General features: G+C 39.2%; 4 protein-coding genes across 5 annotated transcripts; 3 read left to right on the forward strand and 1 right to left on the reverse strand.

Moving 5' to 3' along the window:
• Window positions 1-11,433: 11,433 nt before the first annotated feature.
• On the forward strand, window positions 11,434-20,397 carry LOC144295555 (high affinity immunoglobulin epsilon receptor subunit beta-like). Its single transcript, XM_077867890.1, has 6 exons — window positions 11,434-11,589; window positions 12,022-12,153; window positions 12,993-13,049; window positions 13,714-13,857; window positions 17,216-17,317; window positions 19,812-20,397. The coding sequence occupies exons 1-6, from the start codon at window positions 11,434-11,436 to the stop codon at window positions 19,929-19,931; spliced, it is 711 nt and encodes a 236-aa protein (XP_077724016.1). The 3' UTR covers window positions 19,932-20,397.
• A 5,994-nt stretch (window positions 20,398-26,391) lies between these two features.
• Window positions 26,392-34,461, forward strand: LOC144295213 (membrane-spanning 4-domains subfamily A member 4A-like). Of its 2 annotated transcripts, none has more exons than XM_077867649.1 (8): window positions 26,392-26,626; window positions 28,716-28,839; window positions 29,708-29,876; window positions 30,223-30,357; window positions 30,533-30,589; window positions 30,883-31,011; window positions 31,786-31,887; window positions 32,216-34,461. In XM_077867649.1, the coding sequence occupies exons 3-8, from the start codon at window positions 29,757-29,759 to the stop codon at window positions 32,303-32,305; spliced, it is 633 nt and encodes a 210-aa protein (XP_077723775.1). In that variant the 5' UTR covers window positions 26,392-26,626; window positions 28,716-28,839; window positions 29,708-29,756; the 3' UTR covers window positions 32,306-34,461. The 2 variants fall into 2 exon arrangements, with proteins under 2 accessions (XP_077723775.1, XP_077723774.1); XM_077867648.1 differs by lacking the exon at window positions 28,716-28,839 and adding an exon at window positions 28,867-28,934.
• A 673-nt stretch (window positions 34,462-35,134) lies between these two features.
• Window positions 35,135-51,116, forward strand: LOC144294472 (membrane-spanning 4-domains subfamily A member 3-like). The gene is made up of 7 exons (XM_077866113.1): window positions 35,135-35,259; window positions 38,044-38,381; window positions 39,577-39,708; window positions 40,435-40,491; window positions 42,726-42,869; window positions 43,963-44,064; window positions 49,429-51,116. Exons 2-7 carry the CDS (start codon window positions 38,226-38,228, stop codon window positions 49,567-49,569), a joined length of 732 nt encoding a protein of 243 aa, XP_077722239.1. The 5' UTR covers window positions 35,135-35,259; window positions 38,044-38,225; the 3' UTR covers window positions 49,570-51,116.
• Window positions 51,117-53,828: 2,712 nt separating this feature from the next.
• Window positions 53,829-59,915, reverse strand: LOC144294473 (membrane-spanning 4-domains subfamily A member 4A-like). The gene is made up of 7 exons (XM_077866114.1): window positions 59,718-59,915; window positions 56,926-57,061; window positions 56,400-56,534; window positions 56,139-56,195; window positions 55,390-55,506; window positions 54,437-54,538; window positions 53,829-54,049 (listed from the first exon to the last, which is right to left on the reverse strand). The coding sequence occupies exons 1-7, from the start codon at window positions 59,786-59,788 to the stop codon at window positions 53,966-53,968; spliced, it is 702 nt and encodes a 233-aa protein (XP_077722240.1). The 5' UTR covers window positions 59,789-59,915; the 3' UTR covers window positions 53,829-53,965.
• Window positions 59,916-71,536: the final 11,621 nt, after the last annotated feature.

Here is a 71,536-nt window from a genome sequence, read left to right on the forward strand (position 1 = left end):
ACACAACTCCACATTGAGAAATATTCTATAAAACAGCTAGTGTATAGTCTTCAAAACCATCAAAATAATAGCAAAGAAAATTCAAAACTGTTCCAGACAGAGGGGACCAAAGAGATAGGGAACTAAATGGTGTATGATTCCTTACTGGCTCATTTTGCAATAAAGAAAAGTATTTGATTATTAATAAAATTTGGGTAGTCCTGGGAATTAGATAGTACCACAGTATCAACGTGAATTGCCTGGATTAGATACAAATCTCTTCATCAATGTTATCATGAAGTTATGTAGAAGGCAAGCTACTATATGACAGAAGATATTTGCCACAGTTATATTCAAAAAAATCTTATTTCCACATGCATAAGTGTCTCCTACAAATCAGTACATCAAGGAGACAAAACAATGGGAAAAATTGATAAGACTCAGAAACAAGCAAAAGTTTGTCCAATAAGCATATGAAAAATAGATATTTAACCTCATTAGAAAATAAAACCAATATGAAACCAGCCTTGATAGAGTAATGGATGCCCAGATTGCTCTCCTAATATAAACCAATAGGAAAATGGGTGGAATATATAAAAGAATTATTTCCAGAAATAAAACAGGAAGCATGGGAATTTCTTTTCTGAGAGAATGAAAACAAATAAATGATCCCTACACTCAGGCTTTCTGCCTGGAGGACTAGTGAAGAAAGCAAAAACCAAATGAGAGCACAGCTACTTTATTGATTTGAAAAGACAGAAACCTTAGTTCCAGGGAAGCCTGTGTGATTTAGAAACAACAGGGAAAAGCTCAGGAGAAGAGGAAACTAAGTAGGAAATGCACTGTACAAAACTGCCTAGGAGTCCTTGAGTCTTTGCTGTATGGTAAATCGTGAAGTACAGTGCAAAACTCCTCAATTCTGGACAAAGGACAAGTTGAGACCAGTAAGCCTAGTGATTCCTAGAGCTCATCTAATGGGGAGAGACACTCAAGTGCAGTGGAGGGGCCTTTGTAATCATTCAGCACGTTCAACAAAGACCACAAACATATCATGTCTTAGTAAAAGGGATAAAGTTTACCAGCATGAGGCTACTTGACACCCATACTAACCAAGCATAAAAACAAACTAAAAATACCAAGCTGATCTGTATGTAATACAAGTGCCCAAGGCAACAAAAACTGGCATTATCTTAAAAAAAGAAACAAATATAGTCACTCCAAGTAGCATGTACAATATTCACTATCCAATCAAAAATTCAAATATTCCTGGGATTGAGTCCCACATTGGGCTCCCCACAGGGAAGCCTGCTTCTCCCTCTTTCTATGTCTCTGCCTCTCTCTCTGTGTGTCTCTCATGAATAAGTAAATAAAACCTTTTTTAAAAGGAAACAGAGAAAGAATGAAAGGAAGGAAGGAAGGAAGGAAGGAAGGAAGGAAGGAAGGAAGAAAGAGAGAGAGAGAGAAGAAAGAAAGAAAGAAAGAAAGAAAGAAAGAAAGAAAGAAAGAAAGAAAGAAAGAACCTTAAAATAAATAATCAGCACTGGGGAACTTGGGTGGATCAGTTGGTTAAGTCTCTCGATTCTTGGTTTTGACTCTGGTCATGATCTCAGGGCTGTGAGATTGAGCCTTGCATCAGGCTCTGCACTCAGCAGGGAATCTGTTTGAGATTCTCTCTCTCTCTCTCTCTCTCTCACCCCCCCCAACTCTCTGTCTCTCTCAAAAAGTCTTAAAAATAAATAAGTAAATAATCAATCAGCACTTTGGTAATTTGTAGAAGAATACCAGGCAATTTAACACACGTATAAATGGAGTCACCTAAGAAGACAGAATGAGGGTGAAGAACAGGAAAACACTGAAAAAAAATTATGGCAGAAAACTTTCTAACTGCAAAAACTAGGAGCCCACTGACTCGATGCAAGATAGGCCAAGTAAGATAACATGTAAAGGTGACCACATCAAGCTATAGAGTAATTAATTTTTTGAAAGCCAAAAATCAGAAAATCTTTAGACTTGCTAGAGGAAAAAATTATGTACAGAGAAACAAGGAGATTAATGGTAACAAATTTCACACTGGGAAATATGCAATATGCAGGGAAGAGGAAAATGGGAATTTATGGAGTGCTGAGGGGGACTATATCTGATGACTATTCCTTCAGAAATGAAGACATGTGGTCAGGAGATTTTAGGTAATATTGAAGAGGTGTCTATCGCTGAAAGGCAGAACTGTTTCTGATAACGACTGCTGTATTGCTGATTCTTTTACTGAATGAATTTTTCAAGCTTGCAGCTTGAGCTGAATATATATATTCTCTTTCCAAATAATTGTTTGACCACTGAAGTGCACAGATGGAAAGCAGACCTTTAAGTTGGGCAGGAAAAAAAATGGTGAGAATAAATATAAGCTTCTGCATGTTATAGAAGAGACAGCGTCCAACATTTGAGTCGGTGTGATTGTAACTGCTATCTACCACCAGCAACCAGCAGCCGTGAGAACACAACAGAATATAGAATACAGAACACTATGATGTCTATTTTAAACTGAAAATTCCTATGTATGCAAAAATGAAAGGGGGATGGAGAAAAGGAGGAGGAGAAGAGAAGGAAGGAAGGAAGGAAGGAAGGAAGGAAGGAAGGAAGGAAGGAACTGATGCTTAGTTTAAAAAATAAGAAAAGACAGAGATGTCTGGGTGACTTGGTTGTGCGTCTGACCCTTGGTTTCGGCTCAGGTCTTGGTCTCATGATCTTGTGATCGTGTATCAAGCCCAGAGTTGGGTTCTCCACTCGGTGCAGAATCTGCTTGGGCTCTCTCTCTCCTTCTGCCCCTCCCTCTCTGCATGCTCTCTCTCTTTCTCTGTCTCTTTAAAATAAGTGAAGAAAATCTTAAAAAAAAAAAAAGCAAAAATAAAAATTTTAAAAGACAATAGAAAGCAGACTGAGTTGAGCCCAAAGACCAGTCATTAGTAACTTTGCTCTAAAAAAGGAAATCATTTTTGTCTAAATCCCAGCATTCCCAAGTATAAAATCATGAAGATAATATAGCTGACCCTCAGACAACACAGAGGTTAGGGGCACTGACCCCCTCTGCAGTAAAAAACCAAAGTATAACTTTTGACTCCCCCAAGACTTAATGACTAACAGCCTACAGCTGACTGGACCCTTATCGGTAACATAAACAGTTGATTGACACATATTTGTCATGTTACGTGTACTATACGCTGTATTCTTGTGCTAAGTTAAGCTCAAGAAGGGGAAATCGTGAGGAAGAGAAAATGCATGATTCGTACTGGACTGTATTTGTAAAAAGCAGGTCGGTGTATAAGGAGACCCATCCGGTTCAAACCTATAATGTTTGGGCATCAACTATACTTTGGTGTCTTCTTGTAGGGAGTTGAGGAGATGTATTGTTCCTAAAGTTCTCAGCACAAAACTTCTTTCACTAAAAGGTCCTAAAATTCCGTCTGCCCGTGTTTCTTATCTGTATTATTTCTGTAAATTCCTTCTGATGCACAGAAAGGAGACATGGGGCCGGGCTGACGACTGTTGTCGGTGCTCACCGTCCGCTGCTCCCTCTCGGGTGTGTCTGAGGAGCGGCTCCAACTGAGGCACAGGCACAGGGCTGAGACCACTGAAGAGACCCCCTTTTAGCTAACGGCTCAGGGGACGATGGGCAGAGCTTCAGTGAGCAAGCTGGAGGGACCAGGAGTCAAGGGCAGTGGCAAATGACGCCGTCAGCAGCGGGAGGTAGGCCCCGATGCCCCTAACTGTGGGCGGTGGAGTTTGATAGGTATCAGCCTTCAGCAGCACGTGCCTGAACACACCACAAGGCCCTGATGCGGGGGCACAGCCTGAGGAGCCTCCCGGAGACCGGAGTGGAGATCTTGCCCCCACATGACGGTTCAGTCTGTGCCAAACAGGGAGCAGGGCAGCACCCCAGGAGACTCCGGGCCCCCCTCTGTGCAGCTGGAGCAAACCAGGTACACACCACTCTTCACTCTTCCTCCTGACCTGGGGCCTGGGGCCTGGGGGCGGAGGGTCCTTGGGTAAATCCTAGGATGTGGAGACAGACCCTTGCCTCTGGAGATGAAGCCAGTGGGAGGGTGGGCTGCAGTGCGACGTGTCTGCTTCCTGTGCCAGGAGCTCTGGATGTGCTCTGCGCCTCGTGTGTCATCTCCCTGCTCCCCTCCCTCCATGACCTGGGTCTCGCTCATGCTTTCTTGACAGAACTGCCCTTTATGGCAAATACATTTTCCTCGGGCTCCTTTCCAGGGGACCATGCAGTAGGGCTATTTGTAGTCAAAGTGAGTATGGGGAAGTTTTTATTTTGCTGGACTGAGTAGGAAACAGACTTTGCACAACTGTGTCCTCTGCAAGAGCGATAGAGAGAATGGGGCTGCTCCGGTAACATATTTCTGGACCACAAACAGAGGAGAATTCATGTTTTTATCATTCAAGCATCCTTTCTCAGCCGGGGCGGGGGAAAGAAGGAACCAAACTAGGCTCTGAGTCCTTCCACAATAAGGAGCCGTTTTAAGGACTGTGGGGTAGAGAATGACCAACACCAGTCCTGGCACTTATTAGGAAGTCGGTGTGCCTGGGGGGCAAGAGAATGATGAATGAAGTCAGCAGAGAGAAGTGCCCTAGGGAAGCGCTAAGGATCCCCCAGCAGATCCAGGAGCAAGCAAGCACGGAGAAGTGTGCCCCCGGCCCCGTCAGGGAGCTGGATTTTTCCACTCTGTTCTTTTTATCAAAAGAGAATTTGGAATCCTGCGTACTTTAGATTAGCTAAAATATAGTGGCTCAAACTGTCTTCACGTCTTAACTTTCCACTGAGGCTGGAGTGAAATATGTAGAACCAGACAGTGTTGGCACCATCAACCCTCCCTGTTTCCCTCTCCCTTCCTTTTTTCCTTCTTTTCTTTCTTTCTTTCTTTCTTTCTTTCTTTCTTTCTTTCTTTCTTTCTTTCTTTCTTTCTTTCTTCTTTCTTTCTTTCTCTTCTTTCTTTCTTTCTTTCTTCTTTCTTTCTCTTTTCTTTCTTTCTTTCTTTCTTTCTTTCTTTCTTTCTTTCTTTCTTTCTTTTTTTTCTTTCTTCTTTCTTTCTTTTTCTTCTTTCTTTCTCCTTTCCTTCCCCCTGTCTTTTCTTAATCTTTCTTTACTCTCTTCCTTTTAAAAATTGACCAGAAGTTTACACACCCATAATATTGCACTTCCACTTTATTTCATTGATTCCTTACTTGGGAATGTATCCTCCAAGTTTCACTCAACAAAACGGTGAGTGTGCCCAACACCAATTTATTTTTGGAACAATGCCTAAGGACGTGGATGCCGGAGCCAGAAAGCTACACTTACCTCATATTAGTTTTGTAACATGGAATATGTTACTTGTCTGTACCTCAAAATGAACTTTTATTCAATAAAAAAAGAAAAAAAATATGTATGATTAAAAATTACAGAGTGCGATTGTTGAGATTCAATGAATTATTCACTTAATTAAATTGATGAGATTTAATACAAAATATACCAAGAGTAATAGTCTGTTATTAGTATTTAACCAATATTACCATAGTATATATGAGTAAGAGAGAGGTAGAGCTGGGTAGGGAGGGACAGACAGGGAACTACCTGACTAGGGTCACATAGAAGTACGTGATCAGGCTCATTGAAAATCCCAGAAATCCTGAGGTATAAGGAAGCCAGAGATAAGGGAACAAACCAGATCACACTGCCCTGGGCATCAGGGTGGGGGCGGGTGTCTTTCTATGGCAGGCACACTGTGACCACAGAAGATGATCAGACCCTAAGAAGAAGTTAGCCATTAAAGATGTGATCACCAGGCCTCACTCAAACCAAGACATCATGAAAATGTTACGGCCACAAGCTCCCTGGTCAGTTCTAAATAAGAGACTGTCCGTGGAGGCCCCCGCGGGCCGCCCTGTTCGGACCCTGCTCACTCCTGGGAGCTTTCTCTGCATCCTTGCTTCACAAAATTCTATCACTTTGATTACTTTCCTTTGTCTGCAAGATTCATCCTTCAGCTCCATGAGATAAGAAAGTCACTCTCCTGCTTCATAAACACAAGATCACAATAATAGCCAAATTCTACTTAAAAAGTGATTAAGAGTTTCTACTACCTGCATGACTGTGTGAGGAGGTTTACAGAGCTATCCCCAGGCAAACTGGTAAAAATTCTTAAAAAAAATTTAATGTGTCTATAAATAGTTATAGAGAAAATGAATAAAATTTATTGAAGGCAAATAAACTAAAATATGGGGGTAAATCCGTGGTATTTAAATCTAGACCTGCTCACCCCAGCTCCCATTCAAAGATCTGTCTTCCTGAGAGGGGCAGGACATCAACATTTGTCATCCTGCCCCCACTACCTGTTGTGAGGCTAAGTTCCAGATGAATGTACGTGAAGCTTGGGTCTCCTTCTTTCTTCTCAGCCCCTACCTGTGGCTCTTCCTTGGCACAGCACTGCTGAGAATACTGGGTCTCGACCCAGCTCATGAGTTGGGTTCCATACCCTGAGAGGTAACGTATACACGAGTCTGATGCCCTACTCCTCTTGGCTGCTAAAGCAGCGGTGTCATTCATGAAGAAGCGTGTCCTTGTTCCTCTACCCCAGCACCAGAGCTACAATTTAAAGATTTTTTTTTTTTGGCCTCGGGATGGGGAGTAGCAGACCAAAGAACAGAGGCCTTCAAAACACTCCCTAAAGGAAGCAACTTCCTTTGAAACAGAGTGTAGAGAAGTTCAAACCCAAAAGTTCTCTCAAAAACAGTGTGGGTTGCAGTGAAAGGTGATCGGAAGCACATCAGTAGATTCCCTGGAGATACGTGCTAACCTGTGTGCTGGCTAGCTTTGCAGGGGAAAGGGAAGCAGAAGTCTGCCTGGGGCCAGCACAAATTTTGAACACTGACCTGGAACTATTTTTTAAAGGAGCTTGATTTTGATTGCACTTGTTTGTGTAGCAATTCAAAAGGCACTGGAGAGGCCCTGTTGAAAACAATCAAGCCGCCAGCCTGCAATTAGTGGAGATTAATAGCTGGTTGAGGGCAAGGAAAGGAACATTCAAAGCAAGCCCCAAGGAAACCATCGTCATCCCAGGTGACTGCCCAGGCTGTGTTCCCTGGGGAGCAACATCAAAGACTTCATGCTGCCTGGGGAGAAGTTGACTTACTAAAATAGTCCAGCCAGGGAATATAAAAGTAAACAAAGAAATAAAAATAGCAAGCCTAGGAGCAGTACAGTTCCCAGAAATGCTACCGTATATTATGTAAAATGTCCATTTTCTAACAAAAAACAATGAGACATGGAAAGACACAGAGACACATTAGTACAGATAAGGAGTGGCATTTGGGAAAACACACTCATATATGCACCTAACAACAGAACATCAAGATATAGGAAGCAAAACCAACAGAAATTAAGTGAGAAATAATTCAACAATTCTAGCTACTAAGTCAATGCCTCAGTCCAATAACGGATGGAACAGCTTAGTGTAAGATCAGGTATAGGAGGCTTGATACACCGCCCACCAGGACCTCGCAGTCTTAAGGAGTCAGAGTGGAGTTAGCATTCCATCCAACAACAGGATAGGCATGCTTCTCAAGGGCACACAGATTAGTCTATAAGGTAGGCCATAAAGCAAACTTCAATATGTTTAAAAGGAAAGAAATAATACAAAGTATGTTTTCTGACCACACTGCAGTGAACTTAATAATTAATACTGGAAATGAACTTGGGAAACACACACATGGAAACTAAGCGCCACACTCCTAAAAGTTGGGGGATGGGGTGCGGTCCAGGAGAAAGCAAAAGGAAGTTAGGAAATGTGCTTATGGCAAATGACATAATTTATGGAATCCAGGTAAAACAGCGTTTAGAGGCAATTGTGTACCTGAAAATACCTATATTAAAAAAGAAGAGCGTGGCTCAGTCAATTAAGCATCAGACTCTTGATTTCAGCTCAGGTCATGATCTCAGGGGCTTGCTCTGCCCTGGGCGAGGAGCCTGCTTAAGATTCTCTCTCTCTCTCTCTCTCTCTCTCTCTCTCTCTCTCTCTCTCCTCCCCTCTGCCCCTCCACTCCCCCCACTCACTTATTCACTCTCTCTCTAAAAAAAGAAAAAAAAAAGAATAAGAAAGATCTTAGAAATCAGTAACCTAATATCCCACCTTAAGAATCTGGAGGGGAAAAAAAAATACACTTACAGCAAGGAGGAAGAAAGAAATATCAGAGCAGAAATTAATGAAATAGAGAATGAAAATAAATAGAAAAAAAATCAATGAAAAAAAAAATCAAGCTGGTTCTTTGAATAGACCAGGAAAATTGACAAATCTTTAGCTATACTGAACAAGAAAAAAAGATAAAAGTCTCAAAAATTAGAAAGAGGGGACATTGCTACTGATCTTATAGAAATGATCACTGTAACTGTATACTGTAAGCAACTGCAGACAAATACATTTCTTAGATGAAATGGAATGTATTTCAAAATCCAAAAGATACAAAGTACTGAAAAGACTCAAGAGAAAGCGATCTGAGGAGATCTTTAACAGGTAAAGGGGTTGGCTTATTAATAAGAATTATTCCCTCAGAAAATCCCAGGCCCGGGTGGCCTCATAGGTGAGTTCTGCCAAACATTCAACGAATTACTATCAAGTTCTCATCAACTCTTCCAAAAAGTAGAAGAGGAGCAAACACTTGCAAACTCCTTCTGTGTGGACAGTCTTACCTTGATACCCAGACCAGGAAGTACATCACAATAGAGGAAAGCTGCAGACTAGTGTTGCCGAGGCATAGAGATCAAATCCTAACAGAACATAAGCAAACGAAATCCTGCGACATGTAAAAGAATGATACACCATAACTACGTGGGGTATATGCCGGGGATGTAAGGTAGCTTTAAAGCCTGAAAAATCAATTAATGTACTGCACCATCATTGCACAGAAAAAAAAATGCACCATTGATAGAAAATGATCATCTGAATTGATGCAAAAAAAGCACTTGACAAAATCCAACACTTTTCGTTATAAAAGCACTCAATAACTAGGAATAGAAGGACACTTTCTTAAAAGGCGTCTATGAAAATCCTATAGGTAAGACCATACTTAATGGTGAAAGACTGGACGCTTTCTCCCCAAGAGTAGGAATAAGATAATGTTGTCTGTAGTCACCACTACTGTTGTCAACATTGTCCTTGGAAGTCCTAGTTAGGCAAATAGGAAATAGGGGGAAAAAGAAATAAAATAAGAGATATTCAAATTAGGAAGAAACAAAACTGTTTCTGTTGGTACATAACGTCATTGTGTGTATAGGAAATCTTAAGGAATCCACTAAAAAAATCATCTATTAGAAGTAACAAAATTGGGACACCCGGGTGGCTCAGCGGTTGAGCGTCTGCCTTCAGCTCAGGGTGTGACCCCAGGGTCCTGGGATCGAGTCCCGCATCGGGGTCCCTGCATGGAGCCTGCTTCTCCCTCTGCCTGTGTCTCTGCTTCTCTCTGTGTCTCTCATGAATAAATAAATAAAATCCTAAAAAAAAAGAACTAATAAACTAGATCAGGAAGGTACAGGATACGAAATCAATATACAATAATCACTGTAATTCACTTGCAATGAGCAAGCTGAAAATGAAATTAATAAGACACTTTACAATAACATCCAAAAGAATAAAAATATTTAGAAATACATTTAATAAAAGAGGTATAAAATTCAATGCTACAAAAATATTATTCAAATAAGATATAGTTAAATGAAAAAAATATGTTTATGAATTATAATGTTTAATATTGTTATAATGGCAATAGCCACCAGTGACCTATAGAAATTCAAGACTCTCTCTCTCTCTTACAACCCCACCTGGCTACTTTTCTAAAAGTTGATACACTGATTCTAAAATTCAAATAGAATTGCAAGAGGCCCCGTATAGCAAAAATGTTTTTGCAAAAGAACAAAGTGTAGGACTCACATTTTCAGTTTCAAAGCAATAATAATCAGGAAAGCACGGTATTGGCATAAGGATAGACATCAGTACCAAGAGAATAAAACTGAGAGTCAGAAATAAGTTCACGTGTCTGTTTACAGTCAAATGATCTGTGAAAAGAGTGCCAAAACCATTCAAAGTAGGAAGAACATTTTTTTCAACAAATGGTATTGGGAACAACTGGATAGCCATGTGCAAAATAATGAAGTTGGACCTTAGTTCATACCATAAATAAAAATGAATCCAAAGTGGATTAATCTAAATTTAAGAGCCAAAATTACAAAACTCTTTCAAAAATATAGAATAAATCTTCATGACCCTGAGTTTAACAATGGGTTCTTAGAGATGAGACCAAATATGTGGGAAACAGAAGAAAAATAATCAAGTGGACTTCATCACAATAAAAGCTGGGCTTTGAAGAAGACCATTAAGAAAGTGAAAAGTCACCCATAGCATAGGAAAAAAATTTTTGCAAATCATATAACAGATAAGGGAGTTGTATATAGGATATGTAAGGAACTCTTGTAAGTCAATACTAAAAAGACAAATGACATAATTTTTAAATGTGCAAAGGCTTGGACTAGGCATTTCTCCAAAGAATATGCACGCTTGGCCATAAACATATGAGAAGATATTCAAGATCTTGAGTCACAGGGATCTCCAAGTCAATACCACAATGAGATACCACTTTATATCCACTAGAACGATTAAACCAAAAGGTCAGTCAGTAATAGATGTTGGTGAGGATGTGGAGAAATTGGAACTGTCACACCCTGCTGAATGGAAAATAGCTGATCCCCTCTGTAGAACAGGTTGGCCATTTCTCAAATGGTTAAACACAGAATTATCATAGGACCCAGCAATTCCACTGCATGTCTACACCCAGGAGAATTAAAAACATATGCACATACAAAAATTTACACATTAATGTTTACAATAGAAAGATTCATAATAGTCCAAAAGTGGAAATAACCAACATGCCTGTCAACTGATGTGGATAAACGAAATGTAATATATCTTTATAATAGAATATTCTTTGGTCATAAAAAAAAAGAGAGAAAGCACTATACATGCTACAATATGAAGTAGTTCTTTCTGGACCATCTTGCCACCTAGTACACATAGAACTTTCAAACCCAGATACAAGAGTGACAGATTTCTATAACCTAGAAAATTTCCCAGACACCTGATAAATGATATTTCTAAAGCTCCATCACTTTCTTTCTCCTTTATTTTTCCTACTTTTGCTGCTAGGGGCCTAGTGTGGGCGTACTGCTGGGATCTGCAATCATAGACAAACATGGCTTGGCTTGAGACCCTTTTGACTTGTGAGATATAAAGTCTGCAGAAACGGGAACATTAGTGTCTACTTCATGCTAATATTCCTCACAGACAAGCAGAGTATTGTGAGTAATGAGTAGTCAATACTGGATGTGAATCTGACGCTGGTAACAGATGGTTTCTTTACAGAATGGGAGAAATTGTGGGTTCCCGTAGAATAACTGTGGATATTTCCTTCAATCAAAACCAAGGTATCCAGTTAGGGAAGGCTGGGAGATCCAATGCCTCAGGTCACACACCAGGCAAGCTGCAGAGATTCCTGAAGGAACATCTCAGGCAACTGGGGGTACGTGCATCTTAGCCAGGTGGAGTTTTGGAGAGGAGAGACTGGAAGCTTTGTTTAATCTTGGTTGGTGATGGCGGCTGGGTTGACTGGAAGGTGGTAGAGTGGAGCGCTGGGAATCCCTTGGAGGAGGCTTGATGGACACCAGTGTGTGCCTGTCGGGGTGACGTCAGCCAAGAGGACAAGCCTTCACAGTGATGCTATTTTAACTGTTGCCATTAGAGGGAGGAGATTTCATTGCACTGGGCTCTACTGAAGAGCTTTTTTTTTTTTTTTTTTTTAAGTTCAATTTAGTTGACATATAGTGTATTATTAGTTTCAGGGGTAGACTTAGTGACATCTGAGGGTTCACTCCATGAAAGATCTTTATGTTTGAACAAAGAAATCTTCTCTCTTGGAATGTCTATACTTTATTCTGTTCTGTCTTTTATCCAGGTGGTTCAGATTATGATTGGTGTGAAATTCATCGTCTATGGGACACTTGGAATTACGGCTCTCCATTACACAATACACAAAATTGGTTTCTTCTCATTTCAGATAGGCTTCCCCATATGGGCAGCTTTGTCTGTGAGTACATCTGACTTATGTCTAAAATAATTAATAGTCAATTCACTCTTCACTCAGTCATCCATTCAGTTGTGCATTAGCCTCCTGCAAATGCTGCAGAGTTTTCAGACATGCTAATCGAAGGTTCAGTGTTCAATCTCAGCCATTCTAAACCTTCCATCGTAATATGAACCTTAAGGTCTACGTGCTGGGGATTATTCGTTAAATTCTAGGTGTGTACTAGGTGTGGAGCATAAAGCCATACAGTAAAATCCTGTTCACTTGCTTAGGAGACTATATTGGGTTGGGTTACTAGATAATCCCTGATTCATCCACAGAGTTATCTTCAAATATGCAAGGGGTATTGAAGTGTTGAAGATAATGGTAAGGTAGTGAACTATTCCTTTCAACTTCTCTGTTTTCCTGGCCAAAATTACTGAGATGAATATCATGTTGTATGAGTGCATATAGTCCCTTCTCTGAACCTCAAAATAATTTGTATCTAGCTCTTTTTTTTCATTTTTCTCCACCTTCTATTAAAACATTCACAGGAATCCTTTGATTTCACCTCTCTACTTTATGTAAGGATTTTTATTTTATTTTAATTTTATTTTATTTATTATTTTATTTTATTATTTTTTTAATGTAAGGATTTTTAAACCTTTAAATAATGTGAATACAGCCATGACAATTTAGTCAATAATCTACTTGAAGTTTTGAAGGGATTTCCATAGGAAAAAATATACACTAAGGATAAAGTTAAAAAAAAAAAAAAAAAAAGGATAAAGTTAGTCCTTTAGAGGTGGACTGTAAATGTCCATGAAGCAGTGCTAATATGCCCATTTCTCTCTCATGAGCAGTTTATTATTTCTGGATCTGTGACAGTTGTGTCTGCAAAGAAGCAAACAAAAGCTCTGGTAAAGTATCAGTGAATTCACATTTATGAATAGTATGTGGCCACTAACACTCTGATTTCCTATACAAAGCCCAATGAACCAGAAGTTCCACAGCTTTCAGTACATTTGAGAACAAGTTCAAACGTCTTTTCTTTCCACTAATTCATCTGATCACTCCGGGTCTAGATATAATCAGAAGCTCTCTCGGGTTTAGATTACATATATTCCCCTGGAGTTTCAGAACACAGACCTCCATGAGTAAACCTGGAGATAGATTTTACAATCATGAATGGTGTTGATATAGAGAAATGAATGCCTTTAGCCTTGAACAGGGTAGATATCTATTTGGGCCCATCCAGAGCAAGCAAAGGAAATAATAAAGGTTTATGGGGACCTGCAAGAATATGGAAGTAAGAGTGGCTGGGTGGCTCTAACTCTTGATTTCTTCTCAGGCCCTGATCTAAGGGCTGTGGGATGGAGCCCTACCTTGAGCCTGCGTCAGGCCCCATAATGGGTTCCTCACTCAGCACAGAATCTGCTTGAGATTCTCTAGCTCCCCTGCCCCTCTCCCCACTCGGTTGCCCATTTTCTGTCTCTAAACGAAATAAATAAATCTTTATAAAAAAGAATATTGAAATAAAGTGTCCTGAATATTTTCAGTGAATGAACTTCCTTTCTATTTCAGCTGAGAGGAAATCTGAGAGCTAACACTCTCAGCACAATTGTTTCAGGCACTGGAATTCTGGTTCTCTCAAACAACTTAATGAAAATCACCTTCCTGAAGTTTGAGAAAGAAGATTTATGTTCTGGCATCACATCAGTTGCAACTGTAAGTATTTTCCTTCTGAATGCTGAAAAGCCTGATAACTTCTGAGGCCCAGGATCAGGAGATCAGATAGTCTAGGCACAAATCTAAAACAAAAAAAGTTCCTGCACTTGAGTTTTATTCATAAATTCTAGCTAAATTTGATGTCCTTTTAACAAGAGGCAACATATTCCATTCAATTCAATTGGGCAGAGAGCCCAATATTCCTGTATCCCAATTGGATAGCTTCATGAAAAATGGCAAACAAATGGATCAACATTATTTATTTCTTGGTCCATGACTGCTGTGATTTCCATTGTCTGCTTTATATTAATTCTTTCACAAATTTTCTACAATAAGTATGCATTACTTATACAATTAAAAACAGTAAATAATAATAATAATAATAACTGCTGTACAGGATTATATTTTATCTGTATTACCAGTACCTGTGAGCAGACCTTCTACTATATGGCCATGTAGAAGAAAGGGAGAATGAATGTCAAAGGAAGAAGAAAAGAAATATGTACTATACTTGGGAAAAAAAATTTTTTTTAACAAAAACAAGAAGATTGGAGGATTACTACTAGTGGATAAGTTGGAGTAACAGGGCCTGGGTGCCTCCTTTCACTTGAAACACCACCAACAACAAAACTCAAGAAATATATGAAACAATGATTCTTAAGACACTGGACATTGATGGTAATAAAGAACTCGATCCCTGAGGATGAAGTAAACCTTACAAATGAAGCAAGCCTAAAAACTACTCTCACGTACTGACTTGTGAGCATTTCCTGGCCAGAGCACAGGGTTGGACAATCCAGGCAGAACCAAGAAAACTGTCCAAATTGAGGAGATGGGGGAAGCTGAGAGTCAGGAGAAGCTACAGCATCTAGAGTCTTCAGGAGAGAGCACCTGAGAAAAGAGATCTGCAAACAGAGATAATTCCAGATATATTCAATAGGTCCCCTTTGATATTAATTGCAGTACTTATCAGTGCATGCTCATGAAAGAATACCTAAAGGCGGAGAAAGCATCGCCCCAAATGATTAGAGGGAACAGTACCCGATATTCACATACGGCCATGAACAGTGTCTGTTTCTACCTGCAAGTCTGTAAAAACATCCTGTATCCAACAGGATAAAAATACAATGTCCCACATCTAATAAAAAGTTACCAGACCTACAAAAAACAAAATAAAATGTTCTATAATGAGATAAATCAATTGAAACAGATTCAGGAAAGACATGGATGTTAGAATTAGCAGACCATGATGCTAAGAATTACTTTATTCTGCATCTCATACTTTCAAAAGTTAAGTACAGACATGGAAAATATTTTTTTAAAAGTCCCACATCAAACTTCTAGAGGAGAAAACAGCCTTGTTTGGGGTGCCTGGGTAGCAGAGCTGGTCAAGCATCTGACTCTTGATTTCAGCTCAGGTCTTGATCTCAGGGCTGTGATTTCAAGCCACACATTGAGGCCCATATTGGGCATGGGGCCTACTTAAGAAAAAAAAAAAGAAAGAAAAAAGAATAAGAAAAATTATCATATATGAGAAGAAAAACTGGATGACAGGATTAATGACTGAATAAACATTCAAGAAAATAAATACTAATAAATAAAAGTATTAATAATGACCTTGAAATAATATTAAAAACTCTGCAAAGTGAAAAATAGAGGCACAAAATAAAGGTGAAAATATTAAAAGAGCATCAGTGACTGATGGAATAACTTCAAGTTATTGAAGAGACATGTAATTGGGGTCCCCACAGAAAAAGAATATGGGACAGGAAAAAAATATTTGAAGTGTTGGGTAAATTTTTCCAAAATTTTTAAAAATCTGTATATTCATAGAATCCGAAGTTGAATGAACTTCGAGTGTAAGAAATCAAACAGTAACTATCTCAAGGTTCATAATAGTGAAATTTCTCAAAACCAATGACTGAAATATGAAATATTAAAATATGAAAAGCAGCCAGAACGTGAAGAAAAACACATCATAAAGAGAATTGCCAACAGATTTTGCATCAGAAACAACACAAAGGAGAACAGAGTGAAGAAAAAATTTTAAAGTACCGAGAGAAAAAAATTTGTCACCCTAGAATTCCATGTCTAGTGAAAATATCTTTCCACATGAAGACACAATAAACATGGTTTTAGACACACAAAGGCTAAAATAATTTCTATGCAGAGCCTAACAATACAAAAAAGTGTGAAGTTCTTCAGGAAGAAGGAAAATGAGCAACTACACTAAGTATGAACACCATAGATGGTGACATGGGAAAATATATAAGAATTTTGTGTTATTTAGATATCTTTAAAAGATAATTGACTTTTTAAAAAAAATTTTATTTATTCATGAGACACACACACACAGAGAGAGAGAGAGAGAGAGGCAGAGATGCAGGCAGAGGGAGAAGCAGGCTCCACGCAGGGAGTAGGATGTGGGACTCGATCCTGCGACCTCAAGGTCACGCCCTGGGCTGAAGGCAGGAGCTAAACCACTGAGCCCCCCAGGCTGCCCAAGGATAATTGACTCTTTAAACAAAAATAATAGCAGTGTATTTGGGGAACTTAAAAATATGTATAAATCGTGTGTAAAATTACAAAAGCATCCAGTCCAAGAGGGTAGAGACTATATTATTATATAATCCTTATATCACAAATAAAAGCGTTATAATATCAATTGAATATGGATTATGATTGTTTAAATATATATAATATAAATCCTAAAGCAACCATGTTAATAAGCAGAGTTATATCTAATAAGCAAAAAATATTTGAGATCACAAGACTATATAAATAATCCAAAAAAGGTAGCCTGGGAAGGCCACAGGCATGAGGCGGCCGGAGGTCATGGTGGGGTGGGGGGAGCAGTCTTGCTGGGCCCTGCACCTTTCAGATGAATGATTATAAGGGGATCTTCAACCTGTAGGACACTCCTGGTTTCAGTTAGGAGGCCAGGTTCAGGAAAGGGAATTTGGATCCCCCTCCATCTCTCCTTGAATCCCCTATCCATTGAGAACACTTGCTCCTATAGACACTGCATCTTTCCTGCGGAGAATGCACAATATCATGATACCAACAACTTATAAAATGATCCTAACACAGGAAAGTAACCCAGGCTATTTTTTTTTTTTTTAACGCAGGCATTGTTGTGCTAAAATTCATAGGAACACTGGCTTTCTTTCTTTTTTATTTCTGAAATTCAGTTCATCAAAAGCAACATGTTACATCTTTAGGCTCAGAACCCACCCGGCAAGTCACTGCCTTGGGGACCGCCTAGATGGACTCCAGAGGCCCGAGTGGGCTCCGGCTGAGGGGTCTCCAGAGGGCAGGGGAGCAACATCCAACCCAGTGGGCTCTACTCTCTTAACAGGGCCTGGTGGTCGTGCTGATGCTACTCAACTGTCTGCAATTTTCAATCACACTTGCTCTGTGTGTGCTCGTCTATCATGTGGATGGCGAGAAAATTGATTGGGTAAGTGGCAGTTCTTGAGAGAACGGGGATGTAATGGGTTATTTTATTTGGCGACCTGGGCTGTGATTATTTGCATGATCTTAGAGAGGAACAAAGACAAAACAGGTGGTATAGAATTTCCGAGAACAGCTTTTTATATATATATATATATATATATATATATATATATATATATATATATATATATAAATTTGTTTTTTATTGGTGTTCAATTTGCCAACATATAGAATAATACCCAGTGCTCATCCCGTCAAGTGCCCCCCTCAGTGCCCGTCACCCAGTTGAGAACAGCTTTTTTTTTTTTTTGAGAACAGCTTTTTATACGCTGACCTTACTTTCGAGCACAATGATCGCTGCCTAAGGTAATCAGAAGCTTTACCCGACGGCGACACCGAGTAATTTCGTTTTGTTGCTAGTTTATGGATCCACTGACGTGCATATTTAACAAACGCAGGCGATGCACTGTGTGGCTCCGCAAAGATGCAAACACCAGTCCTTCCTTGGAATGACTCCAAGCTGCAGGGATGAGTCGTGCCCTTGGGCACCGGGCACCAGGCCAGGAACTCAGACCACCTTCAAAGTGCCTGCAGGGTGTGATTTTCTCTTCCTTTCTTGTCCCAGCTCAGGAGTAGGCGGCCCGCACCCGGTGGTGTCACCCTCGCCTCCTGCACCGTGTGGTCTCTCTCTTGGGTACAAGTTGCTGCTCTGGCTCCTTCCTTTCTGCCTGCATCACACCCCAGATCTTTGTCATGAGGCCACACACGGTTGCAAGGGACATTGCACAGTTCAGTCATTAGCTGGGCATCATCTGTGTAGGTTAAGCCCAAGGGTTCTTTTTTTTTTTTTTAACTTAATTTCTTTTTTTTTAATTTATTTTTTATTGGTGTTCAATTTACTAACATACAGAATAACCCCCAGTGCCTGTCACCCAGCCCAAGGGTTCTGCTACCCAAGGATGCAGATGGTATCAAAAGTGGGTAGGCAACCCTGTCACATTGGGTCCAACCTTCCTCTCCCAGCTGAAGGTCCCTCCCCACTCCTCCAGGAGAAAATCCTTGAGAAAACACAAGTCTGCTGCATTTGTTGTTCTTGGCTCAAAGTCCAAGATTCTTGAGTGATTTGCCATCTTCCCCTACAACCCTGGAACTACTTACTAGTTTAAGAAGCTACTAAGTAGAAATCCAGCTTGCACGCACATATCCTCAGAGCCAAGAGGTAATAGTCGATGAGGAGGATTAAAAATAATAACAATCCCCAGTTTGAAAAACAAGCCCCAGTAACCTCCCTGTTACACATCCTTAGGAATGATCTGACGGTGAGCTGTCCACACAAGGGCATGGCTTTCCCCTCTGCTCATTTACTAAATAGCCCCTTACTGTCACCTGTCTGGGTTCTTCCTGCCTGGGGCTGGATTGCTGCGCCCCACCCTCTGATGGGGCAGCGGCATCCGGGGGGCAGGTGTCCACCGTTCAGGTTTCTGCAGTGCTGGCTGCTGAGTCGATGAAAAGAGTGTCTTAAAAAAATCTGGGGTGGTTTAACAGCCCTGTTGTCTTCAGCCTGAGCTTCCCGTCTGTGGTCTGTGCCAAGCACGCTGTTTCAGGCCCAGCAGGAGAGGAAACGCACATTTACTTTGCGTGTGCCATTCAGGAGTGGCTCACAGTGTTCTTTCTTGCACTCCCTTGGCTTCAGAATCTGGCCACTCAGAGATGAAAATAGCCTTGAAAGATCAAGTCACATTCAATGTTAATAATTGAATTCAAATAAAATTAAACATAGAAAAAAAAGAAAGAAAGAAAAAGTCACAAATCGACAGCTGCTTGCTCAGGTAAATGCAAATGGATTTTTTTTTACAGGAGTGAGAGAGAAAATGTGGCCTTACCCCTCCTATAAGTGTCTTAAAAAAGGGTTCTAAATATATTTTATATATTTATAACACAATGGTCCTCCTGCATACATGTAGATCTTACATATATTCTCTTGTGAAATCTTCTTTACACATTTATGTGTGGACGAACATAAAATCACACACGTGCAAGTATATATTAAGCTTCTAACAGGCACAGATGATTTCTAGGCCCTCATAAATATCCAAGGTTCCCAGAAATAGCCAGGCTGACTTCCAGGTTAAGGACAGACAAGGAGGGTGGCGACATTGTATCCTTCCCTAGGGTGTGTCATCCTGAATATCTTTTAAGGGGTAAACTTTCTTTTTCCTTTATATTCCGGAAATTCTGTGGACATGGGCAAATGGGCTGGACAATGTCCACATGCACCCCGACACAGGGGTGGATCTCAGGGTAACTTGGTGGCATCAGTGGTGCCTGGAGTTGACCCCCACTGGGCCGTCTCTGGGGGGAGTGTGCTAAGTAACAGGCACTCAGAGTAATGTGGGGTAGACTTTGGAGGCCAGGATACACCATCAGGAATCAGACTGGAAAAGAACTCTGAGGATTTAGGGGAAATGATTCTGAATGATGTTTTGGCTTATTTGCAGCTTTCAGCATTATTTTCCCGGAAATCAGCTTCAGAGAGTCCTGATGAAGGCTTGCTGCCTCTCCCTTCACTCTACCAGAATCTTGAGAGGAAGGACACACTGTTATACTACAACACCTGAGACAGGAGTACAGGAGTGAGAATGTGCGGTCATGAAGGTGGAAACTGGAAAAATAAAACAACAGAAGGCCGAAAGCTTGTCTGGATCCTCTTTTATTGACTCCTGTAATATCAACCGGCATAGACAATGATGCCGTAAGAAGATCTAATCCCCGAAATGCTTCTTGTGCTCATCATAATTGGATCACATGAGTTGCATATCCCATGTGACCTAATAGGTCAACAGGTGCACCTGCCAATTAAAATCACATTAAGCCAAAACAGACTGAAGGATTTAGCCGTGGTTCCATGGAGGCTTGAGTACAGGTGAAAGCAGGTGAAAGACAGGTCCATACCATGGGCCTTCTTTGCTGTCATGTTTAACCGATAGAGCTTCTAACCAATAAAAGATTTCTTATTCTCTTTTCATGTAGGCAAATCTGAATAAACATTACAGCCATTACCAATATCAGAGGCAGCTTCTCAAATGTAAAAGACTAGTAACTTATTTTGACCAAACACTTAGGATGATTATTTTTCCTGACTTTCCTTGTGATAAAGACACCACATAACAGTCACAAGCCTCCTTCACAAAATCCTCCTGGATATAATTTTTAAAATTCTCTTTACTCTAGTAGTCTTTCTCCTCCCTGGCTTTATTGAGATATAATTGACAAAATGTAATATTTTTAAATTATACAATATGGTGACTTGATATATACAAACCTTGTAAAATGACCTCCAGAACTGAGTTAATGGACACATCCATCACCTCACACAGCTGCTGTGTGTGTGTGTGAAAGCTTACGATCTACTCTGTTAGCAAATTTCAAGTATGCAATACAGTATTATTAACTACGGTCACTGTGCTGTTTATCAGACCCTCAGAACCTTTCCATCTTATAATTCTTTTTTTTAAGTTCTTATTTTAATTGTTTACTTAAATTTCAAATAGTTTACATACAGTGTAATATTAGTTCCAGGTGTAGAATTTAGTGATTCAACACGTAACTCTTTATTGCAAGTCATCCCCAAACTCTTACCACAGTGAGGGTTGGGTGGCCCATGGCACACTTGAGGAGAATGACAATATGACCCCTCCCAATTATATATCCAAATTAAAGGGAACATCTAACACTTTCCTTTCTGAAGTCATGTACTTTTTACCTTTATAGAAATAAAAATAAGAGCACAAATGCTTAACAGCACTCCACTAATGTGTGTGTAACTGACTTGCAAAAAATTGCACATTTAAACTAGCAATCTATTACAAGAAGAAAACTGGGAAATTCAAAAAGATAAAATTAAACAACATGCTGCTACTAAACAACCAGTATGCCAAATTAAAAGAGAAATTTAAAAATATCTTGTGACAAATGGAAAGAAAACACCAAAACATGGGATGCAGCAAAAGCAGTGCTAAGTCGGAAGTTCATAGCCGTGAATGTCTATGTGAAAGAACAAGACCTCAAAAAAGCAACCTAACTTTACACCTCAAGGGCTAGACTAAATCTCCTTTTACATATTGCATCTAGAATAAATTTCTAGAATAAATCTTAGCAGTGGATTGTGGAAATCTCAAATTTATGAGGATAATCCTCAGTATTCTTCCCAAAAGAGGTATAATGGAATAATTAAGCTTTCATATGTAAGTTAAAATTTATCTCCCTAAACAGAAAACACATGCTTCGTCAGCAAGGCCTTTGGCACGTGATTGGTAACGGGGAGCTCAGGTTTGTGCTCAGAATGGAAAGCAGTGATCAAGACTTTGTTACCTGAAACTGTGACTATCCAAAAGTATCCCAACCATGGAGATTAGGAGCTGTGTCACCATCCTGCAACCGACTCCATCACAGAACACCATCTGCTAGAAATGAAGTTGCAGAAAGATGCTTAAGGGCAGTATGTCCTCAGCTCCCCAAACAGCAGGGATCTGTGTCTTGCTTAGTAAAATCTCAACACGGTGAACCCCATGCCCATGGTCTCAAGTGCCTGGTAGGGATGCAGCTCGTATGCATGTCTGCTGTGTTTGGGGAATCTGCCAGGAAAGCTTCAGAAATGGACTCTCATGAATGGATGCTCCCTAGTCTTCACCAACATCTAGGTAAGACTGAACGGTGTTTGGGGACAGAGCTAGGTATTTCTCCTATTTTCTTACATATGCAGCTATCCTCTTAGATTCTTAGAGGGTTTGCTCAGTCTGGGCCAGTGACTAAGGCTCATTCAAGTTTTCCTTGAGTTGTCCCATGCAAAGAAAATATAGAAGAATATTAGTTTTACAAAAAGCTCTTGTTATGGGACTAGTTATTGGAGAAGGCCATTGAGGTCTAAGGGGATTTCCTTTTCCATATATATATATATATATATATATATATATATATATATATATATAACACCTGGGTGACTCAGTGGTTGAGTGGCTGCCTTTGGCTCAGGGCATGACCCCGGGGTCCGGGGATCAAGTCCCACATCGGGCTCCCTGCATGGAGCCTGCTTCTCCCTCTGCCTGTGTCTCTGCCTCTCTCTGTGTGTCTCTCATGAATAAATAAAATCTTTAAAAAAATTACCTGACTCTGGTTGCAAACAATGTGACTATTTTATAGACTCTCAGAATACTTCTAAGCTGGGCTTTGAAATGATTGCAATCATGGAGTCATTCTCAAAGGGCAGGAGAGAATCTACTAAAACCCATATTCTGTCCAAAATGTGCAACCCTGAGTACTTTTTCAGTGGCCTTCAATGTTGGCTAGCTAATTCCCCTTTATCCAATTAGCCACTTCATCCAATTCTATGCAACAAATAATTCTTTTGAAAATGTATATCAATGTAAGGACTGTGATCCATGAAGGAGGTGTACTTGACGTGGAATCATGTTCTCCAAGTACTCATTGTTCTTGCTGAGAAATAGGATATTTCACAAAAAGGCTCTCACTTCTGAAGAGTGTGTTTTGTAAATCACGAGTCAGTTGAAGAAAAATTGTAAAATATGCACTTGATCATCATGAAGAATGAGTCACGGTTTGTCCGGAGAGAAATAATTTGCTTTTAATTCAGATATGACTTGATAATGACAAACTAGGATTAAAAGATTTAAAAAAAACAATAAATTAAGTAGTGAAGACAGAAAGTAATGAGCTACTTATAGTGTTATGAAAATATAAGAAAAATACACTTTTTCCTAACAAAACACAGAATTAACACAAAATGCATTTGGTTTGTAGGGTAAGCCAGGGTGGAATATTTCATCACCATCGAGAATATGTCCATCATTTATAAAGGAGAGTAAGCAGGGTCAGTGGCAGAAACTCACTGTGCTCCATCCCTCAATCTTTTCTTTAGACAGGATTTTATTTTATTTTTTAAAAGAGTTACTTAATTTTTTTAAAGTTTTATTTATTTAAGGAATCTCTATACCCAACATAGGGCTCAAACTCAAGACCTCGAGATCAAGAGTCACACGCTCTTCCGACTGAGCTAGCCAGGCACGCCTCTATCCATGATTTTAATTGGCAGGGGATTATGATTTTGAGGCTCATCCTCTTTGTGCTTGGACTTGTCAACTCAGTGTCTCTGGATTTAGGTGCAAGTGCTGTTTGCTATGATGTGAGCTCAGTGAATGTGGTCTGGAGGACTTGGAATATGTTCTAGGGCTTCTCCGCCATTCTCATATTTACCTCTATTGTTATTAGGCAGTACGCAACATATAAAAGCCCTGAGCCCCTGTTTAATGCTACACATCTGTGCGAGGAGCCCATTAGTGCTCAGTTTTGCCCCTAGGATCCACAGGCATAAGATTGGACTGGGCACAAATTGAGGAGGTGCCTAAGGTGTACATGTTTGTATCAAAACAAGACAAAAGTATCCCCAGGAAGGATCCATAAGGACATTAGGAAATCTACGGCCTTGAGAAAAAGAAACCCCACATGCTTATCTGTTGTGTGTCCTGATTTCTCCACAGGCGGTAGTTGACTTATCTTCCAATGAGTGTGAACTCTCCATAATACTTCCACGTCATGATGATGATGGTGTGGCTTCCCAACCCACCTGCATTGCTTGATATATCTCTTCAATGAGAAAATCCTAGATTTATTCTAGTTTGTGCTCTTGAATTTATATCAGTTTCCACAGCGAGAGGAGCTGATGTGTCCTCAGCAATATGACAGTCATAGGTTTGTTAATGCCGACTTTGCCAGGGTCATCTACTCTTTCCATCAACGTATCACCTTTGAACATAATGAATTAAGCATCCAATGCTCATGGCATCTGGACTATCATCATGCCACAGCTTTCTTAGCATGAAGAAAGACACATCAGGAAGTCTGTTGAAGGTTTCAGGTGCCGTCCGCTCCTAAAGAGAATGTCTCAGGACCACCGATCTGTACAATTTCTAGAAAGTCATTCACTTCAGATCATACTGTGAATGCCATTTGGAGTCATGCAATAGGCCATCTGTGCCAGAGTGTGATTTTTCTGACTCCTTCTGCACAAAACCATGTTATACATTTCACATGTAACCATGAAATATAAATAATTAAAAATGAACCCTGTCCTTAGCACCTGACCCTATAGTAGGCTCTCCTGTTACTTATTTAGGTCTTCGGACTTGGACCCAAACTAACATTGGCTCTGTGGTCTCCAATCTGCTGATTGTGGAACTTCGGACTTCTCAGCCTACACAATCACACATGCCAAATCTTTATAATAAATGTCATTGTTCATATCAGTGCATCTTTCTGGTTCTGCTTCTCTGGAGGACCCCGATCGATACAGATAGACTTGTATCATGAAAAGAAATTGAATTCATAATTAAAAGACTTGTCATGCACGGAAGGTTGGGTGGAGATGGCTTTGCTTGTGAATTCTCCCGAACATTCAATGAAGAAGTAATACCAATATTATACAAACAACTTTCTAAACATTGAAGAGGAAGAAAAGCTTCAGAGCATATTTTTGAGGCAAGTAGTAACCAGCTCTCTCACTCTGCAAAATGGATTAAAATATCATAAGAAAATAAAATATGCATCTATTTACATGAACTTAGACCCATATATCCTTACCAAGACTAATAAATTAAACCTAGTAACATATAAAACAGGTATGTCACAGGAAAACTGGTTTATGCAGGGTGTGCAAGTTGTTTACACCTCTGAATAAAGGGGAGAAACTATATGGTTGTTACAATAGGGGAGAAAAAGCTGTTGAAAAAGATCAAACTCTTCTTTTTTTTTTTGTCTACTACCACCAAAATCTGCACCTGCTGTGTTTCCACTGGTGTCTTCTGGGCTTCAAGGTTCATTGCATTGGCCCTCCTACTAGTCACAGCATGGAGACCACAGGGTGGGGGTTGGGGGGAACTGCAGTACCTCCCACCTAGGACCCCACACCCTCCCATACCACCCCCTTCCAGCCCATCCATTTTCAGGGCTAGTTGGCTCGCAGGTGAGTTGTTACTCACTCCTTAGTGGATTCTGACTTCATGGCCGCTGTCCTCTTGGTCAAACTCCTTTCACGATAGAACTTTTCAGCGAATAAAAGAATATACTGAAAATTCTTAAAGTTAAGAAAAGGAGGAGCAGGGCTCGCTTTGGCAGCACATATGCTAACATTGGAACAATACAGAGACGCTTCACGCGGCCTCTGATGACACTCACGTTTGTGAAGAAAAGGCAGAGCATTCCTTTTGATGGATATGAAGCAAGAACAGGGACAGTTAGTCCTTCTTTTATTCAGATACAAGGATAGGAAAAGAGCTTCTTTTTTCCTATTAGAAGCTTTACCTCAAATGATTACACCTTGAGGGAAGGCAGGGGGGTGGTGTGGAACACGGAGATTCTCCATCATTCATGATGGAAACTATGGGCAAGACCATAAAAGAACCCAGAGGGGTCACAGAGCAGAGAGAAGGACAGTTAATGGATGATTGAGCCAAGATGAAAGAATATGCAAAGGCTCCCTTTTACATTTGAAGACTATAATTCCAGAGATATGGACAAACAGCACATTACTCCCATCTTTGGATTTCCTGACTTGGGCTCTATAAATATTATATGCTGTTTTTCTAAAATTATTTGTCAAGTAGTAGAAATGGGAGTAAGGAAGCTTGCTAACATCATGGCGGAGGAACTGGCATTGTTAGCAAAACATACAGAGTATAATTTGGGAGCCAACAGAGTAAAAATCCCATATTTATGGAAAAAAATCCCATATTTTCTAACAAAGGTGAGGACTTCTATGCGCAAGTTAAGGTTTTATTTTAAATCAAAATATTTCCCCAAACAGAAAGCACGTGGTTCATGGACAAGGTCTTTGAGGAGTGGTAGGTAAACAAAATTAAGATTTGCCCTGGCAAAAAGAAGAGTGTGCCAAGCTTTGGCACTCAAATTGTGGCTATCTGAACAGCAGAGATAAGTCGTTATCTCTGTCAACATCATCAATTTACTCCATCATAGAGACCCATCTGCAAGAAGTAGAGTGCAGAAAGATGCCTTTAGGGTGGTGTGCCGTTGTCTCTTCATAGAACAGGGCAATCTGTCTTGAGCAAAACCTGTGTACACCAAGGACCCAGGACCTCGAGTGCCTGATGGAGACACAGATCATATACTGCTTGCTCTGTGGGGGGAACTTCCTTGGGAAGACTCTGAGACCGACTCTGGGTACTGAAGTTCCCACATCCTGTTTGGATATCAAGTTAAGACTCAATGGTGTTTTGGGACAGGGGTATGTATTTTTCTTTTATTCTTACTTAGGTGGCTATTCCTCTGGCCTATAAGAGGCATGTCCATTCCATGCCGGTCCCTAAGACTCATGAGAATTGTTCCAGGGGACGAAACCATGGAACAGGAGTAGAATAATCTTATAAAAACTACTTTTTGTAAAACTAGTTGTCTGAGAAGGACATAAATGTCTAAAGGGATTTTTTTCCATTAAAAAAAATGCTTGACTCTCTGTTAGCAAATTAAATCTTACAGTTGTAAAGAAACATTCCAGATTGTGCTTTGAGATTATCTCAGCCATGTAATCATTTTCAAAAAACAGAAAACAAGTAGCCTGAAAATCATATGTTATCCAGAATTTGCAACACAGAGTTCTTTCCTAGTAGTAGGGACCACTAGTGTGCTGCTTTATTCAATTTTATATAATGAATGATTACTTTGTCCTTTTTTTGTCAGCGAAAGGATTTGATCCAAAAGGAGGAGGTTCTTGATCTAGAATTATATTCTCTGTATAATCATTAATTTTTTGAGAAAAAAATACAGAACTGAGTGGACTCTGAGAGTCCTGCTTTGTAAATCAGGAATCAAGGAAAACATATTTTTTAGGGTGTTGACTTTATTATCAGAGAGAGACAGTCAAAGAAAGAAAGAAAAGAAAGAAAGAAAGAGACAGTCACACAGTTTGCTCAGAGAAACATATTTTTGCTTCAGATATGATTAATAATATGGAACAGAACTAAAGTTTTTTTTAAAAGTAAATTAAAGAGTAAGGACAGTAGCATACTAATTATAATGCTATCAAGATGTAAAAAAAAATACATATTTGTTTCCATACCTATGTATGGTTGGTAATAATCTCTGTTGGTAATAAAAACAGATTTTGCATATGAGAATTCAGTATTCAGAAACTCATTGAAACAAGGGTAGAAATAAAGTCAGAATATCAAGTCAGAATTCTATATAAAAGATCATTGGCCTGCATTAAACACCAAAGCTTCTATTCCCACTTGACTCCTCATGCAAATTCAACATCTAAATACCAGCTTTCAAATGTGTATGACTTTTCCCCACCCATTTTCTATTTGAAAATAATTACAGTTGACCCATGAACAACACAGGGGTTCTGGGCATCCTCTCTCCCCACAGTAGAAAATCTGGTATAACTTTAGACTCCCCCAAAACTTAAGTATTAATGGCCCAGTGTTGACTGGAAGCCTTACCGATAACATAAAAAGTCAATTAACTCATGCATCTTATGTTACATGTATCTGTACTATATTCTTACAATAACCTAAAGAAAAGAAAATGTTACTAAGAAAATCAAGAGGGGCCCCTGGGTGGCTCAGTGGTTGACCATCTGCCTTTGGCTCAGGGCATGATCCCGGGGTCCTGGGATCAAGTCCGGCATCGGGTTCCCTGCATGGAGCCTGCTTCTCCCTCTGCCTGGGTCTCTGCCTCTCTCTTTCATGAGTAAATAAATAAAATCTTTAAAAAATAATCGTAATGAAGAGAAAATACATTTTCAGTACTGTACTATAAGAATCCACAGATAAGTGGACCTGTAAGGTTTGAAACTGTGTTGTTCAAGGGTCAACTGTGTTTTCTTTTCTTTCTTTCTTTCTTTCTTTCTTTCTTTCTTTCTTTCTTTCTTTCTTTCTTTCTTTCTTTCTTTCTTTCTTTCTTTCTTTCTTTCTTTCTTTCTTTCTTTCTTTCTTTCTTTCTTTCTTCTTTCTTTCTTTCTTTCTCTCTCTCTCTCTTTCTTCTTTCTCTTTCTTTCTTTCTTTCTTTCTTTCTTTCTTTCTTTCTTTCTTTCTTTCTCTCTCTCTCTCTCTTTCTTCTTTCTCTTTCTTTCTTTCTTTCTTTCTTTCTTTCTTTCTTCTTTCTTTCTTTCTTTTCTTTCTTTCTTTCTTCTTTTTCTTTTTTTCAATCTCCTAAGAATAAAAGGCATTCATTTCTATTACAGGATCACCAGATTTTATGGAACTTAATAAAGGTAGTAGAAGAAATATTTGTTTTATTGCTATTGTTTTATTATATTTTCCTGATAAATTCGAACGTACCTGTACACCATATAGCTAGAATTTTTTTTACAGTGAATTCTAGAGGAAAAGTGGAATTGTAGCTCCATGGACTATACCAAGTTTCCTATGATTTCACTTCAAAGAGGAATGTATGCAAGACAGAGTATCCGTTGCCATCATAATGAAGACAGAAAAGGTGATACTATTTCTTGTTTATACTCAGGATGGTCCATGTGTTCAAATAAAGAGAGAAGATTTCTTGTGGTCAGAGAAGGGAAGTATTTCTAATATGTGAGTATTTTGCTTGACGTTTCTGTAAGCAGATCATGAGTAGAAAACAAGGGTTTGGGCTCGGGCAGATGTGGTTCCCAGCCACCGACTCAGCTTCGCCAGTGCGGACATATGGTCCCTTCCAGGCTTTCTGTGAGTCGTGTGTCGTCTGTGTGGCGAGTCAGTTGGAGGCACCAAAAAGAAGCAGCTCTGAGTCTAGGAGCACACATGTTACACGGTGGCTTGTTGGGTCAAGTGCTGTTAGTTCTTAAACTTCAGAAGGAGCCTGAACCCAGAGATAAAACAAAAATAACAATGCCAGATGCTACCTAGGAACAGAGGTGTAAAGAAATAAAGTAATAAATACTGTCTTTCCATGGGACAGGAATACCAGGACCAGTGGGCAATATTTATTTTCAGCTTCATGGTCAAGACAGTCAACATCGTTTCAAGACAATAGGATCTATAAGGCACATGCTCTCGGGCTACCATCCTCAGTTTCCTATAATGTAACTTTATGTTACTTAGATAGCCTTTCTGGAACTCAACATAATAGTGACTATGTCATTCTGAACTGCCCGAGGTACACTGTTAAATACTTAATAAATGTCAGATTTCTTACCCTTAAGAACTGAAACAATTGCATGGCCCAATTTCTTACACTTAGCACAGCACTTACTTTTACTTTAAAATATTTATGAACACTAACTATTGCATGGAATCAGAGACTAATCCTTTTACCTGATCTTTCTGACCAACATATGCTTCACATGTGTCATGACTCAACGCCACAGTGAGGGGAGCAACAGGTTGTGAAGAGTGACGACATCAAGGGACACAACCATGGACCTTCAGCAGAGGGATCCAGCTATCCACCAGGGCCAAATTGGGCCAGGGTCTCTGCCTCAGGAGGCACAGAGAAACCTGCAGAATTTCCTAAAGGGGCAGCCAGTTATTATTGGGGTAAGTACAATGAAGGTCATCTAAGGATTTTGAGGTGGCTCATATTCCTCTGAATTTGCTCTGGGTCAAAGCTACATGATTACCTGAGACAAAAGTTTGGAGTGGTCACAATAATTACCATATCAAGAAGAAAATAGGACTTTAAAATGAGAAAACACATATACCATTTAGCCAAATCACCAAACTATTTTATATTTGGGAACACTGAATGGAAATTTAAGTGCTGATCTTGGAATTCCCCCAAGTTAAAGGGCTCCTGAGCCATTTACACCTCCACATGTGGGGCACGTAATTCTAAGAGGAAAGCTGATTCCTCCTAACTCAGAGGCACTTTCTCATTTTCTAGGTGAGCCAAATCATGATTGGCCTAATGAATATTTGCCTGTGGATTATGGTAAAAGTCTTCCTTTCATTCCATAAACTACATCTATTCCTAGAGGATACTGTATATACCTTCATTTTCCTTTTGGGACCAACTTTTGTAAGTAAATTGGAACAACTTATCTCTGTATCACTTAGAGTATATGTAAAATCCTTAATAGTTATATGTAAGCACAAAATTGGAGGAAAAGTATTGAGAAATATTTGGTGTTAGGAAAAAAGACTACGGAATGAGGTATTCAAAGACTAACTCCTTGAACTTTATCTTTGTACAGTTAATCACATCCGGAACTGTGTCTATTGTGTCTGGGATGAAGACAACAAAACAGATGGTATGTTTATCTACAGTTTCAGAAAATCAAAGGAGGCATAGCATAGATTGACCTTCATTTTCGAAATAATCAGGCTGTCTTTGATTCTCGGAGTTTTTTTTTGTCTTGAGTTGTGATCTCAGGATGATTCTTTCCCTGTTCCCTATAGGTCATATAGTAGATAGCAACCCTGTGCATAATTTTTACAAATTCCAATTTTACCTACACTTTAAGTAAAATGTTCACATGTGTACAATCAACTTGCCAGGTTGAAAAGTGTAAGAACAGGGACTCAGTTTCTGATTCTTTTTCAGATCTATGGCAACATTGGAACGAACACTGTGGCCGCCATATTGACAGGAGTGTCCCTAATAATCGTTGCATTCAGAATAGCCATATCCCTTTACTTCCTACCAAGCACATCAATTCGTTATTTCATGATTGTAAGTATTGATAGATCCGGTGAAAAAAAACCTCCTGATATTTATCCACATGTATAAAATTTCTTATAGAAATCTTTCTCATCACAGGTGGGCAATAGGGCCCCACTTAAAACTGACAAATCACTTGCAGAAAGGTCAGGGCCTTGACTCCAAGTGAATATCTACAAAATATAAATTATTGATGATGTCAGGACTTATGTACATCAGGTGAAGCTAAATAAGACTCTTATTTTAGGTAAGATCAGAATGGGTGCCAATGAATTCGCTCAATGATTGTGATTGTCTTCACTGAGGTAAAGACAAGTCTAGATGTTTAGTCCATTCAGCACAGTGATAGACAAAGTCTAGGATCCTTTCTAGAAAGTATATTTAACAAAACTGACATGGATCTACTGATCACATGGTGAAAATTACTATGAGCTAGAAAGGAATTCTAAAACATTCTGATTTTTAAACACCTCAATATAGTAAGGTTTGCAAATGAGCAGCTTTTTATCAGTTGGTTATGTCGAGAAAAAAAATGGATAACAGGATCTTACTTCACTTGTGTGAAAATTACAAATGAATGAAATTGCAAATTTGGGAGTCTGTAAATTGGAGTAATTATGTGTACCTCTGCCCAGATTTTATCTGAAGGTGAAGCCAGAGTGTAGCATCTTACTACCGCTGACAATTTGTCAATGAGTTAGGAAGGACAACATTCAGGGTCCGTGACAGAAGCTCCCTTGCTCAGTTCTTCAAACTTTCCTCTCCCTGCATGATTTTAACTTGCAGGGGATTATGAGTATGAAGCTTATCCTCATCATCCTCGGACTCATCCTCTCAGTGTTGCTTTCTGCGTTTGGATGCAGCGCGGTCTGCTGTGGTACGACCTCGGTGAGTGTCCGTGATCTAGAGGACTTATGATGTGTTCTGAGATATTCTCTGCCACTTTTCCATTTACCTCTTTAAGTTGTCCTGAAACAGTTCAAAGCATACGAAACATCTAAGACCCTCTTTCACTTTAGGAGCCCCTCACATTCCATTTTGCCCCTGGCAGCCACATGAGCAGGATCAGACGTGGCACTAGCAGAAGATTGCTTGGATGGATAGAGATGTGTATGTCAGAAAGAGAAGAGTGGCCCCAAGGGGACTAGGGCCATGGGCAAGTGAAATGTCATATCACGTCATGAAATATCATCTCCTGTGTGTTCTTCCTCCACAGGTGGTTGTCGACTTATCCTCCAATGAGTGTGAACTTCCCATATCTGCTCTTTATCATAATTATGATGATGTGGCTTTCCAACCCACTTAGTTGTTTGATATATTAACTTTTGAGCTATCTCTGGAATTACTTAAATTTCATTATTGGGAGTAAATTAGTAATCAAGAAGTAAATAGTCTTCAGTGTTCTCAGGGGGAGAAAAAGGCTACAGATTTGCTGATGTTGACGCCGCTATGGTCTCCTACTCTATCCCCAATCATGATTACATTTGGACATGATGAATGAAGCATATGATTCATCCGCATCAGCACTGGCATCATCTCACACCTCTTGTAGTGTGAAATAAAGGGAACATATCAAAAAAGTTGTAGGTATTTGGGACTCTGGTCTGGCCTTGGAGGATATGTGCCAACTGCTGACCTATGCAATTTCTGAAAAGCCATTCACTTCAGACTATAATGCTAACGCTATACTGGGAATTGTGCGATAGGCCAGCCGGGTAGATCATGCTGTTTCTGACACTCGCCCTCTTAAAGAGTACAGATTTCCAGAAATAAATGAATTAAAATAAGCCCTGCTCCTATCCTTTCACCTTGAAGCAGCCATTGTTTCTTTTCATTTTATGTTGTAGTGTTATCTGTATCATGAAGATTTGACATCATGAAGTCAGTTACCATCTTTTAACCTCAGGATTTTATAAAGCCATTCAATGAGTAAAGTGTGACTGGTGTATTAAAATAGGAAAATACCCAGGCTGGGTGGCTCAGTCAGTTAAGCATCTGCCTTCAGCTCAAAACAGGATTCCAGAGTCCTGGGATGGAGCCCCATGTCCAGCTCCCTGCTCAGCCAGGAGTCTGTTTCTCCTTTTTTCTCTGCCACTCCCCCCATCCTCCCACTGGTGCTCTCTCTCACTCTTTCATTGTTCAAATAGAAGAATAAAATCTTTTTTAAAAGTAGGAAAATACATACACATTCTGCACACAGGTACTGCTTCTTCAGTGACTAATCCCTTGCAGGTCCTTATTCTCTTTGCTTTGTGGATCCTGATGCAGCCTGAAATAACCTACACACTACTTGACAAGGGAACTGTCATTATCACATGTTGACTTTTTTTGACAGGCCTGGAACACTCTCAATTTGTAATCTGTCATCAAAAGATGCATGTGGCCTCTCTTAGTATATGTCTAACCAAAATTTAAGGAGATACTAACAGACGGCTTAATGCAATCCTGCCCCTACCACCTGCAATAGGATCGGAAAATGGCAATCCGCTGTGTGATTCTGACTTAACTGTTGTCACAGTTTGATAGCATGTTGTCAACTACAGTACATTTATTGGCACTTAACACTGTCTTAGACATTAGACTCTGGTCTATGGGAACAACAAAAGACTGTAGAAAAACATCTAATTGTGGCCTAAAAAATTAAACTTTCTTATTTTAATGCTCTTTTTCAGAAAGCAAAGTCTACTTTACATTTTCTAGTTCTGGATTTTTTAAAAGACCCTTTGGGACTTTCTACATAGACAATTATATCTTCAATAGGGACATTTATATTTCTTGCTTTCCAAATTCTAAGTGTTTTCTTTCTTTTCTTACCATATTACACTGGCTATGACTTCCAGTAGATGTTGAACAGGAGTGGGGAGGGCAGATACACTAGTATTGGGAGACAGAGGAGTACATTCAGTAGGTTACTATTGGGTATGCTATAACTGTAGGTTTTTGTATATGGCTTTTTTCAAATAATGGGAATTCCCACCTACTACTAGTTTTCTGAGAGTATTTTTCTTTATCATGAATGAATAAGTTTTGTCAAATGCATTTTCTGTATATTGAGAAGACCATGTGTTTTGTATTTATTTTGTCAACATGATGAATTGTATACATTGATTTAAAAAAATCAGTTTTGCCTTCTTGAAATAAATCCCATTGGTTGTGGTGTATTATCCTTTGATACATTTTTGGATTTGATTTGATAACACTTTGTTGAAGATTTTTGCTTCTATATTGAAAGTTATTGCTTCGTAGTTCTTATGATATCTTTGTCTTGTTTTGATATTGCAGTAATGCTGACCTCATAAAGTACAACGGATTATGTTAAATTATTAGTTTTTCCTTAAATATTTGGTGGAATTAGTCAGTGATATGGCTAATCAGTTGGAGTTGGTTTTGCTGTTGCTGTTGTAATGGTTTTGTCTATACATTCAATTTTTTAAATAGATATTAAACTATTGAGATCATCTATTCTTGAGTCAGTGTTTATAGCTTGTGTCTTTCAAATAAAGATTCTATTTCCTTCAAGATGTTAAATTTATTTCATAAAATTGGTCACAGTATTTATTTATTATCCTTTAACTGTCTCTGAATTCTGCACTGGTATCTCTTCTTTTATTCCTCACATTGATAGTTTTTGTCTTCTCTTTTTCCCTTGGTCAATCTGGACAAAGTTTAATCCATTTTATTGATTTTTATTGTAATGTCATCTTAATATAGTTATATATTAATACTTTGCTTGGTATATTTGAGCTTGATCATTGAGATAGAGTCCTGAAATTTAAATATTATTGGAAATATATTTATTTTTCTGTTTTTTTTAATGTTTATTTTACTTTAGTGAAGGTATAGTTTATAAGGTGCTAAAGCAAAGACCAAGAGAAGTTGGTTGAAAATATGAATTTCCTAGAAATTGCTCCAAAGGAAAGAATTTTATTTAGTAAGCTAAAAAAATACATTCTTTTTTAGATTAATAGAAAGAAATGGAAAGACAATGTGCAGAAATAAAACTATCAATTGGTATTGCGGATTATGGTAATAAGGCTACTAATTTTGTGCAACAAAATATGATATGTATCAACTTTGTCTAAACACATGAGAACTGCTTATCTGGAATTCTGGGTGTGGAAATACAGCAAATGAAGAAACACAGAGATCAGAGCATAGATTTTCCTCCCCCATATGTTGTCACAGTCCTTGATAGATACAGAAGAGACGTAAGCTTAAGAAGACTACAGGCTCCCACATCTTGTGGTGGAACATGTCTAGGTAGGTAACCTTTTTTTCCTCCATTATCCTGAGCACCAGAAAGTACTTTTGTCTATGTTCTGAGAGGCACAGGTGTGAAACCTGACAGACTGAGGCTGGACTGAATGTGGGCTCAAGGCAGAGACCATTCTTCCTTTGTTTCCATTGGTAGATACTCACTGCCTAATATTTCAGGAATTTTTTTAAGGTAATGAGAAAGTTCCAGTGACTTAGATACATTTGATCTTGTCTTCATTCCTGCTCTCTGACTTTCTGATTATGCAAGCACACCTTACTCATCAGTGGGTAGAGAGTAAGGCTTAGCATTAACAAGGAAGTTTATCTCCAGCCCTATTTTCTAGCGGACGCAATTTAAGATACAGGGGAATAATTTGGTTAGAATTGTGACAGAAATTTTTTGGTTACAATCTGCAAGTGCAATTCAGCACTTCAAGACTGGATATGGTAAGCCAGCTAGGTTCACAGTGGCATTCTTAGTGAGAATCATGAGAGTTTTATAACTAAGCTGGTAGAGGTATAACGAAGAGGATTTGGTGGGTTTGAAGCTATATTAACTTAAAAGGTTAATAGGGCTTTGACGTCAATATTTAAGGTGAGGACAATGTGGTAAACAAGGCGAATTTTTGTACTGTGGAGTAGCCAAGAAATATTGCAATGTCATTCTCTAAATAGACAACAGAGATGGAAGAGCAGCATTTGTTAGAAAGATGATAACTGTAAATGCGAAAATCTTACCAAAATATTGAACAGTTGGATGGTGGCTTCAAGGAGCAATCAAAGGCTGAATTACAAGTGTAAGATTGATAGAATATTACAGTATTTAATAACATATATCTGTAACAAAAATCATTAAAGTGAGTTTAGTGAATCAAAATGTGTCCAGTAAATATTATAGTCAATATTTTAAACCTAGAAAATAAATATATTTATTAAGTGAATGAATGAGTAAATAATGACATTTGCAATGAGGAATAATGGGAGATACTTTTTGGAGTCAACAATTTATTCCCCCCCCCCCCCAACAAAGTTATACTGAAAGCTATGGCTCCCTCAAAAACTCAAACCTGTTACATGGGAGCTTCAGGAGGCTGAATAGGGGATGTGTTAGTCTGAGCCAGGCTTGATCTAAAGAGAAGATTTTTACTTATCAGACCTATGGCTCTTTGGTCCCACATCTATAAATATGTCTGTGAACTTGGGCAAGTTTTTTTTTTTTTTTTGGTTTGTTTGTTTGTTTTTTACCATCTTTGGATGTAGGAGTCACATGTTAAAAAGATATAATAACAGATTGAATAGATACTTTTTTAAATGAAATATTGACAAGACTCATCCACTTAAGAAATAGAAAAAAAAAGTTCTTGTTAGCACTTCCAGCGTTCTCATATAAGATAAATTCCTTGTTTCGACTCCTTAATTGAAAGCAACTAGTGGAAATAGAAAAATTGAATACTTAGGATTAATCTTAAATGTCCCCTAAGAGTCCATGTCATGATATCTTAATCTTTTCATTGGGGCTGCAAAGAAATTTACACACACACATTATTGGGACCAGTATACACTGCTATCTCCCCCCCCCCCTTTTTTAAATAAATTTGGCATGGACTGCAAAAGTCAGAAACTATGTTTCCACTTTGATCCAGGAATTTTGTACAAAAGCAGTTATATTAAGGGTCTAATTCCATATAATTAGCATAATGGGAGGAGGAAACATAAGAAATTATACAAAGTGTAAGCAGAACTAAATTAAAACATACTAGGGAGAGTGATAGAATTCATAGATACCAATGCAATAAGGAAGAGTCTGCCCCTATCTCTCAAACTTAACTTAATGTTAGCACATAGTCATAAAGTTGATATGGTAGAAGATTATATAGAAATAAAAAGCTAATATTTGGGGAGCAAAGGTTCAAAATGAGTTAGTTTTCAAAGGTGGCCATTCTGGGATTTGCTCTTCTATGGAAATCCATCACTGTTTTTGACAAGTACCAAAGCATAGCCTAACTTCTTGAGAAGATAACTGAGAATTTATGCTACATTTATCACATCTCTGATGATACTGAGAAAATCGGTTGCATCATTTCTGGTGTCACACCTATGAGGCATAAACATAATTATATTTTATGTTGACAAACCTGGAGCTTCAACTAAATTCTTTGTCACAGTAATTTTTTTTAAAAGATTTTATTTATTTATTCACAAGAGACACAGAGAGAGAGGCAGAGACACAGGCAGAGGGAGAAGCAGGCTCCATGCAGGGAACCCGATGTGGGACTCAATCCCGGGTCTCCAGGACCATGCCCTGGGCTGAAGGCAGGCGCTTAAACCTCTGAGCCACCCAAGGATCCCTTGTCACACAATAATTAAAGGTATGGTGGCTTTTATATAGTGTATCCCCAGGTCTCTATTTCCTTAGCATAATTATGGATACTACTCCTATTCTCTTTCATTCTCAAAACTATCTTGGATTGGATGATAAATTACCTATACATTTAATTAAATTAAAGAGAAATGTCTTTAATTCAGATCCGTTTGCCTCTAAATCTCAGGTTATTTTCACTCCACCAAGAATAAGGCTAAATAGATATATCACAATTCCCATGGTGGGTACTTTTGTACAAGTCTGTGACCACATGCAACTTAAAAAACAAAACAAAACAAAAACCACAGACTTGAGATTTACAAATTTCCTTAACTTGGGAGGATATCTTACAGTTATGTAGGCTTTGATATTTCTCAACCTCTGTCATCTCTCTCCTTAATTTACACCGTTGTTTATCGCATCAGTGATATCAGAGTTATCAGCACAGACACATGAACATCACATGGCCAGTGGCTTCTCTTCATACGTGATAAAGACCTCAGATAAAGGAAATCCAGTATCTACTTCCATTGCGATAAAATGAACAGTATTTGGCATATGACAGTACATATCTGATGTTATTATCAGATGACAGATCTATTACAGAATGAGCAAAGCTTTGAATTCTGATGGGATGACTGTGGACATTTCTTCAAACCAAAACCAGAGTACCCCACTGGGAAAGACAGAAACATCTGGTACCCTGAGACATCCCTTAGACAAGCTGCAGAAATTCCTGAAGGGAAACCTAAAAGCACTGGGGGTAAGTAAACCACTAATAAAGAATTTTGAATCAGGAGAAGCAGGAGGATATATTCAGGATGAAGGATTATTCTGGCTAATGAAGTGGTTGGCATAGAGGCACCAGGTTATGACCTGTGTCAGCCATTCTGTGTCAACCATTCTGTGAAGTGGAAGTACAACACTTTGATTAAAAGCAAAGGACTAGAGTTTCCTCAAAAAGTTGAAAATAGAGCTACCTTACGACCCAGCAATTGCACTATGAGGTATTTACCCCAAAGGATACAAACATAGTGATCCCAATGGGAATCCGCATCCTAATGTTTATGGCAGCAGAGTCCACAACAGCCAAGCTGTGGAAAGAGTCCAGAGGACGTCCACCCACAGATGAATGGACACAGAAGATGTGGCATAGCGAGGCAGCGGAATAACACTCGGCCACTAAAAATGAAATTTTACCATATGCAACGATGTGGATGGAACTGGAGGGTGTGATGCTGAGTGAAATAAGTCCATCAGAGAAAGACAATTATCATATGGTGTCCCTCATGTGGAATTTAAGAAAGAAAACAGAGGATCATAGGGAGAGGGAGGGAAAAATAAAACAAAACAAAATCAGAGAAGGAAACAAACTATAAGAGACTCTTAACTCTAGGAAACAAGTTGAGGGTCACTGGAGGGGAGGTGGGAGGGGATGGGGTAAATGGGTGATGGGCATGAAGGAGGGCACCTGATGGGAGGAGCCCTGGGTGTTATATAAGACTGATGAATCACTGAGCTCTACCTCTGAAACTAATAATACCCTATATGTTAATTGATTGAATTTATATTTAAAAATAATAAACATTAGCAAAGAAAGAAAGAAAAAAAGCAAGGGACTGTGTTTATATGGGCATGGGGGATGGGGAGGTACATTAAGAGGAGACCGTAGAAGTCCTAAGCTCTTGGATGAGCCTCATACTGATTATATCTTATTGAAGCAAGGTTTACCCACATGGGCTGGCCACTGGAAAAAAAAAAAAAAAGACAGATTCTCCGGGAACTGATTCTTCTTAGCAGATCTTTTAATAATAGTCAAGGGGGTCAACCCTATGAGTGACCACGATATTTGGACCAAGTGATTCTCTCTCTTGAAAAAGGTTCACCATTGTCTTTAAAACATGGATTTTTGATAATTTGGGTGGTTGGTAATTTGGCTTGTTTTGTCTCTTATCCAGGTGGCTCAGATTATGATTGGTGTGAAATGCATCTTTTATGGGATAATTGGATTTCTTCTTCTTGATTCTGAAACGTACAGAATCATTTTCTTCTCGATTTACACAGGCTTCCCTATATGGGGGGCATTGTCTGTGAGTATCCCACATCTCTAATTATAACCATTTAATCACTCATTCATCAACTCAACACAGAACTTGTATGGCATCCTGCCAATTCTCGAGTGCTTGCAATGATGCTAGGTTAAGATCTGATTTCCAACCTTGAATATATATTCTTGAACTTGAATATATATTCTACTATAATAAAGCCCTTAAGTTCTGTTCATTACTGTATAGCATGAACCTATTCGGTATAATCTTGCGATTTTGCCTGAGGAGAATATCCTGGGTTTGACACATAGAAGAAGAGTCTCTGAAATGTATTATTAATACGTGGATCAGAGAAGATGCTGGGGATAGGGAGATGCTCCTCCTTTTAAGTCATCACGCTTCTTGGCCAAATACACTGAGAAAAATGCCATGTAATTTGAGCTCACGTTTTCTCTTTATCTTTGAGTTATATCTACTCTCTTTATTTCATTTTCTCCACATTGAATAAATTGTTTTCCCCTGTGATTTTTACATCCACTTCTTTTATTTAGCTAAAGGAATTTTACTATTCATAAGAATAAAAGGATGACCATGGTACCTTAATCGTGTGGTGCACACACTTTAAGGATCTGCTTTCCTCCAAGTTCTGAAGGGAGGCCCAGGAAGTAGGGGAGGGAGAGGGAGGGGGGAGATGCATCTGGCACGAGGAGGAAGGGCGAGTTGAACGTAGCTGCTACTCTGCAGACATCTTTCTTATTTTATAAACAGTTTATCATCTCTGGATCTCTGACTGTTGCGTCTGCCAAGAAGCAAACAAAATCACTGGTAAGCTAACAAGTTTTCCATTTGTCGTTCAGAAAGAAAATGAGAACTTACAACACTCTGACTTCCCGTGTGAAGCCCAGTCCCCCAGGGGATTCATTATTTTGTAGTACATTTCTTTTTTTTTTTTTTTTCTTTTTTTTTTTTTTTATTGGTGTTCAATTTACTAACATACAGAATAACACCCAGTGCCCGTCACCCATTCACTCCCACCCCCCGCCCTCCTCCCCTTCTACCACCCCTAGTTCGTTTCCCAGAGTTAGCAGTCTTTATGTTCTGTCTCCCTTTCTGATATTTCCCACACATTTCTTCTCCCTTCCCTTATTTTCCCTTTCACTATTATTTATATTCCCCAAATGAATGAGAACATATAATGTTTGTCCTTCTCCGACTGACTTACTTCACTCAGCATAATACCCTCCAGTTCCATCCACGTTGAAGCAAATGGTGGGTATTTGTCATTTCTAATAGCTGAGTAATATTCCATTGTATACATAAACCACATCTTCTTTATCCATTCATCTTTCGTTGGACACCGAGGCTCCTTCCACAGTTTGGCTATCGTGGCCATTGCTGCTAGAAACATCGGGGTGCAGGTGTCCCAGCGTTTCATTGCATTTGTATCTTTGGGGTAAATCCCCAACAGTGCAATTGCTGGGTCGTAGGGCAGGTCTATTTTTAACTGTTTGAGGAACCTCCACACAGTTTTCCACAGTGGCTGCACCAGTTCACATTCCCACCAACAGTGTAAGAGGGTTCCCTTTTCTCCACATCCTCTCCAACATTTGTTGTTTCCTGCCTTGTTAATTTTTCCCATTCTCACTGGTGTGAGGTGGTATCTCATTGTGGTTTTGATTTGTATTTCCCTGATGGCAAGTGATGCAGAGCATTTTCTCATGTGCATGTTGGCCATGTCTATGTCTTCTTCTGTGAGATTTCTGTTCATGTCTTTTGCCCATTTCATGATTGGATTGTTTGTTTCTTTGGTGTTGAGTTTAATAAGTTCTTTATAGATCTTGGAAACTAGCCCTTTATCTGATATGTCATTTGCAAATATCTTCTCCCATTCTGTAGGTTGTCTTTGAGTTTTGTTGACTGTATCCTTTGCTGTGCAAAAGCTTCTTATCTTGATGAAGTCCCAATAGTTCATTTTTGCTTTTGTTTCTTTTGCCTTCGTGGATGTATCTTGCAAGAAGTTACTATGGCCGAGTTCAAAAAGGGTGTTGCCTGTGTTCTTCTCTAGGATTTTGATGGAATCTTGTCTCACATTTAGATCTTTCATCCATTTTGAGTTTATCTTTGTGTATGGTGAAAGAGAGTGGTCTAGTTTCATTCTTCTGCATGTGGATGTCCAATTTTCCCAGCACCATTTATTGAAGAGACTGTCTTTCTTCCAATGGATAGTCTTTCCTCCTTTATCGAATATTAGTTGCCCATAAAGTTCAGGGTCCACTTCTGGATTCTCTATTCTGTTCCACTGATCTATGTGTCTGTTTTTGTGCCAGTACCACACTGTCTTGATGACCACAGCTTTGTAGTACATTTCATCCTGTAACTGTCACGCTGGCCCAATGACTCAAGTGATCATCCTATGGCTGGATCTCCCTGGATTTTAGAAATTGTGATCCTCATATCTTGTCACCATAAGAAGAATGAATAAAGATTTACGTAGCTACTAAAACCTCTCTATGGTATGAGGTTGGGCGATGTGAATAAAGAGAAAACCATGTCTTAGGGTTGAGCAAGGCAAACTTTTATTTTTGGTGGAGGGAAGAGCTATACAGAGTCAAAAACTACAGAGGCTAAGATGTCTATAATGCTTCATATCCTATCCATGGTATGTGCTTAAGAAAGATCAGGGATCCCTGGGGGGCTCAGCAGTTTAGCGCCTGCCTTTGGCCCAGGGCGCCATCCTGGAGATCTTGGATCGGGGCCCCCGCAGGAAGCCTCCTTCTCCCTCTGCCTACATCTCTACCTCTCTCTTCTGTGTGTGTCTCTCATGAATAAATAAATAAAATCTTTTTTTAATAAATAAAATCTTTTTATAAAAAAAAATCCATCCTCTGCAAATTTTCTTCTCCCAAATGTGATTTGCCATTGAGCTGAATTGACCATATAGGAATGATGAAAGCCTGTAGATCCCATGGCTAAGTTAAGTCAGAATTCTCCCCTCAGCTTATAGGGTCTAGAAGCCCCTGGCCCTTAACTTATAAGCTCATTATTTACTTTTTTTTCAGCTGAGAGGGAATCTAGGTGCCAACACTCTCAGCACCTTCATCTCGATTGCTGGGATCTGTATTTTGTCGTACAATTTAACAAAAAATATCCACCATGATTGCGAGAAGGAACCTCTCTGTTTGGGCATCAAATCAATTGCAACTGTAAGTATTATCCTCCTGAATTGTGGGCAGACTGAATGCTTATCTGAGCATGATGCAGATGAGACATGATCATTGGTATATTTGAGGAACAAAATTCTTGCTTCCAAATGCCCCTCTACAGGTGTCACATTTAGGGAAAAAACAAAACAAAACAAAAACTATTTCTTTACAATGGCAAAGATCCCCAAGTTCTGGGATCTAAATTTTGTTTTTCAAGAAATAGCGGTGAAGAAGTAGAATGATGTTAAAATTTGAGTCATAGATTGGGGTAGTCTTTACGTTATTCTTTATTATTCTTTAATTATATTCTATCATAATATTCATCACTGCTAGGAATTAAAAATAAGTATTTCACAAAGCTACATGGAGAATGAATATTTATTCTGACTTGCCACCACCTGAGAGTGGACTCTTTTTTGCAATAAAGCCTTGTGAAAGTAATGGAGATGAATGGTCTGAGGCAGAGGAGAAAGAAACCGGTGGGAAACCTGTAAAAGAGGCCAAGACCACTGGAATGTTGGAAGACACATCTCACTTATTAGAGCAAGGACAAAAAATTTCGCAACCGTCATTTGATTTTTACCTTAAAGTGTATTCCAAATTTGGGAAACTTTCTGGTTTTAACTAGAATTGAGTTCACTGGAAAACTAAAAGAATTTAGTATCTCACTGGGGAGATAGATCTGAACCCCTGCCATTTCTGCTTTGTATATTGAGAAGAGCCAACTTTGTAAGCATTGGCAACATTACCAATATCTATGGCAAACTAATAATAACTTCAATAATAGTATAACTAATAACCCACCACTACCACCACCAATAATAATAGTAAGTGGAATAATCATTGTGAATTCTGAAATCTCATCAAGTTTTACTTCCTATCTTATATTAGTATATTCAAGAATATTGACTATGCTAACTCTTGTTTCCTACAGCAGCACATATACATCTGGGTTCAGATCCAACCTCATGCCACCATTTTGTATAATGTAATGTGTCCCCTTTTGAGGGCCTGATGTGAGGCTCTGAAATAAAACCTTCCAAACTATCATCAGGGTGGAAGGTAATGCATGACATTTTATTTTCTTTGACAGGGACTTGTGATTGTCCTAATGATCCTAACTTGTCTGCAAATTTTAATTTCACTTCCTCTCTCCATGCTCAGTTATAATGTGGATGACGAGAATATTCACTGGGTAAGTGCAATTCTTGGAAGAGTGAGGATAATTTCAACTATTTCGTGAAGTGGTTTGTCAGTAACTCTTTCTACCTTGGGTAAAACAAACAAAAACATAAGCTATAACTGATTCTGTGGATAACCTGGGAGCTACTAGTTGTGTGTTGAGCACAGTTGGAATACATAGTGTATAATTCTCTAATCCATACAGAAACTCTCACCCATGGGTATATATCCATGAATTCAAACATCCATCCGGGCATGCATGCATGCATCTGTGCCTCTATCCATCCATCCATCCATTAACTTACTAGAGAAGTATACTCTTTAGTATGATGAATATACAAAGTACATATCATCCAAAAAATAATAAAATCAAGGTATAATTAATTTAAAAACCTGAAACAGATTAAATATATTATTGCAGGTCCACACAGTTGAAAATACAGCAGACTAAGAAACACAAATAGAGTTGGAATTTTGTATTTTATTATCACACGTAACAAATATAGGTAATACAGAAGTAGTAGCATACTTTCCCAACCTCATTACTTGGTTCTTTTTCTGTGTTGAAATTACTGCTGCAGCTGTGCGTCAGTTAGGGTTAATTCAAACAGAAAATGGAAAGATTTATGGCAACAAAACTCCCCTCCCCTCATTTCAAGTATATAACACTTATCACGAGCATTGAATTCCCTGATCCTAAGGGAAATAATGCAAGTCTGAATTCTCAGGACAGGCAGTTGGAAAGGAAGACCATGGATGGGAGGGACCCAAGGGCATGGCAAAAGGCGTCACCCAGAGGTGGAAATTCTTCCCTTTCACCTTTTATTGTAAGCAAGAAGCTGGGTGAGCTTTACCTTCAATACTTTGGAAATCTCCTCAGTTTGTTATCAAAGTTCACCATTTACTAGTTGTGCTTCCCACATGACCGTGAGACAACATTCTGTTAGATTTCTGCCTCTCCACAGCAAGACCTTCCCTTCAGTTTCTAGTAATGTGTTCCTCACTCCTTTCTGAGCCACACTGACAGCATTCTCAATGTCTTTAGTTCCAGTAAACAAAGAATTTGAAGCATTTTAGGCTTTCTCTGTACTTTTTATTTCTCAAAATTTTGTTCTTGAAAATCTTGCTCCTCAAAATTTTCCTCAAACTTGTTTTGTCCCACTGCCCACTTCCACAGCTATTCCCATATCCTAGATATTCATTCACATACCTTAGATATAGTAATAGTACTGGATTGTTACCCCATTTCCGGTACTAAAATACATAATAAATGTTTGTTGTTGCTTGACGAATTGCCACAAGCATACCAACTTAAAACAATACCTACCACCGACTTACCACCTCGCAGCTCCGTAGATCAGAAGCCTGGGTGGACCTGGCTGGAAGCTCCACTCAGAATCTCACAAGGCTGAAGTCCATGTACTGGAGACATCAGACCTCTGGAAAGTCTCGAATGGTCTGCTAGCTCATTGTTGTTGGCAGGATTCTGTTGCCCGTCACTATGGGACTGAGATGATTGGCCAGGAGTCACTCACATTCAGTTCCTAGAAGCCACTCTCAGACATTATCAAGGTGTTCCCTCCATTTCAGCAACAGATAACTTGCTCTTTGTCAAATGTTTCTCATGCTTTGAATCTCTCTGACTCCTTCTTCTACTATCCAGAGAATAATCTGCTTAAAAGACTCCTGTAATTAGATTAAGGCCATCCAAATAATGTCTTCTTTATCATATGATATAACATAACTATAGTAATGACACCATATTATTCTGCACGCCACAGCTCCTCCCTTCATACTTGTGCAACACCCAGTGAGAAAAGATACAGAGAAGGGGAAGACATGTTTATTCTTGTAAGGTCATGGATTTGAGGTGAAATGTATCTCCCCTCTCGCATTACACTGGACCAACACGTGTCACGTGATCTCATTGAACTATAACGTATGCTGCAGAAGTCCATCAGGCTCAAATTGAGCTAAAGTAGATAGAATTTCTATTATTAAAGAAAGATGGGTAATGTTCTCAATGTCATTCTTCTCTATAGGCACCACGTATAAATATCTACCTTCCTCCTCATGCCTAGAATACACTCATCAACTCAGAAAGGACAATAATCCAAACCATTTATTGTGCTGGAGTCTTTGTATATTTGTAGCTCTCTTCAACAAGTCCAGGCGTAGCCCATTGCAGTGCTGGCTGAAAGACAAATCACTTGCCCCCACTCTACTCACATCCTTTATGTGAGTGTGGAATGGACCAAAGATAATGATCATCAACCTGGAGAGAAAAAAAGAGAAATGTGAAATCACTGCTCTATAGCAATTGCAATAATTTTTATGCAAGAATTAAGAATTATGAAGATTCCTTTCCCCCCGCCCCAAAGACATAAAATACTTAAGTTATAGTGTAGTTCACGTCTCTGGGAGGTATTAACTTATTCATTTTTCCTCTCCAGCTCTTCGTACACTAATTTTCACGTCCATCACTACAGTAGACATTGGAGAGGATACTTTTCTTAGGTATTTCTTAGTATTTGCATCCTACTCTCTGATGATATAGGTGGCAGTAGAATTGCTTTATATTTTAAATATTCCCTGGCTATGGTAAGCCAGGTCTTTGCTCTCTATGGCAATGTACTTTTACCAAGAACAGGGATGGAAAGGTAGAACTTTTATTCTCAAAATGTGGCTTTCACCTCTAGATCCATGAAGGAGGTTCCAGCTCCTACTGTCACATCCACATCTCAACCAGCAGAAAGGAAAAAGGGGGATGAGAATACATACCCTTCTTTGTAAGTGTGTAACTCCAAACTGAGACATGCTATTTATTCTCACATTTTTCTGGATAGTAATTAAATATCTGTCCATACTTAGCTGCAAGAAAGCCTAGAAAACAGTCACAATTTTATCTCCATTTTCCAGTTTAAAAACAAGTTAGATTGTTAGGCAAAGAAGGGAAATGTTAGTAACAGTTCCATAGATTAAGTATTATTTAAAAATTATGAAAATACAATAATCTTCCTTTATTTAAAAAAAACTCATATTTTTTCTCTCATCAAGTAATCATTCATTATAGAGACAAATATCAAATCACAAATACAAAATACAAAAAGACCTCACATTTTATATACATAATCACACCTAATGTGTTCAGACACTCAAAAACTTAGTTCTATTATCAGCTCATTATTTTCTAGCCCATCAGCAATGCACCAAATAAACAAAATTCCCAGCATTAGGTGGACTGGCATTCTTTATACCCAAATGATAAAAGAAGGAAAAAAGCCCTATCATCTCTCCCTATTTCTGTTGTTCAAGAATTATTTTGATGGGTAGGCTTATATTTTCCTTTATCTTCCTCAAGACTAAACACTGATAAGCCAGATAGCCTGATACCTGGCTAAATATCTGGAAAAAAGTCATTATTGGGAAGTTTTCTTTCTTTACTCATTCACCTCCATGGTGAGCTTGGTGCTAAACCATTCATAGATGACCTGCTTCTGCATGTTTTTTTGTCTTTGTTTTTGTTTTTGTTTTGTAGCAGAGCAGTTCCTTTGCTCTTTGCTGCAATCTATTATTGAAAGTCAGCCCTTGACACAAGGGTTTGTAAATAAAATGTAAATAAAACTAAAAAACTATTAGCAACAATGTCCACAACAACCAAACTGTGGAAGGACCTCGACGTCCTTCAACAGATGAATGGATAAAGATTATGTGGTCTATGTATACAATGGAATATTACTCAGCCATCAGAAGGGATGAACATCCACCATTTACACCAACATGGATGGAACAGGAGGGTATGATGCTGAGCAAAGTAAGTCAATCGGAGAAGGACAATCATCATATGGTCTCACTCATATGGGGGATATAAGAAATAGTGAAAGGGATGATAAGGGAAAGGAGGGGAACTGAGTGGGAAAAATTAGAGAGGGTGACAGACCATGAAAAACTCCTAACTCTGAGAAACAAAGGGTTGCAGAAGGGGAAGTGGGTGGGTGATGGTATGTCTAGGTGACAGGCACTGAGGAGGGCACGTGATGGGATGAGCATTGGGTGTTATACTATATGTTGGCAAATTAAATTAACATTTTTTTAAAAAGGAGATTGATTTGGGAAAAAAAAAAACTACTAGTCTCAGGTGTACAATATAGTGATTCATCACTTCCATGCAACACCCAGTGCTCATCATGAAGAGTGCCCTCCTTAACCCCCATCACCTATTTCACCCATCCCCCCCTCACCTTCCCTCTGGTAACCATCCATCTGTTCTCTATCGTTAAAAGTCTGTTTCTTTGTTTCTCTCTCTCGCTCCTTTTTTCCTTTGCTTATTTGGTTTGTTCCTTCAATGCTACATATGAGTGAAATCATATGGCATTTCACTTAGCATAATACTCTCTAGGTCCATCCACATTGTTGTGAATGGCAAGATTTCATTATTTTCTATGGCTGAGTAATATTCCACTGCATATATATGTTCCATATATACTATGTATATATACACCACATCTTCACAATCTGTTATAAGTTGATGGACACTTGGGATACTTCCATTTGGCCACAAACGGCTACTATTTGGCCATTGTAAATAATGCTGTTATAAACATTGGGGTGCATGCATCCCTTTGAATTAGTATTTTTGTATCCTTTCATAAACACCTATTAGTGCAACTGCTGAATTGTAAGGTAGTTCTATTTTTAACTTTTTGAGGAACCTCCATACTGTTTTCCAGAGTGTTTTTTCTGCCCATTTTTTAATTGGATTATCTGGTTTTGAAGTCTTGGGCTTTATCAGTTTTTTACATATTTTGTATACTAACCCTTTATCAGATATGTCACTTGCAAATGTCTTCTACCATTCTGTAGGTTGACCTTTAGCGTTATTATTTCCTTCATTGTGCAGAAGCTTTGCATTTCAGTGAAGTTCCAATAGTCTATTTTTGTCTTTGTTTCCCTTGCCTCAGGAGATATATCTAGAAAGAAGTTACAATGACCAACGTCCAAGATGTTGCTGCCGGTGTTCTACTCTAGGAGTTTTATGGTTTCATGTCTCACTCACATTTAGCTCTTTAATCCATTTAAAATTTATTTTTGTGTATGGCGTAAGAAAGTGGTCCAGGTTCATTCCTTTACATTTTGCTGTTGTTTTCCCAACACCATTTGTTGAATCATTGGGTACTTTTAGTCATGATTGAAATTGACCTTATCTTCTTCCTTTTTGGAGAGCAGCCAGTGGGCTCCTCTGGGCCCAAAGTCCACCCAATTTATCTTTGGAGTAAGAGAGCATATATTTGGAGACAAATCATTGAGGACTTGGATTATATTATTCTTAATGGCTTATGTTACATACTTTAAAGATTATTCTTTGGCTTATTTACAGATTTATGTATTGCTTTGCTGGAAATCACCTTCTGAAGGTCTTTATCAAGACTTGTTGCCTCAAACTATAATATATCGAGAACTTGAACGCAAAGAAGATACACCTTCACGTTATTCCACAGATACTAACAAACAAATATGAGTCTGCACCTCTGTATTTTGGATCCACAGTGATAGCAAGAAGCTCATACTGTGGCCACTGAGGCATGAATACACACCTGTGAAGATACATAAGCATAGAGTTCAGGGTCACAAAGAGAGCAACTAGCATTTATAACATTGAGATTTTGATTGTTGCCACTTTTTTTGTTAGGGTTGGATGTCATCACAGACTAGGTTTATGCTCTGTTACAAAACTTAACCTTGAAATATTGGTGGCTTAACACATCAGAAGTTCATTTGCTATCTACTTTACATGTTCTTTACTTCACTTTAGATGCACACTGATATGAGTTCTACCAAATAGAACAATATCTCAAAAAGTTTTTTTTTTTTAATTTTCTCAAGATAGGGAAAGAAAATGTTAGAAGTTGGACCTTTAGCAATTAGTTGTTCTAGAAAAAGCAAGTGTCACTTTTTGCCACAATCCTTTAAACAGTCATCTTCCCAGCACTGTGTGGGAGACAGGAAATGTAGGCTGACATCAAGTTAAGAAGCTTAATTTTTGATGAAAACCACTGAAGTAAACATAGAGTTTCCTGAAGTAATTGTGAAAATTGTTTGCATGAAGTCTTTGGTCCATCATTTTTACACTCTGTGACTTTGGATGTGCATCTTCCCTGACTAAAGATCAGTTTGCTTATCTCTCAAATGGTCTAGCTTGTGCTTACTCAGTTCAGATTGGGATATCTATCAAGGAAAACAGTTAATATAGGTTTAAAAAAAAATCCCAAACTTTTAACTATATGAGGTACTATAGATTATAATATTTTATTAATATCATGTTAGGTTAATTATTTATACTGCATCATTCTAAGTACATTAAGGTTTTCTGATGATATTTTATGTAAATAGTCATATATAAAAACTTGTGTTGTTTAATTGACCCACTGACAATTAATCAAAGCATTACCCCATTCCTCTTGAATAATACAACCAAAACTTTTCAAAGTCTAATAAAATTAACACTATTTCCCATGAGATCAAACAATTCCATTCCTGTTCTACATACTACAGTAGCCACTATACATGTATAGCAAGTTAAATTTAAATTATTTAAATCTTTTAAAATTTAAAGTCTATTTTCTTAGTCTCAGTAACCATATTTCAAGTGTTCAATGGCCACTTGTGGCTGGTCCAAAGCATTTGAAGAAAAAGATGGAGAAAATTAAGAGGATAAATAGACAAATACACCATTATATTTGGAGACCTCAACATATTTTTGACAGCAACTGGTGTATCAACCAGGCAGAGAAGTAGTAAAGGTATAGATGGTATAGATGGCCTGAGCAGCAGTTCAATCAGGTTGATCTAATTGACATTTATAGACTTCTTCATCCAACAACAGTACATTTTTCTCAAATATTCATGGAATATTTACCAGTATTGGTTACTTCCTGTGTTGAAACACAACTCGACAAATTTAAAGGAAAAGAAATCATACAAAATATGTTCTCAGATAATAAGAGAATTGTGGTAAGTGGAAAATTCAATATATTTGGAAATTATTAAACAGCATACTTCTGAATAGTCCATGGGTCACAGAATAGTTTTTAAAATGTGTAAAAATTGTGGAGCTTCTTGTGCCTTTTTTTAGCACTTCTCATGATTTTCTTTTCAAACCAGATGTAACATATATAACAGATGGCTATGGATAAAAATTTTTATAGATGTGTACAAACATGGTGCTATGGACTGAGCATCTGTACCACCCCCCCACCCCCCGCCATCCCAAATTCACAGGCTGAAACTCTAATCCTCAATGTGATGGTTTTTGGAGAAGGAGCCTTTGGGAGGGAATGAGGCAAAAAGGATGGATCTGGAATGAATACCTCATAAGAAATGATATGAGAAAGTTTGCTTTCTCTCTTTGTTCTCTACTATTTGAGCATACAATCAGAAAATGGCTATCTAGAAGCCAAGAAAAGACCTGACCATGCTGCTACCCTGATCTCAGACATCCAGCCTCCAGAACTATGAGAAATAAATGCTGTTTAAGCTACTCAGTCTATAATATCTTGTTATAGTAGCTCAACCAAGACATGTGAGTTAATAGACATATGCACATTTCTTTGCTCTGTTAAGTTAGAGAACCGGAAAGAAATGACGTACCAATAGCAACAACCATACCTAGAGCCCAGATCTTGATTTCTAATCCCATTCTCCAATAAAAGGAAACAGGGCTGCCTGATGAAATGGCTGATTCCAAAACTGGAGCACTAGCTCCGTAAGATGAGCCTGAGAATATGGTGGTGCCATAAAACAGGGAAGGGCTCACACACAGTGAGACACAACGATGGGGTTCAAAGAGACACAGGAGCCACTGTGACCAAAATAGAAATAATTTGAGCAATAAAATAAGGTAGCATTTGATTATAACCCAAAGTATATGTAAATATTCATGAATTCATACAAATGAATAATTGAGTGCATAAGTAAGTGGGAGAAAATAGATAAAATCCCAGCACAGAATATCTAGTAATTTATGTAGCTACTGCACCCTCAACGCAGTAGATTATAACTCCTGACTCCTTGAGTCTGGGCTGCACGCAATGGCTGTATAGTGACGTTTTTCCCAAGAGTACAGCATAAAAGTCAGGAAAAAGGTAACAGTGGAAAAAACCGAAAAACTTTACTCAGGGAGGTGATTAAAGTCAACATAAACAGCGTAAATCATGTTGATAATATATGCCCTTGATTGGTTATGATAAGAATATATTTTACTTCTGCAACCCTCCTCCCCAAACTCAAAACACTAGTCTAATCATGAGAAAGAAAAGTCAGACAAACTCCAGTCGAGGGCTGTTTTACAAAATACTTGGCCAGGATTCCACAAAACTATCAAGGTCCTCAAAACCCGAGTCTTGAGAATCGTCACAGCCAAGAGGAGCCTAAGGAAACATGGCAGCCAATGCAATGTGGTGTCTTGGTTGGGATCTTGGAACAGGAAAAGGGCGCTCACTGCAAACTAAAGAAATCTGAATAATAGTAATAATGCTTTAGTTAATGATAATGTATGAATATTGGTTCATTACACTAATGTAAGATGTCAACTGATTTGGGTTGTATGGGAACACTCATTACTATCTTTTGCAATTTTTTTTTTTATAAATCATTTTAAAAATACCATTTATTGGGCAGCCCGGGTGGCTCAGTGGTTTAGCACCGCCTTCGGCCCAGGGTGTGATCCTGGAGACCCAGGATCGAGTCCCACATTGGGCTCCCTGCATGGAGCCTGCTTCTCCTTCTGCCTGTGTCTCTGCCTCTCTCTTTCTCTGTGTCTCTCGTGAGTAAATAAATAAAATCTTTAAAAAAATAAATAAAAATAAAAATACCATTTATTTTTTAATAGATAATATTAAAAGTATTACAATGTGAACAACTACATCAAGATGGTTAAAATGAAAACCACAAATGCCAAGGTGAAAATGTACAGTGACTGGAATTCAGGGACTGCTAGAAGGCATGTGTGTGTGATGTGCAATTTGGATATGACCTAGCAATTCCAGTGGAACTGTACACATACCTGTACCAAGGTATAGAGGTACAGTTTTCGTGCACAGCACTGTTCATCCTGAATGGAAGTATCTCAAATATTCATCAATACTAAATAGGTAATAGCTTGTTCCATAAGTCTTAAAATAGAATGTCTTCAGCAGCATGAATAAACTACTGCCACTGGCAATCGCATGAGTGAAGTTCACGAGCACGCTAGAAGAAAGGAGCCATATTCAGTACGCATACTCAGTTATACAGATCACAGATTCCCTTTTATATAATTCAAAGACGGATAAAACTCACATTGGTTGTAAAAGTCAAGACTGCAGTTACCCTGGGGATCTTAGTGAGTGAAAAGGAGCACTCAGTCTTCAGGAACTTTGATAATGTTAACTCATTGACACAAGTGCTGGTTACATGAGGATGTTCTCTTCCTATTTATCTAAAAATTGGAGGTTCCTGGCTGGCTCAGTTGGTAGTGCATGTGGCTCTTGATCTCTGGGTCATAAGTTTGAGCCCCTGTTAGGTGTAGAAATTACTTAAAAATAAAAATCTTAAAAAAAAAATAAAAATCTTAAAAAAAAAAGAAATTGGCCAACTGTTATAGTGATCTTCTCACTTTCCTGTGTGTGCGGCATAGTTTCTTTAAGAGTTATCAAGAGAAATGATACTGTGCATCCCAGGCATATGATTGGTTATGGGACGATGTGGGAGGATGGGATTCAAAATCACAATCAGCACCAATAGAGGGAAAAAATGTATTTTATTTGGTTTTGTAATAACTGTTCTTGTGCACAGATGTGAACACTTCCTGGCAGGCAAGCTATTATTGACTCAGTGACGCACAATGAATGACTTTTCTAAAAGCAGGAACAATTCTGTTAAAACTCCAGCTCCTCATAAACATGTTCATAAGGGGCCGTTACTGAGGGCAACTTGTCATTGGTTGACTGGATAACCACCACCTGTTGGAGATTGAGAATCACACACAGAGTTATGCACGTACTCTTTCAGCTAGAGGGATTCACATCTATCCTGGGAACACCTTCTTTTCTGTATCCTGGGACCTAAGAGTTAAGTATCTGTTCTTTCAGGGCCTTGGACCCTCACTAGATAACGATCAATATCCAGCAAGATCTATGAGACTCCTGGAAACGCCTGCCATAGCTCTATCTCTGCGTGCTGCTGTGTTCTCTAGTTTCAGGAAGAAGTCACATCACAGCCATCCTTCCTTCACTCTGCTCCTTTATCTTTCCCATCGGTTCAGAGAGAAGAGCCAGTGAAAGAAACAGAAACACAGACTCAGCATCACTCGCCAAATGTGAACCCTCCCTCAGGTCCTGAGCACTCACCTGCGAGACAAAGCAGGTCACCTTGCACCCAAACACAGAAAGAGAGATGGCGATGCTGACTTCCAGGAGGGAAAGGACCAGTATCACAGTCTCAAATGCCCTCTAAAAAGAAACAGATGCCACAAGGAAAGAGGGAAAAAGGGAAGGAATATAATTAATAGATGGAGCTTCTGCAGGCCCTGGATTATCTGATTCCAATCTGACTCTTCCTCCACTTTAGAAATAGGTACATTCTTTCTCATAACAAACCAAAAAAGAAAAATTGACAAGAAGATCCTAAAATGACTGAGAGGAGTTCTACTCCGGATCTCTATAAGTGCAGGGAAATTCAGATTAAATCAGATGTATTTCCTTAGTTTTTTTTGGCTTAGAAATTCTCTATGTTGTCTGCTTCAAGTTTTTTTCCTTATAACCACTCCCCTGTATGAGTTTATGCTTTTTTCTCATCTAAAGATCAGGGAACCTCCAGGCCTAGGAAAGGGACATCAGTGTCCTTTCCTTTTACATAGCACACCCCGGAGTTTCTGAGCATCTTGGCTTGGGGCCCTGCCTCTCCTCCCCACCACCACCCCCTGCAAATGACACTGAGCTCACTGAGCCAGCACAGCAGCCTGCTGCCATCTCAACTTGAACCTGGAGACTTTATAAAAAGATCCTTAGGAGCACTGGATGGTATACTATATGTATAACAAATTGAATTTAAATTTTAAAAAATGTAAAAAAAAATTTTCTAATGTAACTCTGTTCAGTGAAGAATGAGAGAAAAAAGGTAACTATCCTGGTAGGTCCCAGCAGAAAGGGGCTGAAAATTCTCCCCATGAGATCAGAGTCCTGGATCTTCCGGCTTGTCATGATACGCCAGGATCAACTAAGAGACAATCACCTCGGGCAAATATACATTTAGATAATATAAACAGAGTTTCAGAAAATCAAAGCAGCTCGCAAACACTTACAAAAATAAGACACCTTCTTTCTGACTTAAGTTCCACAGTCAGTTCTACTGTTGATATGATTGTCCCTATTCCTCCAACCACAGCACTGAGAGTGTTCATTCCCAGGCTGCCCTTGATCTGGAAGACAATGATCGGTGTCACCTGTTTCACGCTCTTCTTCTCTTTGGAAAACACAAAAACATTCACTTATTTTTTTTTAAGATTGATTTATTCATTTATGATAGACAGAAAGAGAGAGAGAGGCAGAGACACAGGCAGAGGGAGAAGCAGGCTCCATGCCGGGAGCCCAACGTGGGACTCGATCCCAGGACTCCAGGATCGCGCCCTGGGCCAAAGGCAGGTGCTAAACCGCTGAGCTACCCAGGGATCCCCACATTCACTTATTTTTAAGGGGTTGAAGACACATTCTCAAATAATTCCCCGAAGTCTAAGAAAGAAGGAGGAGCATGGGCTGAAGCATTGGATTCTATGTTCACAAATTAATCCCAGGGACGGAATGTCAGACAATAGGGGTGGAAAAAGTACGTCAAACCTCAGTTTCCTCATGGAAGAATTTGCCATGACCCCGTAGAGCCCAGATGATTCAGAGAATTGGGGATTATTTCTTTTGTCTTTTTTTTTTAAATTTCTTTTGTCTTGAGCTAGAGCGTACCTGCTGCCTGATTCTTTTTTTATTTAATTAATTTTAATTTATTTATTTATTTTTGCTGCCTGATTCTGCTTGTGCTTTGGGCCCCGGAAGTACTTACCAGGTTCAGTGTCCTGTTTCTTCCAGCAGCAATAGACACCGCTCCGGATATAAGGAACTAAAAATGGAGGGAGCCACTCAGCCTGGTGGGCCTGCCCCTGCACTGCCACCCGTACCAGAGATCATCCGAACCCCAATGCAGTTAGTCACATATTTTGCTCTAAGAAGTAAAATCCCAGGTCAAGTCATTGGGTTTTGGAAAGAGAAGGCTGGAAGGAATATTTGCAGACTGCTATCACTGAGGAAGGTAAGGTGTACTCACAAAGAAGGATCCCCATATCGGATATCCTGAGACCATGCTCAAGGGAAGACACCAATAACTGAAGTCAGAATAATAGAAACACTGATTCGTAGCAAACAGGCACACTTTCATCAGACCAATCAGAATCTGGGCCACCTGGGAATGAAGAAGAAGACGCTCAGAGCATGAGGCTTGCAGGTCTCTAGGAAGAAGATTTTGTGGTCGTGACACACAACTGGTTTTGAAAGGGCTCCCAGGATGAAGCCCCTAGGAGTCCATGGCCTTTCCTCAAGTGCAAGGCTGTTTAGAAAGATCTTAGGATAACTTTTTTTCCCCTTTTCATTGCAGAAATGCATTTTCCTTTCAGATTACAGTACTTCTGATTTTTTTTTTTTTTAAAAGAAATCTCTTTCCTGCCACTGAGAGGTTTATGGAGTCAGCTTAGGACACAGTTAATCATGGCTCAGGCGTCACAAAGGAAAATTGTTCTCCTCTCTGGAATCCGCTATCTCCGCAAATACTATGCTTGGAGGCCAAGCTCACTCACCCCCAGGATTTGGGGCTCCCCCTTCAGGAAGGTCTTCAGGTTGTCTGTTTGGTCTTCTTGGATGATGTTTTTCTGTAGAGGATTCGGGCCAAACCCTCCAGGTGTTCCTTCTGGTGTATTAACACAGTCTCTAGCACTGTAAATGTAAACATTTTACAGAAAACAGACTCATTCTCCAACCCCTTTCTTCTAGACATGAAAAGCGGCCTTTGGGGAGAATGGTATCATGAGGCAGTCTGCTATGATGGTAAGTTACTCTACAAGAGTTATAATTCCAGTCATGCACTGTATAAACCATCTCCATGCTCTGGTTTTTAAAATTATAAAATGGTGGGGGAGGGGTACCTGGGTGGCTCAGTCAATCGAGCATCCAACTCCTGGTTTCAGCTCAGAACATGGTCTCAGGGTCATGAGATGGAGCCCCAAGGTGGGCTCCATGCTTAGTGCAGAATGTGCCTGAGATTCATTCCCTGTCCCTCAGCCTCTCCCCCCAGCTCTCTAGCTCTTTATCTCTCAAATAAATAAATAAATAAATTATTTTAATAAATAAATAAATTATAAAATCATAAAAAGGGGGTGATTGTGGTACCTGCCTCCTATTGTTTGTCATACGTCTATGATTTCACAGATCTGTATGCATAAAACTGGGAACTGGGTGCCTGGTGCCTCCTAAGTACTTAGTAGATAGTTAGCATCATTTTTAAAAATTGTTTTATTATTAAAACTTGATATAATAAATATACACACAGAATGCTTACATTTATATCTTCTAGAAGAAAATGACTGATGGAAAATGAATCATGTAGAATCCTGTAAGAGCCATGTATCGTGGCTGCTGTTCACAAGAGTACTATCCTCTCATTCCATCAGTCAACAAATATTGATTAAATATCTACTATGTGCCAGACCCTATTATAGGTTTTGTTGCTAGGAATATAGCAATGAACCAAACATACATGATTCCTGTCAATGGGAAGCCTACAACACAGTAAAAGAGAATACATTTTTAATTTATATCATGAATGTGTAAGTGCACGGGAATAGAAACTACGTAAAATGAGAATCTTCACTTTCCATGTACGGAAAATGTCAGTCGGCGTTTCCATGTTTGAACCAAATGAGACTTCACCTTCTCTGGCAAACTGGCCTTCGCTAATGTTGCCCTTTGCTACAAGCATAGTGACGATTTATTAGAAGCTCTGATGGCCGGGCCAACTCCAAATGGCCTTCAGGCTCTTGTTCATTGTTGCATAGCAGCCCTGCAGACAGGTTTGTTGCACCGACAGCCTTTATCCTTTCCCTTTCCCTGCGTTCACACCAGGGCCACATGACTTTGCTGCTGCCCCCGTTAAAAGGTGGAATATATTTTCTTCCTCTCTCAATGTTGATGTTGGCCTTGTGATTCACTTTGGCCAAGGAGATATCATCAAATATCTTAAAAGCACAGGCTCTTGAGCTCATGCGTGGCTAAGAAAAACTAGCTGGGCCCCCTTGCTTGAGGATAAGAGACACTGGAAAGGAGAGAAGTCGTAGCCTTCATCTCGGGGGGAGTCATCCCAAATCAGGTAGCAATTATGGGCCCTCACGCGTGTGAGTGACCCCAGGGGATTTCAGAAGAACCATCCACACCCACGTGCAGACTTGTCAGCAATATGCGTGTTTGTTGCTTTAAGCCAGTAAGTTTCGGGGGCTACTTGTTATGCACCGTTACTGTGGCAATAAATCACTGACGCACCCTTGCTCACGCTGCCGGACAGACTCTGCCTTCATTCTGATGTGACCTCTAATGAGTCTCGTTTGTCTGTATCTCCTAGTTTCTGTGTCATTTTTTTGCCTTAAAGGAAAAAAAAAAGTGCTCATTCCTGCATATTCTCCCACACAAACAGGGATCATTACAAATAGACTCGAACAGTAGCTTCACTACCTCTGTCTGGGAAAAAGAACACGGACAGAGCCTTGGCGACTATCTGTTCAGTGATCAGGATCCAGGTCTCAGTAAAACATCCTGAAGACAAAACCTAAACTTGCCACCTCAGGTTACATTGGGTCCCAGATAATTTTTGCATGTGTTTAAAACTTATAGCTACGGGGCAATGTCAAAACATGTTAGCATATGATCTTCTGTGTCTCAAGAAAGAATAATATTTCTTTCCCTTTTCTTTTAAGTACACTCCATGCCCAGCATAGAGCCCAACACAGGGCTTGAACTCACTACCCTGAGATGATCAAGATCTGAGCTGAGATCAATAGCTGGACACTTAACCGGCTGACTACCCAGGCTCCCTAAAAGAGCAGTATCTCTATCATTACACAGGGAATACGGATGGGCTAGTGAAGTTTCCTTACATCATCAAGTTCTCACAGTTTCCCTGTGAGATCAGGTCACGGGTGAAGCCGGGGTGTGTTGAGCTGCCTTCCGCACGTGAATAGACTCAGCAGAGCCATTTACCAGGAAGGGGGGGGTCTACTGATACCCTTAGCCTGCCACTTCTTCCTTTTCCCTTCCTTCAATTTCTCTGGCTCAGATTCCATTTATTCTGGAAGTTAGCTAATATTTCCCTTTGAAGTAAACGTTGAATGGGGCACAATTCCGCAGCCTGGACATTCACGCCCACGTAGGTGAGAACCTGCCCTTCGAAAGCCTGGTCAGGAGCAGGCTAACTCATCCCAAAGCTCATTCTCACCTCGGCCTTTACCAGACACCTTTGACCCACCTTCCCGCATGTCACCCACCAATAGCTGAACCCAGAACTCTTCCTAGAAGCTGAGAATAGAAAATGAGCTCTGCCTACCTTTGCATCTCTCTAGAAGTGCACCAAATGGGAGGTGAGAGCTCCTCCTGACCATCGTTCCTTAAAACCATTTCCCCTGAAGAGTCTGATCTGAAGAGTAGTGGGATGACCACCTTCAGCTCTGCAGTCACTGTTGCTTCCTGTGGGTCATCGTACCCCGCCTACCACAGGGCAGCTGCAAGGAAATTTCGTGAATTAAACCAGTGCTTGCATGAGATAGCGAAGCCAAGGATAAACCAACAGAAACTTGCTTTCAGATCTTGATTGCCCTCCTGGGCGGTTTTCTTAAGTACCGTGTTTAAGGTGTTTCATATCAAAACCTCAGTCACATGAGGACAAGTGATTGACTTTTATCCCAAAGCCCAAACTGCAGCTAAGAATAAATTTAAATTACCACAAATTAACACTTGTTAACAAACATCAGGACGAAAATCACTAACCGCTATGACTGGATATACTAAAAAAAGTTGCTGGGGTGCCTGGGGGGCTAAGTAGGCTAAGCATCCTGCTCTTGGGCTCAGGTCTTGAGCTCAGGCCCTGCACTGGGCTCCATGCCCCGGGTGGAGCCTATTTAAAGTCACTAACCAACCCTTGTGATAGCTCTCTACTCTTGGTCACACTAGAGAACTCCGCAACCACTACTCTTATTATGATTATGATCTTACTTGAGATGTCACATGTGATGTTCTAGTGTCTTTTCCAACACAAATATTTCAAATATTTACCCCTCAGCTCTGGGTCCCATCAATTTGTAAAATCAAGGGGGGTATTCCATTTATTTTATGGCTTATTAATTAATTTTTTAAATCAGAGAACCAATTGCTTCAGAAGAATCAAGAGATAGAAATCAGATCCAAAAAGTTGTTTTTTTTTTTTAATTTATTCCACTTATTTTCTACAAAATATAACATTAAATACAAATCAGATTTTTTCCGGATTGATTTTCAGTGCTCTGCTCCTTATATCTTTCTCCAGTTTTGAAAGTCTGTGAAAGGGAGTGCATTCTGTTAGGATATGGGCAGACTAAAGTAAAGTTGTCCTTAATCAAGTTCACTAATATATTATGATTGTGTTTTTAAAATATGCATTTTATCACGTTTTCCTTCGTCTTCGAAGAGCATTTTTCACTCTCTATCATAATGTGTGGCTTTTATTCATATTAATTATTTTACCATATTCAACTGTGTAAATACAAACATTTTTTTCCTCACATGTTGATAAAATTTACAGTTCTTGCAATATTTTTATTTCATCAGAAACCCAACTCAGAACATTCTGGTGCATGTCTCTTTATATACTGGCAAATAATTTGCAAGGTCTATGTCTTAAATTGTGCACACCTCCTACCACAGGATATTCTTAAATTATTCTCTAAAGTCATCTTTCTAATTATCTTACTTCCTGGAATATGTGATGACCGCTATTACTATTGCTTCACATCTTGTCCAATTCTTGGTTTTATAAGATATTAAAAACAAACAGTATACAAGAGATCAATTTGTATCCATTCTATGGGCTTAAAATGGTGGCGAGTTTCTTTTCATATATTTTTTGCTTTTATTGGAATTGACTGTTGTGTCTTCTATTTTTCTGTTGGTTTGTTTGAATTTGTTGTCTTGAGTTTAAAATCTTCTTTAAATAATTCTGTGTTACTTTAGTCTTTTTGGGCTGCTCTTTCTAACAGAATACTATACTGAATTGCTTATACACAGTAAAATTTTATTTCTCACAATTTTGGGGTCTTGGAAATCTAAGATCAAGGTGTAGGCAGATTTAGTGTCTGATGGGGGCCCACGGCCTGGTTCACAGACCTCACAGTCCTTATAGGGCAAAAAGAGGCAAGGTGGCCTTCCGGGGTCTCTGGTAAAAGGCACTCATCTTATTTATGAGGACTCTGCCCTCATGACCTAGTCAACTCCTACAGGCCCTACCTCCAAATATCATCACATTGGAGATTTAGCTTTTCAACTTATTAATTTTGAGGAGACAAACAGTCAGCCTACAGCATGCATTAATGTTGTCAGTCAAGTGTAAAACTACTATACACAGATACTGGAATTGAACAACTAAGTGGACGGTGGATTGTGGAAGCCGGGTTTCTCATTGTTGGAATGGGACGTTATGGATGGGCCAGGGGAGAAGTCTAGAATGATCGACGTGGCAACCTATTAGAGATGGAGAAATCAGTATGGGCTCATATTTCAGCTAAGATAGACACAGGTGGATATACCCAGGAATATTTATAGATACATATGTTTACAGGGGTCAGCGTGCACACCCATTTCCCTGCTCTTTCCATTGAGAGTACTTTAAAAGAACAACACCCCAGTAACAAGCACACCTAATTTGCAGATTTTTGCTTCAAATACCATGCTCCAATAAAGAAACAATACCTTGAGCAAGTGGTATATTCTAGGTCTTGGGTAAGAAATAGACAAGATAAGTTTGGAGTATATTTCCATGCCAAAAAGTAAGAAAGTAATCAAAAAGAAACAGTGACAGGAGATGTCAAGGGGACAGAGGAGACAACTGAAAGAGCTTATAATGTCCAAAGCTGGAACTTTTTAAAAAATATATTTTATTTATTTATGAGAGAGACACAGAGAGAGAGGCAGAGACACAGGCAGAGGGAGAAGCAGGCTCCATGCGGGGAGTCCGATGTGGGACTCGATCCCGGGACCCCAGAATCACGCCCTGAGCTGAAGTCAGGCGCCAAACTGCTGAGCCACCCGGGCTGCCCAAAGCTGGAACATTTTAATCAATGAGATAAATAAAGTTGTACTGGATTAGAATCTAACATATACAATAAATATCCATACTGGTATAACATAAATGACTGAGTAAATAAATAAAGGAGGATAGGCAATTCTGCTGTGTAAATTCCAAATAATTTTAATTGTCTACTGCAAGGAGGTGCTTAGGAAATCAGGCAGCAGATAAACTAATTCTCTCCAGTCCCTCATGATGTGAAAATATTCTATTTTCCTTCCATAAACTCAAATAGTCTCAATCTCAATGCTTACTGCCCACTTTTTCCACCCGCTCACCCAGCCATGCCCCACTACCAGCCAGACAGCTGCCTGGACTTGGTGAGTAACATTGGGAATTAGGGAGAAGGATAGAAGATCATTAGAGTCACAAATATATAAATATCAGTGTTAAGCTCGTGCTACATCAGTGACCAGGTCTGTAACCAAGGTAACAATAAAGCTTTTCTAATCTTTAATTTCCTTAATGTCCTTAAATCAATGTCAATGGTATTTTTTTCAGTTTTTGTTTTGAATTTGAGGAGAATACACATAGAGATAGGTATGCATAGATAAACCATATTACATATATAATCATATATGATTATATTTTTATAATTATATTTTATTCAACTTTTATATTTTATATATTACATATATAAAATTATTGACAGGTTGCTTATTTCCTTTTGAGCTCACAAAATTCTGATTTTAAATGTTTGTTCTGTAAATTTGGCGATGAAAAGAAGGGAAAGAGACATATTCTCCACTTTTATTAATTCTGATAATAGCCACCCCTACTTTGGTTTTACTGTAGGATAATTAAGAAAGATCCAAAGCAAAGTCATAAAGGAGAGGTAGAGAAGAAATGCACTATTCTCAGTATCTATCTATTTCAATGGGAAAACATTAACTTCCAGAATAAGTGGGATCTCAGCCAGGGAAACAGAAAGGAGTGAAAAGGGGATGAGGGAGTGGAATAAAGCTTCAGAGTCTAACTCTAGGCAACAGAGATGAGTAATTATCTACTGTACTAGAAGTCTGGACACATTGCAGCTGTTTATCAGAGAGCACCAGGGGCTAAAACAAAGATAAGGAAAACCCCACAGGGGTTCCTGCTAAAGATTTCTTGGCCCAGATGCTCAGACTATGACAAACACAGAGTTTCCAAACACAAGGAGGTTCCTAGATATGACACCCAAGCACAGCCCATTGCCAGGTCTTTATTCTTTGGCTGCCAAACAAAGAGAATCCTTAAGCTGGAGAAATGTCATTTTCTAACTCAGGTTTTTAGTCAGACGTTTTAAGTAAAAAATTCAAAAATACCTTTTATATTGGATTTTGGTTCATAACAGCGACCATGAGCTCTCATTTTCTGTATTTACTTTTCCTCTACTCTTTCCTCTCTTTGTAAAATTTCATATAATCAAAACTTGCAAAAGAGATATCTTCTTTTTTCTCTTAAACTCTTTATTTTGGGTTGATCACATCCAGTTACATAAATGTAAGTAGCATTTAAGTGCAGGTGGCTTCCACCATTTTATCCCCAAGTCTAGACACATATTCCAGAATGCAGACTCTACACTTAAACACTTATCCATCATTTTACACTCTTATCCAAGCATAAAGGCCCAGTAAAAATCTCTTATTTCCAAAAGTAGCCATTAGCCTTTTTATTTTTTTTAAACTTTATTTATTTATGTATTCATGAGAGACACACAGAGAGAGAGAGGCAGAGGCAGAGGGAGAAGCAGGCTCCATGCAGGGAGCCCGATGTGGGACTCGACCCCGGGACTCCAGGATCACACCCTGAGATGAAGGCAGACACTCAACCACTGAGCCACCCCGGCGTCCCGCCATTAGCCTTTTTAAAGTGTATGATTCAAAGGCATTTAGTACATTCAGTGTCGTGCAGCCATCACCTCTGCCTGGCTCTGGGAACTCTGCACCACAAATGGAAATCTTGTGCCCATTGCTTCCCTACCCTTCATCCCTGGAAACCACGAATATGCTTTCTGCATGTATAGGTGTGTCGATTTTAAGGGTTTCATATAAATTGAATCACATAATATGGGATCTTAAGAACTACAAACAGTCAAACACTTGTATACATATGTTCATAGCAGTTCTATTCACCATAGCCAACAGGTGGAAACAACTCAGGTGTCCATCAACAGAGGAATGAATAAACAGAATGAGGTATGTCCATATAATAAAACATTATTCAGCGACAAGAGGAAATTAGGAACTGATACATGCATCAAAGTGAATGAACTTCGAAAATATTACACCAAGCAAAAGAAATCAGAAACATTGTGAGTTTTTATTATACAATTTGAAAAGGTTTTTTTGTTTTTGTTGTTTAGGGACGCTGAAGGGCCCAGTCTGTTAAATGCTTGGCTCTTGATTTCGGCTCAGGTCATGATCTCAGGGTCTTGAGATCAAGCCCCCTGGCAGGCTCTACACTGAGTGTGGAGCCTGCTTGGAATTCTCCCTCTCCCTCTCCTTCTGCCCCACCCCAGCTAGGGCACACATGCACTCTGGCTTGCTCTCACTCTCTTAAATATTAATTAATTAATTAATTAATTAATTAATTAAAAAGCAAACCACAGCATTTAGTACCTTAAAAATAATCATGCAGATGAAAAATAAAGGCCATCTGGTATACCTGGGTGGCTCAGCAGTTGAGCATCTGCCTTCAGCTCCGGTCATGACCCTGGAGTCCCAGAATCAAGTCCCACACCTGACTCCCTACATGGAGCCTGCTTCTCCCTCTGCCTGTATCTCTGCCTCTCTCTCCCTCTGTGTCTCTCATGAATAGAAAAATAAAATCTTTAAAAACATTTAAAAAAGAAAGGCCATCAATTTGGAAGTAATATTTGCAAGATATATAAATTGCACAAGATTAGCACATGCTACAGACTGAATGCTCACATGCACGCAAAGAAAGATGGCTAAATGTCTCAGCCTCCTGTGCTCTGACAGTTCTGGGAGGTGTTTTACACACTTCTTGAAGATATTTGGGAAATTGAATCCCAATTGCCCCAAATGGTGGATTTAACCATCATATTTTGGCTTCCTTTCTCCTTTCCTATCTACTCTCCCCACTCCCTCTCACAGCTTTCTGAGCAGATCACCCAATAAACCATCTGCACTCAAATCCTGATCTCACATGCTGCTCTTAGGGGAAGTGAGTAGAAAGGAACCAAAATGGCTCTACAAAGTAGACGTTCTTTATCAAATTTTGGGAGTGAGTGTGTCTACGCAGTCAGATAATCATAAAGATTCCAGATTAATGGAAATTATAATGATGATGTCTAGATTGCTGTAATGTCCCTACTGAGATTCGAGCCAGCGGTGGGTAAAAATGAGGTCCATGTAGAAGAGAAGGTTTTGAGTTAAGCAGTGTTAGTGTTTTGAACAATATGAGGAGATGATAAGTATTCTCTCATTGTCTGGTGATATTAGGTGCATTAGAAACCTTAAAGAAAATGAATAGAATTCTTAGGTTATTTAAATATCAACCAAATGCACACCAAGGGAGTCTCAAAGCTTCCCCTAAAACACTTATATATACATACACTCTGCAACCATAAAGCAGAGACTATGATGGAAATCAAGGCCAAACATTAGATTTTGAAGGTAAAACAACTGCAAAGGATACTAGATATATGCATATTAATAAGTCTTTTATTGTGTTGTCAGGGACCTTAGTGATAAAAACAGTGTGATGGTGAAACTTGGAATGGGGAGATGGTCGTGAAAATGCCCGGAAAACTTTAATTCCCAGATTTTCCTGTAACCTGTAAACTGGCAGAAGCTTTCTTACTTGCTAGAGAAAAAATCTCTCTCTTGCTTTTGCTGATGAACTTGGAGAAGTGCAAGCATGATCTCCTTCAAAAAATGCAAATTGGACTTCAAATTATAAAACATCTGTTCCTTGAAATATGTAGATGTAGAATAAAAACAAAAGGCTGAGAATAAAGAGTTTCAAATCATGTTTCCAATAAAGGACTTGAATGAAGAATATACAACGACCTCACAACTCAATAACCAGAAAACAAGCAATTCAGTTTAAAAGGAGGCAAGAGATATGAATAGACACTTGACCAAATAAACAAGTGATAGCATGAAAAGAACTCAAAATACAAGTTAAACTCACAAGGAGACTACTTCGCATCCATTAGCGTGGTAAAATGAAAAAGACTGGCCATTCCAAGTGCTGGCACTGATGCGGGGAAACTGGATCTCTCATATGCCTCTGGGGGGACGTAAAACAGTACGATCCCTTTGGAAGCTACGTGGCAGTTTCTTAAACGTAAAATATCTTTCATGGGACTGAGACTTTCCACTTCTAGATATTTATTTAAGGAGATTAAAGCGTGTGTCCATATAAAGGCTTGAACAGGAAAGTTCATAGTAGCTTAATTTGTCATAGACCAAGCCTGGATACAGTCCACTGTCCATCAATAGGCAAACCGATGAATTGTGGTAAATTCATACAATGGAATACAACTCAGTACATGCAAACAAACACGAATGACCATCAGTAGAAGTTTGCTGAGTGAAAGAAGCCCCAAAAAAGAGCATGTAGCTATCGAGAGAGATTACCCATCTTCACACATAAAGGAAGAGAGACGAGAAAGATAATGTTGTTTTGCAGAGAGGTTCCTCATTCTGGAATAATCTATGAGGTCACCTATTCCCACACAGGAAACAGAATTATCTTCAACACCATCACGGGGAACATTTAGAACCAACATGATGTAACAATAACCACAAGGAAAGATTTTTTTATATTTAGTGAGTGAATCTCTTCTCCAAGATGCAAAAGTCGGGCCACACGTTGTGCATACATAGGGCTATAGGCCCACAAACAGTAGAGCATTTTCACAGAGACATGGATAAAAGACTGTCTTGAACCTATCTGTCCATGGCTTATAGTTTTCACTTCCAGACGTACCAAAACCCTCAAAGTTAGTGCTAGAGAGTCATCAATGGCACAGACATCTGCTTCCATCCTGGCATCCTGTTCCATCCTGACCTTCCCTCTTCCTGATAGAAAAGAATATAAATTCGTCCACAGAGGAAGTGCAATATGCAAATAGGCGAACACCAAGCACTTAGTAAAATTATCTTGAGTATGTACGTTGGATTTTTTCATGGAAACCAGGGGGTCCTTCTCATTCAATTTCCTACTTTGTGTGAAAGGGGCTAGAAGACTAGAGCCAATCCCTACCAGATCTCTCAGCTAAGGTTCTAGAGGCAATTCATACTCTGTCAAGGATGCGTGCTAGAATAAGGTCGGGTAGGGGAAGAGACATAGAAGTTACACACTTTTTTCTAGGTTGGCAAGAAGAGGTGTAGACACACGCTTCAGCAAGCATGAGGAGTAACAGCAATGTTGCTTTTCCTACTGGTCTCCTTCCTCAGTGCTCTAGGGGAGCCGTGTGGCCACTGGTGGGATTTCTGCAGCTTCCTATCTTGGGCAGCAGCAACCATATCTTGATCTACTGGAAACAGCCGTGACTGACAGGCAACAGCAGTGTCTTCCTGGATCTGGTTCCCCAACAATGTCCAAAAATTATTTTTTAATTTTTGATTATGGGAAAAATAATATATAAAACTTACTACTTTAACCATTTTTTAAGTACAGTGTCAGCACTGTTAAATATAGTTAAATGGGTGCACAACAGCACTTAGAACTATTTCTTGTTGCAAAACTGAACTTCTGTACCCACTGAACAACTCATTTCCTACCCCTAGCCCCCGGCCACCACCACTCTACTTTCTGTTTCTATGAATTGGACTTCTCTAGATCCTCATCACAGTGGAATTATATGGCATTTGTCTTTTTTTGTGTGTGTGTGTGATTGTCTTATGTTAGCATAGCATCCCCAAGGCTCATCCATGTTGTACATTTGAGGAGATTTCTTTCTTTCTTAAGACTTAATAATATTCCATTGTATGTATACACCGTATTTTCTTTATTCAATTTGTCTGTTGATGAACCTTTGGATTGTTTCCACCTGTTGGGTGTTGTGAATGATGCTGCAATGAGCATGGGTGTGCAAATATTTCTTCCAGATCCTGCTTTCAGTGTATACTCAGAAGTGGAACTGCTGGATCAAAAGGTAGTTCTAATTTTTATTTTTCAAAGAATGTCCGTACTATTCTCCACAGTGCCTGCACCAGTTTACATTCCCACCAACAACATAGAAGAGTGAAGAGGGTTCCCTTTCCTCTGCATCCTCATCAACATTTGTTGTTTCCAAACTTGTTAATTTTAGCCATTCTGACTACTTCATATTTGAAAGATAATTTTTCTGTATACAGTACTCTGGGGGGGGCAAGTATTTTCTTTCAACACTTAAAATGTCATTCCACTATCTCTTGGGCTGTAGGGTTTCTGCTGAGGAATCTGCTATTAGCCTAATGATGGTTTCTTATAGGATGGGCTTCATGCTGGAGTCCTGTGGTCAACAGGAGCTCTGCCCCTTTCATTCCCTTTGATACTCTTATCTGTCTCTTTCAGGATCTCCTCCATATCCTCAGTCATGGAGCCTCAAAAATCAGGCTGCTCTAGGACAGGAACCATTTTCTCTAGCAGTGACCCACACAGCTGCGGTAGCTGGGAACTCAATCATTGCTCTCGCTTTTCCCCAACAGAGAGAGAGAGAGAGAGAGAGAGAGAAACATCGCCACCAGCCACTTCAGCCCCATGCACTGCCTCTTCAAGGAAGGGGCGTCACTGGAAGTTCCTCTTTGCCCTCTCCAAGGTGTCAAAACTTAGCATTTCTTTTGGTTTGGTTTTGCTCAATGGAGTGCTAGGATCTCTCCTTGGTAAGACCGGACTTGTACAAAGTCTTTCACCTATCAACGCCAGGTGAGGCCTCCTCTGATTTTCCCCTACTAAGGCCGAGGGAGGTTGTGGCCAGTTAGCCAGCTCCTGCTGGATCTGGAGCCCCTACTCAGATCTGTCTGCCTGGCACCAGATGCCCAGGGCAGCAAGACTCCTCCTAGGTCCTTTGGTGTGTGGTACTGAAGCTCCCACAGAGGCACTTGTGTTCAGGGGCAGATCCAGGATTAGTTGTTTTTAAATAAAGGGGAACAAGGATACCCGGATGGCTCAGTGGGTTAAGTGTCTGACTTTTGATCTCAAGGTTATGAGTTTGGACCTTACACTGGGCTCCATGCTGGGCACGAAGTCAACATAAATAGTAAGTAAGTAAGTAAGTAAGTAAGTAAGTAAATGGAACAAAGAGGAGTGATGTCTTATGCTTTATGATGCTGATGTCACCCCAATGATCCAAGTTTTCTGTGAGGAACCAGTGAACAACCCTTTGGAAGATGACAGGACTCATTTATCCCACACTTCCCGTAACCAAAGGGGCAGTAGAGCCAAGAGGAAACAATGTAGATATTGAATCCAGCTGGCTTGGGTTGAGATCCCAGCTCTGTCCTCTCCTGGCTAGGTGACCTTAGGTGAACTACTTTTATTCTTGTTATATACAGGAACTTGCAGATTTTAAAGAGAGATATTGCTTACCTCACAGTTTATTTTATGGAATAAAATGAACTAAGACAACATAGACTTCCAGCAGAAGGCTTCCAGCAGAATTTCCTAGTGGAAATTCAATGAACTTTAACTTTATTCTCTTTCTTACTCTCCCACGAGAGTTCAAACTCCAATTCAGCTTTTCATTTTTTTTTATTTTTTATTTATTTATTTTGTTTTCAGTTCAGCTTTTTAAAATTTAATTGTTGGTTTCCTGTGGTACCTTTCCAGCTAGCGATACTGTTCCTCTGCGTTCTAATAGCATCTTCTATTCACCCAAGTGAATGTTTCTTTCTTTTTCTCTCTCCCTATTTGAATATAAACCTCTGAAGGGCAGGATTCACAATATATTGATCTTCTGTTCTGTGATGGAGCAAAATGTCTGGAATCCAACAGAGGATCACTGTTTATTTTGTGATAAATAAAATATCCATATCCATAGAATTGCCATATCCATAGAATCCTGTTAGATAAAATATCAGTTCATTTACAAGTGACAAAAACATGGCTGGAAGCTGGAAGTGATAATTGTCTATCCCAGGATACTTGTCTCTGGGAAAGGAAGCACTGAAAACTATCACACCAGGTAGAAAGCCATTCCTAACTTTCTCGCGTAGACTAATTGTCAGCCCTCTTGCCTGCCCTAAATTTATCCCAGTGACCAAGTACTCACAAGAGCACAGATCAGAATCCAACCCAAAAATGTTATCGGGGTCACCAAAGAATAAGAACAGAAAATGAGTTGTTTCATCTGGTGCCTTTTTGGCGCAGCTGAACATTAGATCCCAGAATCTCCCTTGATTATCCATCTCTCTGTTCCTTGTGTTGGTTTCGGACTGAGGCTCTTGCACTGCATTTTCCTAGCAGTTCATTCTTACTAGGTTGACAGCACGTGTTCATTGCCCAAGAGAAATGTTTTTAAAAGTTTCCCAAACTTCATCTGGTACCATGTTTCTCTATGGCCTCACCTCTTCTACATTTCTACCTATTTAGGGCTAAGCCAATGCCATCCTCCAATGTACATTTCATGCATTTCAATTTACCAGAAGTATATTATGTGAAGCCTACTACTAGTTACCTTTCTTGGTCCCTTCCAGTCCCATACCCACTTTCCCGAACTAGAAATGACAAGGTATAGGTGAATTTTGTCAAAAGCTTCTGAGAGGTTGGGACAATATCTCTTTTCCTAATTTTAAGTTTATGATTAGGCATAGATATATATCTATGAATGCAAAAGTATGTCCTATACACCATTCTAGACACTTGGCTACATGATCTTTGAAGATATACAATGAATTTGAAATAGTTGCATTTAATATATCAGTTTAAGAAATAAGAAAAATAAGCTAAGATAAAATTGCCCAAGATGATAGAGCCGGTATCTATTGTGGCTACTACAATTTGGCTCTGAGGGTTTTATATCCCAAAGTTCACATTCTAAACAGTCTCTTTCCTCAATGTCATTCACCAAAACTCTATGTAGGGTGTCCCAGAGAGAAGCTGTTTGGGAGACA

The sequence above is a fragment of the Canis aureus genome, chromosome 23 (genome assembly GCF_053574225.1).
Source record: "Canis aureus isolate CA01 chromosome 23, VMU_Caureus_v.1.0, whole genome shotgun sequence".
NCBI lineage: Eukaryota > Metazoa > Chordata > Mammalia > Carnivora > Canidae > Canis > Canis aureus.

Excerpts from the sequence above, each read along its gene's own strand:
- LOC144295555 (XM_077867890.1), top strand. The coding sequence starts at position 11,434 with ATGGGAGAAATTGTGGGTTCCCGTAGAATAACTGTGGATATTTCCTTC. Across the intron at positions 12,154-12,992 it reads CCATATGGGCAGCTTTGTCT|TTTATTATTTCTGGATCTGT; the intron begins GTGAGTACATCT and ends TCTCATGAGCAG. Across the intron at positions 13,858-17,215 it reads GCATCACATCAGTTGCAACT|GGCCTGGTGGTCGTGCTGAT; the intron begins GTAAGTATTTTC and ends CTCTCTTAACAG.
- LOC144295213 (XM_077867649.1), top strand. The coding sequence starts at position 29,757 with ATGGACCTTCAGCAGAGGGATCCAGCTATCCACCAGGGCCAAATTGGG. Across the intron at positions 30,590-30,882 it reads TGAAGACAACAAAACAGATG|ATCTATGGCAACATTGGAAC; the intron begins GTATGTTTATCT and ends ATTCTTTTTCAG. Across the intron at positions 31,888-32,215 it reads TCTGCTGTGGTACGACCTCG|GTGGTTGTCGACTTATCCTC; the intron begins GTGAGTGTCCGT and ends CTTCCTCCACAG.
- LOC144294472 (XM_077866113.1), top strand. The coding sequence starts at position 38,226 with ATGAGCAAAGCTTTGAATTCTGATGGGATGACTGTGGACATTTCTTCA. Across the intron at positions 38,382-39,576 it reads GAAACCTAAAAGCACTGGGG|GTGGCTCAGATTATGATTGG; the intron begins GTAAGTAAACCA and ends TCTCTTATCCAG. Across the intron at positions 40,492-42,725 it reads AGAAGCAAACAAAATCACTG|CTGAGAGGGAATCTAGGTGC; the intron begins GTAAGCTAACAA and ends CTTTTTTTTCAG.
- LOC144294473 (XM_077866114.1), bottom strand. The coding sequence starts at position 59,788 with ATGGTTTTAAGGAACGATGGTCAGGAGGAGCTCTCACCTCCCATTTGG. Across the intron at positions 57,062-59,717 it reads ACTTCTAGAGAGATGCAAAG|TGCTAGAGACTGTGTTAATA; the intron begins GTAGGCAGAGCT and ends TTACATTTACAG. Across the intron at positions 54,539-55,389 it reads AAAGAAGGTGTCTTATTTTT|AGGGCATTTGAGACTGTGAT; the intron begins GTAAGTGTTTGC and ends GTTTCTTTTTAG.